This window comes from Lactuca serriola, chromosome 9 (assembly GCF_051521515.1).
Source record: "Lactuca serriola cultivar US96UC23 chromosome 9, Lser_US96UC23_V15, whole genome shotgun sequence".
Taxonomy (NCBI): Eukaryota; Viridiplantae; Streptophyta; class Magnoliopsida; order Asterales; family Asteraceae; genus Lactuca; species Lactuca serriola.
Genome location: NC_136416.1, coordinates 6,139,390 through 6,211,478, shown reverse-complemented (window position 1 = coordinate 6,211,478; position 72,089 = coordinate 6,139,390). Strand labels below are relative to the sequence as shown.

The 72,089-nt window shown below is 41.5% G+C and overlaps 2 protein-coding genes and 1 non-coding gene across 3 annotated transcripts; 1 reads left to right on the top strand and 2 right to left on the bottom strand.

Moving 5' to 3' along the window:
- Nucleotides 1–51,037: 51,037 nt before the first annotated feature.
- LOC145077536 (small nucleolar RNA R71) lies at nt 51,038–51,144 on the bottom strand. Its single transcript, XR_013693279.1, has one exon. It is a non-coding gene; the product is annotated as a small nucleolar RNA R71 (small nucleolar RNA).
- An 886-nt stretch (nt 51,145–52,030) lies between these two features.
- LOC145075293 (uncharacterized) lies at nt 52,031–55,747 on the top strand. Its single transcript, XM_079021587.1, has 3 exons — nt 52,031–52,909; nt 54,473–54,666; nt 55,492–55,747. The coding sequence occupies exons 1-3, from the start codon at nt 52,031–52,033 to the stop codon at nt 55,745–55,747; spliced, it is 1,329 nt and encodes a 442-aa protein (XP_078877713.1).
- A 10,695-nt stretch (nt 55,748–66,442) lies between these two features.
- Nucleotides 66,443–69,088, bottom strand: LOC145074742 (membrane-anchored ubiquitin-fold protein 3-like). Its single transcript, XM_079021083.1, has 5 exons — nt 68,938–69,088; nt 68,551–68,665; nt 67,924–68,150; nt 67,547–67,717; nt 66,443–66,753 (listed from the first exon to the last, which is right to left on the bottom strand). Exons 3-5 carry the CDS (start codon nt 68,054–68,056, stop codon nt 66,698–66,700), a joined length of 360 nt encoding a protein of 119 aa, XP_078877209.1. The 5' UTR covers nt 68,057–68,150; nt 68,551–68,665; nt 68,938–69,088; the 3' UTR covers nt 66,443–66,697.
- Between the last annotated feature and the right edge of the window lie 3,001 nt (nt 69,089–72,089).

The following is a 72,089-nucleotide window of genomic DNA, read 5'->3' as shown; positions in this document are numbered from 1 at the left end:
TGTCGTAGACTTGATGAGTTGTATGAACAACTCGGCGAGTCAGTTAAGTTTCCCCAATTGATGGATGTGCGTGAACTTGTCGAGTTGCAAGAAGGAAAACTCGATGAGTGGCCTTAGAGCTTCAATCGTGAACCTTAGGAACTCGATGAGTCACTCTGGTGACTCGGCGAGTGGATGAGTATCTCAAGAAACTCGGCAAGTAGCTGAGGATACTTGACAAGTTAGAGTCGACATGGACTGTTGACCTCGACTGTTGACTTTGACTTTGGCCAGGAGTTGACTAGTTGACTTATGGGGTACCTTGAAAGGTTGGTAACTTACGAGTATGGTTATTTTATGATAATAGGTGGTGGATTTTGTGGCCATGATCCGAGAGTTGGAGTTTATCTACCGAGTCGACATTTTCAAGGTGAGTTATCCTCACTATACTAAGGGGTATAAGGCACCAAGGCCGGCCCATTGGATATGTTATCCTAGCAGTGTTAGATGTTGAGTATGAGTTAGCGTTGCATGCTAGTGGGTATGCTAGTTAGGTAGGCCTGTAGGACTACATGTGTTATTATATGTTATCTGCATGCTCAGTAGTTATGTCATTATATGTTGATATGTTATGTGGGATGGGTTGAGGTGAGACTACTTCGTGTTGAGGTGAGACTGCTTCGTGCGGTAATCCAACAAATCTGGGAGCATTCCAGTTACGGGCTAAGGGATACTCGTACTGTGGGCTCGATGGCAAGCCAGATGTGAGTTGTGGGACGGAAGCAATCCAAACTCACATTGTGGGCCCAGGGGGTAATCCAGTCTGTAAAGTTGTGGACCCATTACATGTTGCTCAGTTTTTTATGATATTGTTGACTTAGTTACATGGATTGTATGTGTATTGGTATTTTGGGGGAACTCACTAAGCTTTCGGGCTTACAGTTTCAGTTTATTGTTTCAGGTACATCGGGGGATCGTGGCAAGGCAAATGCGTGATCGTACCGCTTGTAACATCCATAAATTTTACGCCAAATTTAAACTTTTCCAATCATAATTAAAACCCAAATATTGTTTGTTTACAAATTGTTTTCAAATCAGTATTCATCAGAGTATCCCAAAAACAGATCATAATGATGAGGAGTGGTACGGTCACGCCTTCACCTTGCCACGATCTCCTGAAATACTTGAAACAATAACTGAAAACTATAAGCCCAAGGGCTTAGTGAGCTACCCCCAAAATACCAATACCACACTGAAATACCAAATCAATAACAATCAATCAACAACATGCATACTAGGCCATCGGCCTGACTGGACCGCCCTACAGGGACTACAGTCTAACTAAATCTATAACGAGCCTTCGGCATGACGGGACCACCACATGGGCCTACAGTCTCCCCGGACCGCTCATAGGGTATGTCGGCCTTCAGCACAAAGCAGGACCACCTCAACCCAATCAACGAGCAACTAATCATGTGCGCATAACTAACATATATTGGCATAAGCATCAAACATATATATCTCATGATCATAAATCATAACAATCTCTCATAGCTAAAGCATCGACCTAGCAGGCCACTAACATATCGATCCCTAAGGATCATAGAAACATAACATATTGTCTATCATGATTCCAATCTATCAGATCATAACCATATATATCATAACGATAACAACTAAACGGCCGACCTTGGTGCCTTAGACCCTTTTGATATAGTGAGGTCAACTCACCTCGCAGATGTTAACTCAGTTGATAAATCCCAACTCTCGGATCATTTGCCAAAGACTCCACCACCTATTACCATTGTCCGAATATACTCATAAGTCCTCAACCTCACAAGGTACTCCATAAACCAACTAGTCAATCCCTGGTTAAAGTCAAAGTCCTCAACCAAGGTCAATAGTCCATGTTGACCTTAACTCGCCGAGTACCCTCGGCTACGCGTCGAGTTACTTGAAGTTCTTTCCCACTCGCCGAGTCACCGGGTGTAACGACGAGAAAATTTAAAACAATTTTTCATTTTTAAAAATGCATACTCTTCATAACATATCTTATAAAAATCTATTTTATTTAATTACAAAGCACAACTCCATTATTAATCCAGGATCCTCCTAACTCTTTCTTTGGTGTGTATAATCAAGCCGGTGTCGTCCAGCGATCCTGAGAAGAAAACCTGAAACACATAACACATAACACGGTAAGCATGAAGCTTAGTGAGTTCCCCAAAATACCACATACAACACATATTATCCACTCGAGGCTATAACTCTGTTTGAACCTTTGGTTAATATGTCTCAGTGGGACCCTCCAGTCCCATATCTCTGTGGACCCTCTGGTCCTAACTCTGTGGACCTTTCGGTCCTAACTCTGTAAACTCTGAAACATACATAGCATAAATCACATAGAAATAATACAGTGTATCACATCATATAAACAACATACAAAATACTCTGTCACATAACTCTAATTACCACTCTAGGTAAAGTATAGTGAGAAGACTCACCTCGGATGAAAAACAACTCCTATAAACACTGCTGCTATGCACCGGCCTCTAACTCTGTGCCAAACCCACAATAATATCAATTAGGAGCTAAGTCCAACCTCTCACTTATTGGGTCTAAAGATAGACCACCTACCAGCCCACTAATACCCTAACCCACTAGGCCCACCAAGGCCCAATAATAAATGGTTCCACACACGACCCCATTCCCAAACCAAAAGGCAAGCCCAACCTAAGGGACCCAAAGCACATATATACACTTCTCTGGTCCAAGACTTTATTGCATGAAGCCCAAACTCCAGGCGCAACACTTAAGCCCCAAAACATAACTCAAAATCCCACAGAAGGAGTTACGCGGGGCGTACCTCCTTGGTACGCTCAGCGTACTCAAGCGCGCATGAGACTGATCGAGGACCTTAACCTACTACGCCGCGCGTTCTGAGACTTACGCCCAGTGTATGTCCCAGACTTATCCTTTGTGACAACCCGAAATTTCCATTTTGAACAACCCATATCAAGACAATAGAGCTTAGAACAGTTTCAGGGAAATTCCAGACTTCGGGTATAAGTTTGGCAATTTTTCAGGATTTACACTTAAAGAGATATCAGGAGAGTGGTTGCACTAGGGTTTTGTGCAACACTGTTATTCCAACACTCTGTTATATAAGAAATCATTTCAGGAATAAAAATATTTTCTGCCAAAAATATCTCAGGACTATAAATAGAATTCTGAACCAAATTCATTCATTATTCGCATTTCCAACTAAAGAAAAACCATTTTCTCTCTCACGGATCTTTGGTTTTTTATCCCAAAACATGAGTACCCTCTCTATTAGTGTTATATAGCTTTAAATGTGTTCATAACATAGATTACATAGCTAAATCACTAGATTTAGGAGTTTACTCCCCAAGGTGTTCTTGGGCGGTAAACTCCCGAAACAAAGCCGAGACCGACCCTTGTGTTATGCTACTACCTTAGAGTCATTTATAAGTGTATTAGGGACATGAAAAGAAGCTAGAAACACCCAAGTTTGAGAGTTTACGGCCCAAGAGTAACTTAGGCCGTGAACTCCCATTTCAAACTCAAAATGGTGCTTTTAAGGCACCTAAAGCCTTAGAACTTTTACCTAGACTTGTCCCCAATAAATCAAGATCCTTAAACACATAAGAATCACATTCCAAAGTGAGTTTATGGCCATGACTTGGTTCATGGGCCGTAAACTCATTTAAGGGGCACCAAAGTGTGTCAATGGTCTTCATATGCTTGGAATAAAAGTCTAGAACCAATACCACTTGTGCATGAGGCTTGAAAACAACAAAAATAGCATTCCAAGGTAGTTTACAACCGTAAACTCCAAGGGAAATGGCCTAGGGGCCGTAAAATCCTCTAGGGAGTGTTTCTAGACCTTAAACCCTTCCAAGGACTTAACCACCAAGTTGGAATAATTCTAGGAATCATTTGGAACTTCAAAACACACAATACACCCATGGTTGGGAGTTTACGGCCGTAAACTCAAGAGTTTACAACCGTAAACTCCATGTGTGTTAGTATATGAGGAGTAAACTCATATATGGGGTCCTTTGGAACCCTAAACACAAGTGCCTTGTCCCACAATAGCTTAGATGCAATCCTTAGGGCTTAAAACACTTATATAAAGTGTATATTATGTCTAGGATGTCTTAACATTATCAATTAGTGATTTGAGACTAATTGAGTGCATATATGTGTGATTATATGTTCATTAGGATTGTAGTGTGTGTACAAGTCCTCGCTTGACATCTAGCAATCCTATACCGTTCAGTTCATCCCAATCACCAACTACAGGTGAGTTCATACCCCTTAATCAATGTTTTAAATGATTTTAAACGTCTTAATGGGGGGGGGGGAATACAAGTAGAAAACAATATGTTATTAAATCAATCTTATGTATGTTGTAACTGTGTTTTCACTCAGTAGATTTCACATATTTCAAAAGGTGACACATGAAGTGGTTTTCTATCTTAAAATACCTTGATAACAAAAGTATTAGTTTTGAAATGTTTATTAAAATGACATCAAGTCATTCATAATTATTGTTCAAAACTCCTAGATATCTTGCAAAACCATTATTTTACCTTCTTGAATCAAACTATACTTATGCGCATATGTTCATTTATATGATAGAGATTATAGTTTTCATCCTTCGTTCAGTTTTCCCACACCCTGGTGTATCGAGGGTGCATAAATCTACTTGAACAACCACTTACTTTCCAGTTAATTATCATAGGGATAGTTAGAAGATATCAAACATTATTACTGCTACAAGGAATCACACAAGAGTCAGTTCATTCATGAGTCTATACCAATACCTTACATGATACATGAGTACACGTACTTAGGATTACATGATACATGAATATGTTTACATATACTTACCTGTTACATGAACACACTTACATGAATACCATACAGGAACACTTTTACATAGGTGCATTATCCTGTATTCACTTACCTGGATACTTGTACTTAGGACTACGAGGATGATTTATTAGTACTTGTTGTGTAAATTATCTTTCCTATCTCGGTTCAATGGGATAGCTCGGCGGGACTTACCATTCCGAACCCCACTGATTAGCACGAGTGGTCGATGACCATCTACGGAGGTCTAAGGTTACTACTTATACTAGGTAGATCGATAACCGGGGGCTAACCCCTCCACCCACCTGTTGTTGCTACAGAGGACAAGTGGACAATCTTCGATTGTTCATTAGGTTATATCTTTCGCTTATTGCGATGTTGTGTTACTCCTAGTACCCAGCGATGACACTTACATTAATACTTGTTCTGGACAATCTTAGGATGTTCATTAGGTTATAACTTTCGCTTATTGCGATGTTGTGTTACTCCTAGTACCCAACGATGACACTTACATTAATACTTGTTCTGGACAATCTTCGGATGTTCATTAGGTTATACCTTTCGCTTAATGCGATGTTGTGTTAGTCCTAGTACCCAGTGACAACACTTACAGTAGTATATTTTCCTGTTTACTTTATTTTGTGATGCTTTCTCATAAACGATGAGTTAGACTAAGTACTTTAGTACTAAACAATTGAAGGAAAAACTATCATTTTACTTACAAAACATTCGGGTCTTGGTAGAAGACTACATTATCATAACAAAACATTCGGGTCTTGGTAGAAGACTACATTATCATAACAATACATTCGGGTCTTGGTAGAAGACTACATTATCATAACAAAACATTCGGGTCTTGGTAGAAGACTACATTATCATAACAAAACATTCGAGTCTTGGTAGAAGACTACATTTCATACTTATAGACAACAAGGGGTTTTCTAGGGTTTTTCATACTTACAACAACACTTTCATTAAAGGTTTACATGGCCTTCATAATAGATTTTCATAAGCCAGACAATGACACTTAAATACTTATGAATTCACCAGCTTTAAAGCTGATACTCCCTTTCAAAATAACTTGTATTCTCAGGTCATCAGTTAGACAGGTGCGATGGCCAGATTTTTGAGAAGATGGAGCACAGACAAGACTCGCCTTATTTTGATTATTCACATTATTGTTGTACATTTTGAAAGAACACACATGTATTAAAACTATACTTATAATGTAATGGATGATGTTGTTGCTTGTTTATTATATTACACTGTTGTAATACTGTACATGACGTCCTCCACCCCTGAACGTTTCTGCCGTTCGTGGTTTTGGGGTGTGACATCCTTCCTCTATTTTTGGTCTGAACAGGTTAAGTCATGGGCTCATATCACAGATCTAGGCTCTCTACTGCCTCTTAAGTCATAGAGTCGAAACCTTTAAGCCTTTTCATGGCTATAAAGGTCACCAACCACTTCCAACATATAACTGTTGGGTTTTGAGCAATCTAACACTTCCTAAGTGTGCATGCAACCCTAATAAACCTTGGATCTATGTTTGTCTAAATACATGCAAAATAATAATTTTTCCAAGGTTCATAACCTATCTAACATGGCATGGGGTACTTTTAAACATAAAAGAATTAGATGAGATTACATACCTTTTGATGATGAGTTTTATCCCTAAGGAGTTTGAGGGCCAAGCACCAATAGTGTGAATGCCTCAAATGGAATCACAAATCACCACAAACTCTTGGGAAACTTTGAGAGAGTGTACACACACTTGTAATTTTCGGCCACACACAAGCACACACACTAGTCACCCTAGTGGCCATTTCATGCAACATAAGCATGCTTATATAGTGTACATGATTCGGGTGAAACCCTAATAACCCATGTCTTTTCCTTTCCAAGGATCCATAGGTTAAAAGCTCCATGGATCATCCATGGACTTCCATATAAGCCTTATAAGCCTAGCCCATTAACCAATGAGTGTTAGCCCACACTATATAATACCAATAGCCCACAATCTAATTAGTCTTCCTTTTAATCTCTAAATTAATTCATAATTAATTTAAGACTAAGACTAATTAAATAACATGACTTCATATTAATATATTATAACTTATAATATATTAATAAACATATGTGTATAACTCTCATAAAATTATCCATAAATAGTTTGGATGAAATGCAACCCAAATGGACCATGCCGGCTCGGGTCAAGTATATACCAAATAAGTTATGGACTTAGACACCTTATCCAACAGACTCCCACTTGGATAAGTCTAATAACTATATTTACGTATGTTACTTCAGGAACCAACCAGCAATCGTAGCTCTCGAAAACTCTGTTGAACTATGAAGCGCCATTTTAGATAAGTGATCATATAATCCTCTGTTCTCATGATATCAGCCGGACAAATACATGGAACAACGTCGTACTTATTGTCCAACGGTTTGTTTCCCGATTTTTGATTTGTTTGACAAAGAACTTAATCTAACACATCAATTTTAGTTCTGACCGGCTGGTACATAGGTCACAACAAAATCATCGAGGGGCCCAGATATCGCTTCTATTTCTAGAAGGAACAGATAAACTTCTACTCATATGCTTGTTCTACTACTTGTTGAATTGTACACAAAGGCACGTTTTATAACATCAAGTTACTGATGCGTTTACGTGCAATCAATGCACAACCAACTCATAGGTAACAACTCATATCTCTTGGTTTGAAGATTTATATGGTATTACCGTCTCACGATCACTCGAGATAAATTCCATGAAGTGATACAAGTGAGCGTGGGTTTAATCCAATACTCATAACTTATGAGCACTCATGAATGTTGTAGCAACCATTGCTATGACTAAACCCATTTAGCCATCTACAAACTCGATTCATGACAGTCTTGATTCATACCTACTTCCAACATATGAACGACTGTGGAGTGTTTAAATAACTTAGTCATTTGGAAAGAATAACCTAGCTATTTTGGAAGTCAAAACATGCAAAGTGAAACACAATAATAATCGAATCCAATGTGGTCTCAGAACCCTTTTGAATATAAATAGAACCACCTTTTATTTATCACCATATTGATTATACATTATTCATTGTATAATGTTTCAAATAATCAACTTAAGACTTGAATAAAAACAACAGTCGTCCCATGCTCCTGGCATGTACACTTTGTTTTTCTAAACAATAGTTATGCCATACTCCAAGTATACACACTATGTTTGTTTATGATCCTTACATTGTGATGTAGATCAATAGAACATGATTCCATTGATACTCATTTCACAATCCCAAATCCTTATTGTAAATGTGAGAATCCCCGATTCCTATCATTTACCAAAAAATCTGTTAGATTTTAAACTTTTATGCAATGTTCCTCTTGTAATGATTATGCACAAAGTCACCAAAACCATGTCAGCAGTCATTACAGAGTATTCCATAGAAGGTCAACCTCTATGGAATGAAAGTCTCATATTCAAAGTACATTGCTTTGAACATCCTTCTCGCATTAAGGTTTTCTAATCTTACATAGATTGAATAACTTCCACCTATGGAGACATTTCCATAGTCCCATTTTGACTATCTCTTCCGAACAAGAGTTACTTCTTTTCAGAACATGTCAATACGGTCCTTTCCGACAACTTACATCATACTTCCTACTTTCCCTGAGCAACCAATCTTTGGCGAACCTCAGATTGTCCTCGACAATTGCTTAATCATTTTAGTCATATCCAGTTCTATACTTTTCCCTTCTCAATGCCTTAGGCATTTGGAAAATTTAGAAAAGATGAATATTATAGCACATGCAATCGATCCTATATCCGAAGCATATGGGACACGATTCATGATGTTTGACATAAAGACATGATACTAGACCAGTCTTTTGCTACAATATTTTTTATTTTCCATGTTCTCAAAATTTAACTATGAAGAGGGATGCCGTAATCATAATCGAATTTTGAAAACGCAATATATATAGAATTTCTTCAAGTTGAACCATTCCAACATAAAATTCATACATATATATTCTTGACTAAAGATGATTAAAATCTCAATCTAAGCTTTAGAATTGAAACGAAGTATAATTTCCTCTCCCTTAATTATAGCAAAACGACTTTTTCAACCCCTGCAACTTCATGAATTGAAACTTTGTTTTCTATAATTAACATTGCTAACTTGTAACACTAAACGTAATAATCATGCTCCCACTAACATGATGATTATCAGCATAACACTTATGCTCCCACTAGCTCTGACATATTTCCAGAAATTTGCTGGACTTCTGAAATTTAGATTCATACACCCTTTCTTAGATAGCTCACATGTGTGTCTAAACAATTTTCAGAACTATGAAAAGGGATGCCGTAATCATAGTCTCAATTGCTTAGGCATTTGCCATTTCTCACAAGTCCATGTTAGTGTGTCGGTTAACCACACGCGCTCCACTAACGACTTTTGAAAATGCAAATAACACAATTGCTATCTACTTAAAATCTACATAGTAAAAGCGTTTCCTCACCATCATTTTCATGAATCGGAGAGAAACCTTATGACACTTAGATTTTATAGTGTATGAGTTCCTATCCATGTGAATTTGTCAAAACCATAATCACAAGATAAGATTAGTGACAAATTCAGCCATACATGGATTAAACTTGTTCAATTTTAGTTTCTTGTCACCTTGGTAGGACAAGGCCCACCAATGCTTCCAAGTTGAACTCTGATAACTCACATTCAAATTCAACTTATTTGAAGTAGGTACAGAAATAAGAATTATGTCAACACGATAGGTTGCAAACCTTAAGTCGTGTGCTAGTAATAAATTACAGATTTTACTCTTGATTAAATCTTGAAACTCTTTCAGGATCCTTAAGGCTCCCACTGTCCCCTTGACATATAAGTTTCCCCAGTCAAGAACCATTCCTTGACAAAACAAATATTCAAGGGATAGCGCGGATTCTTATCAAGACTAACACTTCACACAATTGGTCTTAGTTGGTCTTTGTCTCATCCAAGACATCACAACTTACCAATCTCAAATGTACAAGAGTAGAAAACATTCTACACTACATTTGATAAGTGTTTTAAACCTTACTTTATGTCACTCAATGTTACAATCTTGGAGTATGACTCGAAGAATTGTTTTGGAACGAAGTATGACTCATCTTCTCGATCTTAACCAATCCAACAATTCATGACCTCTCTTCTTAGCCATAACAATGCACTAAGACGTCCTTAGAGTATGAATTTGTGATATGGTTTCATAATCATTAAGATGATCATGCAATACGATACTAAAGTACTCTCCCATCCTTTCAGATTTGAGAAACTTTTATCTTTCTGCCTAATTTGATTCTTCTCATTTGTTTTGTCATACATTGTAACCTTTCCAATGTTACATAATTATACTTAACCTTATAAGTATAATCATATTTACTAATCTTTAGTAAATCATGACAAATCAATCTTTGTGGTGGACCTTGACCAGCGCACACCCAGTGTACCTAATTCCTTAGTCCTTCAATTGACTCACATATACATGTGATCAAAGAATTAGTCTTAATTTTCAAAGATGAAAATTCTCATTCATCATACAATACAACTTGTATGATTCCAAGTTTCTGTCCAATTGAAACTTGGATGATGAAAAACTTTCTTCATTTGGTAAATTCAGACACTACCACAAATGAAAGAATCAAATCCACTTTCCAATATTGCTATTACTGGAAACATATAAGCAACAATTTTCTACAGATGTCATTGTAAGGATATTTTTAAAATAAATAAAATTAAAACCTTTTTTTTCTTTTATTTTAAAACTTTGCGGAAAAACTTATCCTTACAATCCACATGAAAACCTTGTTGTTATCTATTCATAAGCAATATATTATAACTCTTAAGCAACAGCTAAAAATTCTGATTACCGAACCATGCGATCGAAACCCACCTTCGCAATCAGAATCAACATATACTTACTTTAAGCTTCCTATCTTTTCTTTGATTCTTAAAAACATCAGCATGTGACCCATTCACATTATGTAATAAGAATCTCCAAGTAGGAACTTAATAGAGTTAGATAGTGGACTTTACCCGAAGTAGAGTCAAACCTCTTGACTTGATCAACCTTATGACCTTTCAGGTGAATAGGGAAGCTTCGCAACCAATGCCCCTTCCTTTGGCAACAAAACACATGGACCCTTTGGTAATGGCACATGAGACTATCTCAGAATTTGCCTTTCTCTTTACTATTTGGTCAACCGAGTTGACTATAGCCGATCCCTTTCCATTGGGAAGAGAAATCTTTTTCTAGATATCCAATGCTACCATTGTCAATGTCCATGTAGACTTGGGAAGTTGTTCTTTTAATCAAATTTGCTTTACTGGTGTTCCAAATCATTGCTGATTCCACAACACCAAGCAAATAGATAACATCATGGAGCGTCATGTCATAGTCTGTCTCATAGTAGTCCCAAAGAGACTCACTATGTTACTAAGAAAGTGATTGAACATCCAACTTTCACGAGACTTTGACACCCAACTCTCTCGGCTTGTCAATATGTGACTTTATCTCCAAGATGTGAGCACACATAGACTATGCTTGCCAATAGGGATTGAGTGACTTTAAACCTTTCAAGAACTTGTGGGTGAGGGAGAATAATTGGAGGAGGTGGAGGAAGTGAAGCATGATGTTGAGGGACACCATCTTCAAGAGATTTGGGAAGATCATAGTTGTCTGAACCAGACATCTATAATGGGAGAAAATCAAGTTAGTTGATTCAAAGTCGTTAATATAACACCCAATATGAAATATTAAGGCTAGGACCCAACACAATATTTTATAATTTGGAAGAGGGATGTCGTAATCCAAGCTATAAAATATTTGAAGGTAGGCGAATGACGATTCACCAATTTCCATCATGAAAAACGAAATAATTTATTAGGTTTTAATTGGATTTGAAATTCCTAGATCTTTTGAGATTCATTGAACTTTTCAATGGCATGTTTCAATCTCGAGTGTGCCCTCTCAAATTTTGTGACTGGGATGCCGAGGATCACAAAACAAGGTGTGAATAACCATACCGATTCACTTGGTACCCTTAATATTATCACCTAATCAATGTGTCGGTTAACCACACACGCTCCATTGATCTATGACAAACATTAAGTCACCCTTCGTGATCCTTACTAGTCCAAGTTAGTGTGCCGGTTAACCACACACACTCCACCAACGACTTGGTAAGGTACAAAGTGTGAATTCCATGGGCTAGCACCAAATTCACATTTTTCCTAAAGTAACTAAGATTGAGAATTAAATAAAAAAAAATATTTAGTTACTTTATAATAATCATTATACTTTTAATGAGAATTTAAAGGCATTGTCCTACCCGTTCGGCTAACGACCCTCCACCGATCAAGCAAGCGGTGGGCGAGAGTGGACACCCATTAAGTCGCCATTTTATAGGCAACAACCTTATACCCACCTTATAGACCGGCTTCGTGAATGAGGCCTACTAACGGTAAAACGACTTGTTCTTATACATATATATAATAATTAACCATTAATCTTATAATAGTATAAGGGTAGAATTTTAACTTTTAAAACTTCTAGGGTATGGAATTAAAGTTTGTGTGAGACTTTACAAATTCCAAAACTTGAGGGCAAGTTTTGAACAATTCATAAACTTTTGGATATTCATAACTTATGAGTTTTAATTAAGTGTTTAAAACTTTTAATGAAGAGTCTCTTGGAAATCCATAACTTGAGGACAAGTTATGAAGTCCATAAAAGCATTTATGGGAAAAACTCTTCAAGAAAATGTAACCTACAACTTCTTAAAAAAACATTTAAAAGAAAAACTCTTGGAATTCCATAACTTGAGGACAAATTAAGAATTCCATTAAAACACATTAAGATCAAGAATTAACTAACAAACAATTTGCAAATAATTCATATGATCTAACAAAACTCATATGAACATGAACATCCACATCAACAATTTCAAGAATCATATGAACACATATAAACTTGAAATTTTGATTATAACTTTGAAATTGGTCCACCATCATCATTACCACATCAAAAACAAGTTTTATAAGATCAAAACAGTTTAAGGTAATGATTCTAGACCAATTCCAACACTAAAACTCGAAAATCTGCACTCAGGCCTGCCAACTCGTCGAGTGCATGAACTGACTCGGCGAGTTGGTTGAATATACACATGGACTCGGCGAGTACCATGAATGGACTCGGCGAGTCTGGTGTGCAGAATGCAGTTTTTCGACATTTTTCAGCAATTTGCATCAAGTATTCAAGAAAACAAGCCTAGGCTCTGATACCACTGTTGGGTTTTGAGCAATCTAACATTTCTTAAGTGTGCATGCAACCCTAATAAACCTTGGATCTATGTTTGTCTAAATACATGCAAAATAATAATTTTTCCAAGGTTCATAACCTATCTAACATGGCATGGGGTACTTTTAAACATAAAAGAATTAGATGAGATTACATACCTTTTGATGATGAGTTTGATCCCTAAGGAGTTTGAGGGCCAAGCACCAATAGTGTGAATGCCTCAAATGGAATCACAAATCACCACAAACTCTTGGAAAACTTTGAGAGAGTGTACACACACTTGTAATTTTCGGCCACACACAAGCACACACACTAGTCACCCTAGTGGCCATTTCATGCAACATAAGCATGCTTATATAGTGTACATGATTTGGGTGAAACCCTAATAATCCATTGTATTAGATAATCCACTTGCCGTCATTAACCGAAAGGGATCCCACTGGAATCATAGATGCTTGACACACCATTTGTTGTCTCAACTCGCGACCCCAAAATCATCCGAAATCCAAGATATTAAATTCGGATACCTCGATACATCACCTTAGAACCTCACGATGTCTCGCCTCAGCCACTGATCTTCCTGATATACCACCCGAAATTTGGAATATTTCAAATTCTCAACTTGAAATATGGAGGGATCATCAACGACCCCGAACATGTTGATGGCAATCCGAAACTCCTTCCCATTTTGCTTATACCCATGCCAGAATACTCATAATGACTCTGAAATTGGTTGGCTAATCAACTCCTGTCCTTCCTAAACTGCATAACAGCCCAAACATTTGAACCAAAATTCTCCTACCGCCGAACCAACCCTACGAGCCAACCACCTCGAAGAATTCCTATCCATCACAAGGTCTCCGACTGATGGCCACTTTCCGTGGAGACATTCAGCCTTTACCAAACATATGCCACATGCATTATCTCGCTCTGTACCTTGCTTAAAACACCAATAACCCTGATCACATGAATCCACACCGTAGATCTCTATATCCAAATCTCTAACCGATCTCGAACAGATCTCTGATCCTCTCAACAAAATTCCCGGTCCTCCCCCACTTAGGGTTTGAACCATCACCAATTGGTGCACCAACACTCTATCCCATAGTCTGTCTCCACCAGTAACATCGCACCTAATCCTGCAAGGTGCTACGCAACACTCGATGATCTCCCTGACGGAGATCAAACAACTCCAAATACCCGAATCTCATATGACACCCTCAGAACTTACCATCATGACTGCCTCTAGTCATTCAAAATCTCACACTATACCATCACCGGACCTCCCAACTGTCCAGTATTAACCCTGGCTCTTAATCTGGAAAATAACGAACCATCATACTTCTCATCCTCGACTCCTTGCCCAACGCTCCGACATGTCCCTTTTTATAAGAGCAGAAACCACATTTCCACTCTCTATACCCATCAAGGACAATAAGAGTCACCGCCCTGATATACTCCTCTTGATCGCCTAACATTGCAGCTAACTGTAACATCTCGAGTTCAGAAGTGCAAGTTCAGGGTTCAAAGTGTAAATGTGAAAGGGCAACTCGGCGAGTCCATGGGTGGACTCGGCGAGTAGGGTCGCGATTTTGGTCGTGTGTTAAGTGGCCAACTCGGCGAGTCGGCGGCTGGACTCGGCGAGTTGGTGCTGTGTGGAGAAAACCCTAATTTCGGAGGATGAGCCCTATATAAAGGACATTATACCCTCTCCCCAGCCTCTTTACCCTCTCTTGAAGTCCAGAAAATCCTAGAATCATGTATACCCTCCATTGATGAAGAATTAGAGCTTGGGAAGAGAACTTGAGAAGAAGAAGGTTGAAGATTAAGAGGCTAGCATCTGGATATTATTGTAGATTAGGGATCTACTCCTCCTTTGGATCATTTCTGAGGTAACAATCTGTTACCTTGAGTTTCCTTCTTCTTGATTTGTTCTTAGTTGCTATTTTGGGAATTATGGCTTGAGTGGATTCAATTGCAAATTTAGAAGCTAGATCTGAAGTTGAAACTTCAGATCCAAGCTTGTAATGATCCTATTTGTTGTAAAGGTGCTTCCCAAGAAAGGTTGATGAAGCCCTTTTTTCCCAAACCCAAACCCTAGAGTGTAAAATGCCTAGATCTACTTGGATTCACGTAAAGTTTGCCACTTTATGTAATGGATGGCTTGTATAAGAGTAGATCTATGGATTTGAGACCCTGCATGGCTTGGAAAGCCTCTGTATGGGTTAAAAGCTAGTGGCACTCAGTGAGTCACATGGGTGTACTCGGCGAGTTGCTTGAAGGTGGGCAGAAACTCGACGAGTTGGAAGAACAACTCGGCGAGTTGGTTGAAGATAGCCTTGGACTCGGCGAGTCTGTTCTTGGACTTGGCGAGTCTGGTCGTGAGGTCCTAACCTTCTTCTGGTTGAGCCGTGAATCGGTGAGTCAAGGGAGGACTCGGTGAGTTGAGTGCGAGGGGACTCAGAGTTGTTAAACTCGGCGAGTCTCGGGGTGACTCGGTGAGTTGAGTCGCAGATTGGGGAAGTTCTGAGCATGGGGACTCGACGAGTCATCGGGTTGACTCGGCGAGTAGAGTCAGTCAGGAGGTTGACTTTGACTTTCACTTTGACCAAGGGTTGACCAGTTGACTTCCAAGGGCATTTTGGTAATTGTTGGCTTTTTTTTTGAGTTCAGTGTTGGTGTTGGCTAGTGGTGGAGATCATGTCAGTGGTCGGAGCATCTTCGTCTTATCTTTTCAATCGGCAGTTGCGAGGTCAGTTATCCTCACTATATCGACAGGGTCTACGGCACCAAGGCCGGCCCTTTATCGGATTGTGATCCTGGTATCGTTGTTATGTTTTGTTTTGCTATGTTGCACCCGATAGTTATGATGGTATATGTTAGAGACCTGGTTAAGGTCGGTATCCTGGTATATAGGATGATGCTATGCTAGTGACCAGTTAGGTCGGTATCCTAGTTAGGTGATGTTATGTTATGTGATATGTTAGATCGGTTTGATTGGATGTGATTCGTTATATGATTAAATGTTATGTGCACATGGTTGTTGGACTGGGGTTGGGTTGAGGCGAGTCCTGCTTTGTGCTGTAGGCCAACATACCCAGGGCGAACCGGTTATCCCGAAGGCCCAACGAGCGGTCCGGATAGGCTGTAGGCCCCAAGAGGGCGGACCAGACGTGTCGAGGCTTGGAGAGTGGACCAGGCCGACTGAAGGCCCGGTGCGGGCGGACCAGTCATACTGTAGACTCAGAGAGTGGACCAGGTGGATTGAAGGCCCGGTGCGGGCGGACCAATCACACTGTAGACTCGATGTATGTGGCTAGACTCGGAGGGTGGACCAGGTGGACTGAAGGCCGGTGCGGCGGACCAGTCACACAGTAGACCCGAAGTGCATGGCTGTTCTGTGTTCTGTTATGATATGGCATGTTGTGCATGTATGGTATATGTGGTTGGTATTTTGGGGGTATCTCACTATGCTTTCGGGCTTACAGTTGTGGTTTAATGTTTTTCAGGTTCTTCAGGAGACCGTGGCAAGGCAAAGGCGTGATCGTACCACTCCTCATGATTATGTTTTTGATGTGTTTCTGGGAAAACTCTGATAGTAATTGTATTGAAAACCTTTTTGTAATAACTTAATGAAACTTGGTTGTTTTTGAAAAGTTTAAATTGGTTGAAATTTTTAGAGCGTTACACTAACACATGCCCTACTATACTCAAATAGGGTGTATCCTAGTCCTTGACCATCTCAGTCCCCACTGTCAACCTGCTCAAGCTATATCATTCCCTCGCGACAGACCTACTGCCAGATACTCTGATTGAAAATCACCGTCAGTGCGATCCCACAGGACTCACCCCTAACTCAGAAACCGAAATCTCAACACCTCTTACGTCTCACACAAGAAAGGGAAATAACACCACTCCGGTCATAGAAGGTGACATATCTACTATTGGCCGGTTTCCCAGCTCAGACCGAATCTTTCCATAACGCACCATCCCTACTCATCTCAGAGTCTTGCGACTCTACTGGCATATCACCAACAATCCCTCGGAGCTAACTCGGTTTTCCTATCAAGGGATGCTCCACTAAAACTTATTCACCCTGGCCTTTTGGGCCCATACTCTTTCACATCCGACCTTGGTCTAGATAATCATTGCGGAATAACTGGAAAAACCATAAGCACTAACCGCCACATATCATGGCACTCAAACCATGTCTTCTCTCCTCAACTCGCCTCAAACCATGGTACTTGAACCATGACATCACCTCTCGAATTGCTACCAATCATGGTACTCGACCATGACATCGCCTCTCGATCTGCTACCAATCATGGTACTCGACCATGACATCACCTCTCGATCTGCTCCCAATAATGGTACTTGAACCATGACATCACCTCTCGATCTGCTACCAATCATGTTACTTGAACCATGACATCACCTCTCGATCTGCTACCAATCATGGTACTCGAACCATGACATCACCTCTCGATCTGCTACTTAGAACCCCTGGAATACTCCCTGCATCGAGTATGGGTCCTCTGCTTTCAGTAGTATGGGCCCATACTGCCTGCCACATCTACCCATACTCTCTACACAGACCATCCCAGATTCCCTAAGTAGTTGCTCAACCTTCTCATCACCAATGCTCTACTCTGTCAACGTACATATCCGACTAAGATCACTTCCTAGACTCTTTCCAGGTTCTCACACTTCTCCGCCATCAGCTGCTGAGAAACTCCTTATGATACCAATCATCTACCTCCTGAATATCGTCACATTCACTTGGTAGCTAACTCCCATCATCGGGAGTTCCACAAAGCACGAAACAAGAAGCATTCGGGCATTGAATAAACACCTATAACCCGCTCTAGGTGATAACTCCACTAGCTCTACTCATACTCAAAGATATCACCGAACTTTGCAACTCCACCCCCGCGGGTATCTAGCTACTCTCTCGGTAGGCTCCACAAATGCCCATCTAGGTATCTCTCCTAGATTACTCCTCTTCCCAAATCCATCTTTACATAGGATTCTTGTTGGATACTCTTACTCAGCACATACTCGAAAGTGCATCACAGATAACAACAATTCCTAGGCTAAGGCATCACAAATTAGGCCACTCTAGTCCTAAAATATGAAATACCTAGCCTATCTTCTAGCATGCATAATATCTCATAACATATTTCATAACACAAAAGTAAGGGTATTTTGGGAAATCACCGTTCGGCTCTGGCTGATTGTACACACTGCTCCTTCCCGCTTTCTCTTAGAAACTCTTGCTCATTTTAGCAAAATCATTTATTTTGAAAATTTCCTCATTTTCCCCACTTTGAGTCCAGATATACCCGAATGTACATCCGAATCCCTCAAACCAAGGCTCTAATACCAACTTGTAACAACGTGAAAATTTAAAACAATTTTTCATTTTTAAAAATGCATACTCTTCATAACATATCTTATAAAAATCTCTTTTATTTAATTACAAAGCACAACTCCATTATTAATCCAGGATCCTCCTAACTCTTTCTCTGGTGTGTACAATCAAGCCGGTGTCATACCGCGATCATGAGAAGAAAACCTGAAACACATAACACATAACACGATAAGCACGAAGCTTAGTGAGTTCCCCAAAATACCACATACAACACATATTATCCACTTGAGGCTATAACTCTATTTGACCCTCTGGTCAATGTGTCTCAGTGGGACCCTCCAGTCCCATAACTCTGTGGACCCTCTGGTCCTAACTCTGTGGACCTTCCGGTCCTAACTCTGTAAACTCTGAAACATACATAGCATAAATCACATAGAAATAATGCAGTGTATCACATCATATAAACAACATACAAAATACTTTGTCACATAACTCTAATTACCACTCTAGGTAAAGTATAGTGAGAAGACTCACCTCGGATGAAGAATAGCTCCTATAAACACTGCTGCTACGCACCGACCTCTAACTCTGAGCCAAACCCACAATAATCTCAATTAGGAGCTAAGTCCAACCTCTCACTTATTGGGTCTAAAGATAGACCACCTACCAGCCCACTAATAACCTAACCCATTGGGCCCACCAAGGCCCAATAATAAATGGGTCCACACACGACCCCATTCCGAAACAAAAAGGCAAGCCCAACCTAAGGGCCCCAAAGCACATATATACACTTCTCTGGTCCAAGACTTTATTGCATGAAGCCCAACACTCAAGGCCCAAAACATAACTCAAAATCCCACCGAAGGAGTTACGTGGGGCGTACCTCCTTGGTACGCTCAGCATACTCAAGCGCGCATGAGACTGATCGGGGACCTTAACCTACTACGCTGCGCGTTCTGAGACTTACGCCCAGCGTAAGTCCCAGACTTATCCTTCCTCTATTTTTGGTTTGAACAGGTTAAGTCATGGGCTCATATCACAGATCTAAGCTCTCTACTGCCTCTTAAGTTGAAACGACCCAAAAATACGACCCAAAATTTTTTGTTTTTAATATAATCAAAACTGTAATCAGAGCATCATATAATAAAACCATGCGTGATGTATCATACTACATCAAATCCAAAACAACTAAAACCATACCCAGGATAAAAGCTAAGCTGTGGTGTGTGCGATGCTGTCACCCCGAGCTCTTCCCTTTGCTTGCGGAAGTACCTGAAACCAAAACTAAAACTGTAAGCACGAAGCTTAGTGAGCTCCCCCAAAATACCACATACCATACAATAACATATAACACATATTGGGCCTTGCCCACTGCATCGGGCCGAAGCCTGGAAACTGCATCGGACCGAAGTCCGGAACTGACTGGGACCTTGTCCCCTGCATCGGACCAAAGTCCGGAACTAACTGCATCGGACCGAAGTCCGGAACTAACTGCATCGGACCGAAGTCCGGAACTAACTGGGACCTTGTCCCCTGCATCGGACCGGAGTCCGGAACTAACTGACTGAACATATCATAGCATATCAACTAGCATGAACACATATACTGCATACTACATCGAGCCGTAGCCCGGAACACATAACACGTAACACATAAAACATAGCACATAAATCCTGTCTGAGCCACGAAGGCATCAAACATACTAGCTGCTACATCGGACCGAAGTCCGGAAACTACTGCTAACTGGACGGGCCGGCATTGTGGCCTTAGACCCGTCCTTACTTGAAGGAAACTCACCTCGTAAACTGGCGGCTGAGTGTGTGTCTCTGAAAGCTACCGGCTGCTGCTCCTGAATCTCCTCGGCTACAAGCCCATGAACACACTCAATCAAATACTAAACACTGCACTTGGGGTAAAATGACTCTTTTACCCTTGGTCAAAGTCAACTTACTTTTGGGGCTGACTCGCCGAGTCGGGCCGCCCAACTCGCCGAGTCTCACTCTCACTTCCAACTCATACTCACTGCGAGTCGTCGAGTGTGGCATCGACTCGACGAGTACCCTCTTGATCCAAGAACTCAGAAAATCTTCATCCGACTCGCCGAGTCAGATGAACAGACTCGACGAGTTGTTCTTGATCCTAAGGAGATTGCCTTGGACTCGCCGAGTTGTATGAACAACTCGCCGAGTCCCTCCATCACTGAGTCTACCCTCAACTCGCTGAGTCCACTCTCTAACTCACTGGATTCACTCGACACTGATCAAAATGAAGGACTCGGGAACTCGCGACCCAACTCGCCGAGTCGTTCTTCCCGACTCGCCGAGTTGCCGCCATGCAACTGACTTTTACTCGATTTTGTTTGAATCCAACACATACAATTGATAGATCTTAGTCCAATAAGCTGATTTACCACGTAAAGTTTCCAACTTTACGTGCACAACCTCATGAATAAGGGAAATAAGGCTAAAAGATGCATAAAATGGGTAGATCTATGGTTAATATGCAAAGTAACTCCAAAAAGACAGTAGATCTGGGCTCTACAACACCCCATCATTCAGATCTAAAGATATCTCGACTTATTAAGGCATTCATGCAAACATAAGGCTTGGAACAAGCATCAACTAGCTCTTAGGAGAGCCCTAATGGAAGTTTAAAGCATATAACAAGAGGGAACTCCGAAAATACCTCAATAAACTTAGATTTGCCCTTGGATCTTTGCACTACAACTCGTTTCCTTGCTTCTTTCTTCTTCTCCTTCTTCACACCTTCACAAAATGGCACCCAAATCACTTATAAGCTCTCAAGGGAGGATTAGGGTTTTCTCACTGTGTTCTCAGGGTGAGGGAGGCGAGAATGGGGCTATAAGGTGGTTTAAATAGTGGGCAACCCGGGGATTTAGGGTTTCACCCAGACGGATGGACTTGCCGAGTCCAGGATATGGACTCGCCGAGTCCCCGGCTCACGCGTGCTCGCAGCCGCGACCCTACTCGGCGAGTCAGGCTATGAACTCGCCGAGTTCCTCTTGCAAAACTTACAACAATTACCAAGGAATTAACATACCGGAAACGGGTCGTTACAATTCTCCCCCACTTGTCTCAGACTTCGTCCTCGAAGTCTGCTACGGCTGGATCTGCAAATAACTCTGGGTAGTGCTCTCTCATCTCCTCCTCAGCCTCCCACGTCCACTCGGACCCCTTCCGGTGCTGCCACTGCACCTTTACTAACTGAATTTCCTTGTTCCTCAAGGCCTTTGTCTTCCGGTCCAGAATTGCGACCGGTCTCTCAATATAATTCAGGCTGCTATCAACCTGAATATCCTCTAGGGGAACGACTGCTGACTCATCCACCAGACACTTTCTCAACTGAGACACATGGAAAGTGCTGTGGATCTGACTAAGCTCCTCAGGAAGATCTAACCGATAAGCAACCCGACCCACCCAGGCCAAAACCCTGAAAGGACCAATAAATCTGGGGCCCAACTTGCCCCTCTTCCGGAACCTGATGACACCCTTCCAAGGTGAGACTTTCAGAAGGACCATATCTCCCACCTGGAACTCCAAATCCGAACGCCTCCTATCGGCGTAGCTCTTCTGCCGACTCTGAGCAGTTTGCAGTCTACTACGGACCTGCTGGATCAACTCAGTCGTCTTGAGCACCACCTCTGTGCTCCCAATGACTCGCTGACCGACCTCGCCCCAACAAATCGGGGTCCTACACTTCCTCCCATACAACATCTCAAAGGGAGGTCGATAAATGCTCGCATGATAACTGTTGTTATACGAGAATTCCGCTAACGGAAGATACGTATCCCAACTGCCACCGAAATCTAGGACACATGCCCTAAGCATGTCCTCGAGAGTCTGAATCGTCCTCTCGCTCTGCCCATCTGTCTGAGGGTGGAAAGCGGTGCTGAAATGGAGACGAGTACCCATCTCGTCGTGGAACCGCTTCCAAAATCTGGATGTGAAACGGACATCTCGGTCAGACACCACTGATACCGGCACTCCATGACGTGCCACGATCTCACGCACATAGATATTGGCTAACTTCTCCGCCAATATACTCTCCTGGATCGGGATAAAATGGGCACTCTTCGTCAACCGATCCACTACTACCCATATCGAGTCCACTCCACGTGCGGTCCGGGGAAGCTTGGTGACAAAATCCATGGTAATGTCCTCCCATTTCCACACGGGAATGTCTAACGGCTGCATCCTGCCGTGAGGTCTCTGGTGCTCCGCCTTGACCTTCCGGCAGGTCAGGCATCTCTCGACGTACCAGGCGACGTCCCGCTTCATGCAGGGCCACCAATAATCGGGTCGAAGATCTCGGTACATCTTTGTCGCTCCTGGGTGGATAGAAAATCGAGACTTATGAGCCTCGTCCATCAACACCTGCCGTACCCCACCCCAGTACGGTACCCATACCCTACCATGAAGTGTCAACAAACCCCGACTGTCGTAATCAAATGAAGCTACTCGGCCTACTATCCTCTCACACTTCTGCCTCTCCTCCTTGAGGCCCTCCATCTGAGCCTCCTTGATCCGCTCCAACAGTGGAGTGATCACTGTCATCCTCATACACAGATCCCTGATAGGGGCCGCCGACACCTTGCGGCTTAGGGCGTTGGCCACCACGTTGGCCTTCCCTGGATGATAAAGGATCTCACAGTCATAGTCCTTCAGCACGTCCAACCACCTCCTCTGCCTCATGTTCAAACTCGGCTGATCCATAAGATATCTCAAACTCTTGTGATCCGTGTATATAGTACAACGGACCCCATAAAGGTAATGCCTCCAAATCTTGAGGGCAAACACAACTGCCCCCAGCTCCAAATCATGGGTAGGATAATTAGCCTCGTGAGGCTTCAACTGTCTCGAGGCATAAGCTATCACATGGCCTCGTTGCATCAGAACTGCTCCCAAACCTGTGATCGAGGCATCACAATAGACTACAAGGTCCTCTACTCCCTCTGGCAAGGTAAGGATCGGAGCCTCGCACAATCTCTGCCTGAGGGTCTCGAATGCTGTCTGCTGCTCCGGACCCCAACGAAATACCACCGACTTCTTGGTCAGTCGGGTGAGCGGCACTGCTATCTTGGAGAAATCCTGAATAAATCTCCGAAAATACCCTGCCAACCCTAGGAAGCTCCGAATCTCAGATGGAGACTTCGGGACCTCCCACTGCATAACGGCCTCTATCTTGGCCGGATCTACCAGAATACCCTTCTGGTTGATGAGGTGACCAAGGAACTGCACCTCGCGCAACCAAAACTCACATTTGGAGAACTTTGCGAAAAGTCTCTCCCTCCTCAAAACCTCCAGCACCTCCCGCAGGTGCTCCTCGTGCTGCTCCTGCGTCTTGGAATATACCAAGATGTCATCTATGAACACTATCACTGACCGATCCAGCATCGGTCTACACACGCGGTTCATGAGATCCATGAACGCGGCTGGAGCATTGGTGAGCCCAAATGGCATCACCACAAACTCGTAATGACCATACCTGGTCCTGAAAGCAGTCTTCTGAACATCCTCATCTCTAACCCGCATCTGATGATATCCGGAGCGTAGATCAATCTTGGAGAACCAAGACGCTCCCTGAAGCTGATCAAACAAATCATCTATCCTCGGGAGTGGGTAACGGTTCTTCACCGTTACCTTATTCAACTCCCGATAATCAATACACATACGATGCGACCCATCCTTCTTTCTCACAAACAGGATCGGCGCTCCCCAAGGCGAACTGCTCGGCCGAATGAAACCCTTGTCTAACAGCTCCTGCAGCTGTATAGACAACTCTTGCATCTCAGGGGGAGCTAGTCGATACGGTGCCTTGGCTATCGGAGCCGCACCAGGGACGAGGTCGATCCTGAACTCAACCTGTCTCTCAGGAGGTATCCCCGGCAAATCCTCAGGAAACACGTCCGGGTAGTCTCGAACAATAGGAACATCATCCACTGTCGACTTGCCCTTCTCCCGGGCATCCAAAACGTAGGCTACAAAACCGGCGCAACCCTGCTGAACATAGCGCCTCGCCCTTGCGGCGGAACAAAAGGTCGGTCCTCGTTGTGGCCTCTCGCCCTGAATCACCAACTCTCCCCCACTGGGAGTGCGAACCCTCACTAGCTGAAGCTCGCAATCAATCACCGCCCCATTGGGGCTTAGCCAATCCATACCCACAATAACCTTATTCCCTCGCAGGGGAATAGGTACCAGATCCACTGAAAACTGCTCATCAAATAACTGAAGAGAACACCCTCTGTGCACTCTGCCGACCCTCACGGTCCTATCATCCGCTATCTCAACCTCTAATGGACAATCCAGCTCCCCTGGAGCTCTACTGAACCTCTTGCTAAGCGCAAGAGATACGAATGATCGGGTAGCCCCCGAATCGAATAATACCAAAGCAGAAATGCCGTTCACAGAGAACGACCCTGAATAAAACATACAATCATAAGCAACATTTAATCAATAATAATAAAGAGATAAAAGGGAAGATACATACCCGTCACCACATCAGGAGTCGCTCGCGCCTCCTCTGCTGTCATCTGAAACGCCCTACTCTTCGCCACTGGCGCATCAGCTCGGCCCTGCCGGCCATCTGTAATCCTCAAGGTAGCAGGGGCAGGTGCAGCCACCTTCCCTGCTGAAGCTAAACTCGGACACTGGGACTTTTTATGTCCCCTCTGATTGCACTGAAAGCAAATCAGATCTGATGCTGCGACGGCAGTAGCAGGGGCCGTACAATCCCTACTCAAATGCCCAATCCGACCGCACTTGTAGCAGCCGGAACTCCCTGCCTTGCACGCTCCCTCGTGCAATCTCCCACACTTGCCACATCGACCGTGGCTCTGCTGACTCCTAGATCTGTGGTCCGAAACCTTGGGCTTTTTGCCCGAACCGCCTGAACCCGAAACCGCCTCCGGTTTCCTCTTCTTCTCCATCTCAAGATCAATCTCCCTCTCCCGAGCTATAGCAATCATATCTTCCAGCGTTTTACAGCTGGACCGGCTCACAAACTGGCGGATATCGCTCCGCAACATCTCATGATAACGGGCCTTCTTCATTTCCTCATCAGCTACATACTGAGGAACGAGAAGAGCCCTCTCCCTGAACTTGGCGGTGATCTCCGCCACTGTCTCTGTAGTCTGGGTGAGGTCCTGAAACTCCCTAGCTAGCTGTTGCACCTCAATGACCGGTGCAAACTCCGCCCTGAACCTGGTAGAGAAGTCAGCCCAGGTCATGGCGTCCAATGCTGCATCATCCCCAATGGCATGCCCAACCTCCTCCCACCAATCTCGTGCCCTGTCCTTCAAAAGACAGGACGCCAATCTGACCTTGTCCCCCTCGGGACATTTGCTAGTGCGGAAGGCGTTGGCCACATCCGCCAACCATCTGCTGCTCGCTATGGGGTCTCGCGCCCCATGATAGTCCGGAGCTCCACATGCCCTGAACTCCCTGAAAGTAAGGGTGCGCGACCCCATCATGGCCGCCACCTCGGCACGGAAGGTGCCCAATCTCTCATCCATCAGCTCTAGAATCCCCTCCTTGATCGAACCGAAGATCACAGGAGTCTGCTCTATAATGATGCGCGTAATCTCCCAAGAAAGGAACTCTCGGGTCTGCTCATCCATGCGCTCATCCCCCGATCCTGAACCTGATCCCTCCCCGGCACCTCCGCTGCCGGCTGCTGGTCTCGAACGCAGAACCACCATTCTGAAACACATCACAACTACATTAGAAAACAAAGATATCTTGAGGGATCATTGATACTACAACTAGCTTCCTGGTCTTGTCTCAGCCTTTCTTGATTCGAGTACGGATCCTCTGCTTCCAGTAGTACGGGCCCATACTACCTTCCACATCTATCCGTACTTTCTTCAAGAACTGCCCTGACTCCACCAAGTCACTTCTACTACTACTGATCTCTGCTACTCTCATCCTAGGCTTGCCCCAGGGAAACCTCAGACTCAACTCAACTAGTCCTCAGCTGCTGCAGGTCTCCTTATAATGCTAATTAACCATCACCTGAACACTATCACATGTGACGAAGATCAGATAATCCTTCAAGTAAAAGACCCGTCCCTATAACGGTTGGACTCAAACAAGAGCTGCGCAATAGGGCCAGTTCCAGCACTCTGGGATTATTTAACCCTGATCACATATGGTGTAACGTGTTCACCCGATGGCTAACTTCCATCACTTAGAACTCCCACAAAGCACGAAGCAAGCAGCATTCGGAATAAGGGAACATACTTAGGCAAAACTATTCTCAAAACGAGAAACTGATCTAGCATAAGATGCTAAGCTCCTGCTATCAGGCATAACCTAATCAGGCTATCCTACTGCTGTCTACTCAGTACTAGCATGCAATACTCATAAAGTTGTAACACATAAGCAGGCACATAAGGCATTCTCCTAAATCCTTAGTCCTATACTAGCATGCTGTTCTACTAAAACTGAAATTGAACAAATAACTTGTATGGGTAATTTGGGAGTACTTACTTGAGCTCGGCTGACCGCATGCACACACCTCTATCTTGTTTAAAAAAAATTCTTCCTTTCTAAGTACTTTCAAAATTCTTTTTATAAAACGTTTTTATTTTAATAAAATCTTTCATTTCCCTTAGTTTGAGTTCAGATACACCCGGAAGTGTATCCGAATCCCTCAAACCAGGGCTCTGATACCAACTTGAAACGACCCAAAAATACGACCCAAAATTTTTTGTTTTTAATATAATCAAAACTGTAATCAGAGCATCATATAATAAAACCATGCGTGATGTATCATACTACATCAAATCCAAAACAACTAAAACCATACCCAGGATAAAAGCTAAGCTGTGGTGTGTGCGATGCTGTCACCCCGAGCTCTTCCCTTTGCTTGCGGAAGTACCTGAAACCAAAACTAAAACTGTAAGCACGAAGCTTAGTGAGCTCCCCCAAAATACCACATACCATACAATAACATATAACACATATTGGGCCTTGCCCACTGCATCGGGCCGAAGCCTGGAAACTGCATCGGACCGAAGTCCGGAACTGACTGGGACCTTGTCCCCTGCATCGGACCAAAGTCCGGAACTAACTGCATCGGACCGAAGTCCGGAACTAACTGCATCGGACCGAAGTCCGGAACTAACTGGGACCTTGTCCCCTGCATCGGACCGGAGTCCGGAACTAACTGACTGAACATATCATAGCATATCAACTAGCATGAACACATATACTGCATACTACATCGAGCCGTAGCCCGGAACACATAACACGTAACACATAAAACATAGCACATAAATCCTGTCTGAGCCACGAAGGCATCAAACATACTAGCTGCTACATCGGACCGAAGTCCGGAAACTACTGCTAACTGGACGGGCCGGCATTGTGGCCTTAGACCCGTCCTTACTTGAAGGAAACTCACCTCGTAAACTGGCGGCTGAGTGTGTGTCTCTGAAAGCTACCGGCTGCTGCTCCTGAATCTCCTCGGCTACAAGCCCATGAACACACTCAATCAAATACTAAACACTGCACTTGGGGTAAAATGACTCTTTTACCCTTGGTCAAAGTCAACTTACTTTTGGGGCTGACTCGCCGAGTCGGGCCGCCCAACTCGCCGAGTCTCACTCTCACTTCCAACTCATACTCACTGCGAGTCGTCGAGTGTGGCATCGACTCGACGAGTACCCTCTTGATCCAAGAACTCAGAAAATCTTCATCCGACTCGCCGAGTCAGATGAACAGACTCGACGAGTTGTTCTTGATCCTAAGGAGATTGCCTTGGACTCGCCGAGTTGTATGAACAACTCGCCGAGTCCCTCCATCACTGAGTCTACCCTCAACTCGCTGAGTCCACTCTCTAACTCACTGGATTCACTCGACACTGATCAAAATGAAGGACTCGGGAACTCGCGACCCAACTCGCCGAGTCGTTCTTCCCGACTCGCCGAGTTGCCGCCATGCAACTGACTTTTACTCGATTTTGTTTGAATCCAACACATACAATTGATAGATCTGAGTCCAATAAGCTGATTTACCACGTAAAGTTTCCAACTTTACGTGCACAACCTCATGAATAAGGGAAATAAGGCTAAAAGATGCATAAAATGGGTAGATCTATGGTTAATATGCAAAGTAACTCCAAAAAGGCAGTAGATCTGGGCTCTACAACACCCCATCATTCAGATCTAAAGATATCTCGACTTATTAAGGCATTCATGCAAACATAAGGCTTGGAACAAGCATCAACTAGCTCTTAGGAGAGCCCTAATGGAAGTTTAAAGCATATAACAAGAGGGAACTCCGAAAATACCTCAATAAACTCAGATTTGCCCTTGGATCTTTGCACTACAACTCGTTTCCTTGCTTCTTTCTTCTTCTCCTTCTTCACACCTTCACAAAATGGCACCCAAATCACTTATAAGCTCTCAAGGGAGGATTAGGGTTTTCTCACTGTGTTCTCAGGGTGACGGAGGCGAGAATGGGGCTATAAGGTGGTTTAAATAGTGGGCAACCCGGGGATTTAGGGTTTCACCCAGACGGATGGACTCGCCGAGTCCCCAGCTCACGCGTGCTCGCAGCCGCGACCCTACTCAGCGAGTCAGGCTATGAACTCGCCGAGTTCCTCTTGCAAAACTTACAACAATTACCAAGGAATTAACATACCGGAAACGGGTCGTTACATAAGTCATAAAGTCGAAACCTTTAAGCCTTTGCATGGCTATAAAGGTCACCAACCACTTCCAACATATAACATCTTTCCCCATTAAGCCCTAATCTCATGCATGGCTTAGGCTCAACGTCCAAGGTTGGATTTTTATGAACCCACAACGCATAATATACTGAAATAAGGCAGATTCTCGCTCATGGAGACCATTTTCTCAAAAAGTCTCCATCTTGGGACCAAAAACCCTAAAAATTGGTCCAAGAAGCACACAACCATAATAACAAGGAAAGTTATGATCTTTTTACCTCCAAGTGAAGCTTCTCCCTCTGTAGAACTCAGATCCAAGCTTGCACTCCAACTTCTAGCCCTCACAAGAATCTCCTCTTCTTCTTTACTAACACACAAAGGCACTTTTAGCTCCAAAAACACTCACACAAGCTTAGAACAAAGGTTGGCTCTCTTTTAGGGTTTCACTCACTCAAATGGTGGCTGAGGATAAGGCCATAGCCTTCTTTATATAGGGCTCAAGTCTAAATTAGGGTTTTGCATCTGGGCCGGTTACGCCCAACGTAATTCATGGAGTCCGCGTTTATTACAAGCAAATGAGTACGCGCAGTGTACTCTTTAGTACGCCTGACGTACTCCTTTGTAACATTTTCCATTAAGGGGCTTCTCTTGACAATTTGGAGAAGAGGAAGGGTTAAACCGATATACCCAAATTCCCGCATGTTACACCGGGGTGACTCGTCAAGTTCCTATGATTTTCGATTGAAGCCCTAAGGCCACCCGTCGAGTTTCCTTCTTGCAACATGACAGATACACACACATTCATAACTTGGGGAAAAATCATCCGACTCGCCAAGTTGTTCATACAACTCGTCGAGTCTATGGCAATCTTCATCGGACTCGCCGAGTTGTTCATCCAACTCGTCGAGTTCATGGCCATCTTCATATGAGTCGCCGAGTCAACCTTGCTGTAACACCCGAAATCAGAAAGGTCAAGAAAAGAAAGGAAAAACCCTAAGTTACAGAGGGTTGACTCGTCGAGTCCAGGGAGGAACTCGGCGAGTCGGAGCGGGATCCGGGTGTAAAGTAAGTGACCAACTCGGCGAGTCGGCAAGTGGACTCGGCGAGTCTGGTCTGGGTTGGGAAACCCTAGTTTCGGGACTTGGTACCCTATTTAAGCATCTTATTCTCTTCCCTAGGGCTCATTTGTGGCCCCTATAGTCCAAAACCAGAAACCCTAAGCCTCCATTGTTGCTCATTCAAGCTTTCTTGCCATTTTGGGTGATTTGAAGGAAGAAGGAAGAAGGCACCCATTGGGGATTCAAGGATTGGCAGTAGATCCAGAGTTTGTGAGGTCTTCCAGAACATTTGAAGGTAATGAGTCGCTACCTTCCCTCTTTTGCATATAGATCAACCTTTATCATGAGATTTGGGGCTTTTAGGACAAGTTTATGAACCATTTCGAGTTAGAAGCCTAGATCTGAAGTTGCTACTTCAGATCTATGTGTATCTTGGCCTAGAGAATCATAAAGTATCAGTCTATGGGTTGATTGTTGAGCCCCTTTGTCTCAAACCCTAGTTTATAGCGTTTTGAGCCTAGATCTCCTTAACTACACGTAAAGTTTGCTACTTTACGTGAGGAATAGGCTTGGGAAGGGTAGATCTACAGTTTGGAGTCCATGCATGACTCAAAAGTCCTCTGCATGTATGTAGATCTGAATAGACTCGGCGAGTCCTTCGAGTGGACTCGGCGAGTAGCATGAAGATGAGGAGGAACTCGGCAAGTGGGATGAACAACTCGTCGAGTCGGATGAAGTTGGGCATGAACTCGGCGAGTTGGAAGAACAACTCGACGAGTTGGTTGAAGATTGCCTTGGACTCGGTGAGTCTATTCGTGGACTCGGCGAGTCATGTCGCGAAACCCCAAACCCTTCGAGTTGAGACTCGAATCAGTGAGTCGGGTGGAGACTCAGCTAGTTGGACAGGACAGGACTCGGAAATCGTTGGACTCGGCGAGTCATGGACTGACTCGGTGAGTCGAGTCATGAATAGAAGGACCCTGAGCATATGAAATCAGCGAGTCAGTAGGTGGACTCGGCGAGTAGGGTTGACCTGGAAGGTTGACTTTGACCAGAGTTGACTTAGTTGAGTTTTAGAGGACTGTCAGATTAAGTGTCATATTGATATTGGTAGCTCGGAGAGCTGGAGGAGCAGCGGCTCAGGGGATTGTCGATTAGCAGCCAGAGGATTATTGGCAGAGCTCAGCAGTTCAGGTGAGTTTCCTTCCAGTAGGAACGGGTCTAAGGCCACAATGTCGGCTCGTTTAGCTAGCAGTAGTTTCCGGATTTTGATCCGATGCAGTAGTTAGTATGTTTGATGCCTTCGTGGCTCAGACAGGATTTATGTGTTATGTGTTCCGGGCTACGGCCCGATGCAGTATTGTTGGGTTGCAGATTCGTTTAAAGTATTGTGTCATTGGGCTCGGTTATTAGTCCGATTATTTTGTACTCCAGTTTGGGCCTGTCCAACCGTGAGTCTGTTAGGTTTACTATATAAGAATATGCTTGCATGCATATTAGAAAGATGATTCAGAGATAACGATCTAGAATACAATAGAGAAAATTACGATAGCTTTGATTTTCTTCATTGTTCGTGTAAACCTTCTAACCCTCTACAGTTGATGTTCTTGATCGAGCTCTTCTGAGGGTTGTTTTATAATCATTCGACACGTTTGATTCATTCTTGAGTTGTTCATTATTATCGTGTTCTTGCTGTTTAATCTTTATTTACCTGTTTAAGATCTAATCGATCTTCAAGATTAAGTTTTAATCTCATCAATTGGTATCAGAGCAGGAGGCTGTGTAATCGATACACTTCTTTTCTGTGAAAAGGTTTCAATTAGGGTTTTCCGCAATTACTGATATTTATTGAGCCGTCATCTCATTATTGACGTATCTTGATATTTATTGTTTTGCCCTAATCTGATTTATTACAAGTCTGATCTTTGAACAGGTTATTCGATCATTATGGACGAGTCGCAATCGAATCCCATCACCATTTCCAACAGCATTGGATCAACCACGAAGATTCCCATCCTATACACCCATGATTATGAAGTCTGGGCGCATCACTTTGAAGACTATGTTATAGGATCTGAGGATAATGGATACCTCATCTGGGAAGCAATTATTAATGGACCGTTTTCTCACTCTGCAACGTCAAGGATTATTAAAACTCAAAAGGAGTATAATGATCTACTGAAGGATGTTAAAGATATTGCGCAAGATGAAAAGGATAAATTCCAGTGCAATATCAAGGCGTTAAGATTGATCAGATTCGCCCTTCAGTCCGACACTTTCAGGTTAGTAAGTTCATGCATGACGGCAAAGGAAGTTTGGGATAGACTTCGTGAACTGTACTCTACAGACGAGGATCTTGAACACTCTATCCAAACCTTACTCTTATCTGAGTTTGGAGAATTCAGGCAAGGAGCCGAAGAAACTGTGACCCAAACGTTCGATCGCTTCAATCATCTTCTCAGCAAGATGATCAAACATGACATCGAAAGGAAGCTTATCGAGCAGAAGGTTACGTTTTTAAATGGTCTAAGATCAGAGTGGAGAGTAGTGGTGTCTACAGTTAAAGCCCATGAGCAGTTTAAATCATATTCTTTGGCGAAACTGGTGGGTATTCTCAAGTCTCAGGAGAAAATTGTGCTGCAGGAAAAGAATGTTGTCTCAAGCCTAGGTTCGCTGGCCCTCCTGTCAAAAAGTAAAGCTGTGATGGAGGACGAAGACCTCAACTTGGAGGAGTATGACCTCACGGCTGAGGATTATGCTATGATGGTGTCTAACCCCAAGAGGTTCATTAAGAAGAGATTCCCCAGCAACAAAAACCGTAACTGGCAGGGGAGTTATAGTTCAGAAAAAGTTAAAGATGAACCGAAGGTTGATGAGTCTAAGAAGGAACCGAAGGCAGAGGGTGATTCTGGAGTAAGTTGTTACTACTGTGGAGGGAAAAACCACTATGATAAGGATTATGTCCTCAAAAAGATGGCTGAAAAGGATGAGGAAGCTTTGCTGCAGAAAAAGCTTGATGAGATGAGGAAGAAGAAATCTACCGCTAACCCTTCCATGAATGCTCTAATTGTGCAGGGTTCGGTTGTTGATGACGAGTTCGGTGGCGTGGAAGTTTGGTCAACCGACTCTGAGGACGATGAAGTGAGGAAGCCTTCTCATGGAAAGGCTTGTGTGGAAAAAGAGGAGAGCAGTGGAGGAAGGTGCTTGATGGTGTCCGAAGTATCTCAGATGAGGGGATACAACACTGATGGTGGAAGCAATGAACCGAAGGAGCAGCAGGATATGTGCTTTACAGCCAAACCGCTCAGCGTGCAGTTCAACGAACTCGATGAACTGATCAAAAAGGTACAGTCGGTTTTGTTTCATTTAAAGTACCACAATGCTCATATGAAAAAGAACTAAAAAGTGTTAATTCACGAATTTCTCATCTAGATAGTAGTTTAACTCAAACTCGAGTCACCAATTCTAACCTAACTGATCAATTAAGCAGGGTGTCTTCGAAGAGTGAGGAACGGCGCATGTGGATCGAGTTGAAGGAGTCAGAATTAGTTAAAATAAAAGATGAAAACATTTATTTACAAAGTGACAATTTAAAGTTGTTAAAACAGCGAAATGTTTTTTGTTTGATTGCAAAACGTCTTTACACTAATATTACTCAGCTTCACTTGGACTGTGAAATAGGACAAAAGATTCATCGCATGATTTTGCCCTTCCTTGAGTTTAAGGAGGATGAAATTGATGCTAAAGCTTATAATTGTGAGAGTGTGATATCATCTGATGACGTCAATCCGACCTATATGTATGGACTGGACAAAATAGAATCTTTCATTAAATCCAAGGACCATAAGGACATGCTTAAAAACCTTTTGGATGAAAATGATAGACTTAAATTGAGAACCGAAACCATACAAAAATTTGACTCTTTAAACGCCAACTTGAGCTCAGAAAACAAAATTGATGTTGAAAATGCATCTGAGCTTAATGAGGATGACAATATGAGTGAAATTTCTGTAGAGGACACGGTTGACTGCTCAGAATTTGTGAAAAGCGAACCTGAAAACCACAAGAATCTAATTTCAGAAAATTCAGTGGAGTTCGCTTGATTGTCCCAACAAAAGTCCCCGATCTTAGCAGAGAAAGCCGTTGTGTATCAAAAGGTTAGGACCACTCCAAATCAAGTGTACAAGGTCACAGGAGTAACCGAACATCAGACTGCTGAACTCACAGCAATTGTAAACGAAGACAATGCTGATGGCTGCGATGAGTTCTTTTGGTCAGCTCCAATCGATAATGCAGACGAAACGGTAGGCTTATAAGAAAGGACCTCATGGATAAGTAAAGGTAGATACATACCAGAACCCTTGAACAAGCCAAATAATTTCGATGTGCCAAGTACCAGTGGTACGAAAGACATTCCTCAAGAAAATGGAAGTTCGGCAAAAGAAGACGTTCCCTTTAGTTCCTCAGTTCAAAGTGAAACTTTCACAGTTCAAAGTGAACCAGCCAAAGAGAAACCGAAAATGAAAGCCAATATCCATCATCAACCGAAGCAGATGAGGAATCAGAAACGTCAAAGGAACCAGAGATACAGGAAGAATCTCTCTGAAAGGAAACAATTCTAGCAATCCCAGAATGCATATTTCTCACATCAAGACAAGAATCTAAAGTTTGAAAATAACCCTGTTAAAAAGCACGACAGCCACAACAACCGAAAGCCAAGGTTCGGTTCGGAAAAGAATACCAACCGAAAGCAAAGGTTTGGTTCTGAGGATGACTCCAACCGAAAGCAAAGGTTCGGTACAGAGAACGACTCCAACCGAAAGCAAAGGTTCGGTTCTGAAATTAAAAGAGATCAAAACTCTAAGGTCAGTCCCACCAATGATCAAAAGCAAAAGGGTCACCTAGAGTCTCCAGACAAGAAGTCATCTAAGCCCTCTCCTTCTCACTCATCTAATTCTTCTAATTCTTCCAATTCATCTCCATCTCACTCAAAAGTTCATTCTGTTCGTTCTCAAAAATCTCATTCGTCAGCTAAACAAAAAGGCAAACAGAAGGTTTCAGCATCCAAACCGGAATCTAAACCGAACGCAACTAATCCTAATAAAATCAAAGTTTTTACCATAAAAAAGAAAGATGAAACGACACTAATAAAACGAACATATCTTGTTGACATCTCTCTTACTATTCCTGTACCTGTGTAAGGCTCACGTGGACCCCAAGAAACTTTGGGTTCCTAAATCTGCTTAATTTTTGCAGGTTATAAGTGACGAGCAGTTTGACGAAGAATGGTACATCGATAGTGGCTGCTCGCGTCACATGACAGGGAGGAAAGAAGAGCTCAGGGAATACAGGTCTCTTTCAAATGGTGGCAACGTCAAGTTTGGAAACAACTCCTTCGGCACCATAAAGGGATACAGAATGATTACTAATGGTGATTTTACTATAAGGAAGGTGGCATACGTGGAAGGACTACAACACAACCTCATCAGTGTATCTCAGCTTGTTGGAGGTACAGGTCTCAAAGTCTCATTCGACGATGAAGGTTCTTAAATTATTGAGAAGAAGACGAAGAAAGTAATTCTCAAATCAGAGCGTAAGGGTGAAATGTTTCCTCTAAACCTCAAAACCATCAAAGGAAACTCAGCTATATGCCTGTTATCAAAAGCACAATCTGACGAAAGCTGGTTGTGGCACCGAAGACTCTCTCATCTCAACTTTAAAGATATCAACAAACTTGTCACTGGAGGTCATGTTCGAGGTCTTCCATTGCTCAAGTTCGACAGAGATCATCTGTGTGCTGCATGCGAAATGGGGAAGCAGAGTCGTCAAAGTCATCCATCTATAATTAACACTAAAGTTGTTGAACCACTCGAATTACTTCATGTTGATTTGTGTGGTCCATCATCTATCGAAAGCATCGGTGGTAGCAAGTATATTCTTGTTATTATTGATGACTTTTCGCGATTTACATGGGTGTTCTTTCTAAAGCTCAAATCTGAAGTGACTCATAAGCTGAAAGTGTTCATCAAGCAGATTGAAGTACAGCTCAAGAAGGTGGTTCGCAACATCAGGAGCGACAATGGTCTGGAATTCAAAAATAGAGAATTCGAAGAATTTCTGACAGAAAAGGGAATAAGTCACAACCTCTCAGCTCCCTACACACCTCAACAGAACGGAATTGTCGAAAGACGAAACCGATCTTTGTGTGAAGCTGCCCGAACAATGCTAAGTTTCGCTTCCTTACCTCTTTATTTTTGGGCTGATGCTATTTCTGCTGCTTGTTTTACACAGAACAGGTCATATCTCAGCAAGCGATTCACGCTCACACCTTATGAGATTCTCAACAACAGGAAGCCCAATGTGAAATTTTTCCACGTGTTCGGCTCACGGTGTTTCATCTTTAACTCTAAAGAACACCGCAACAAGTTTGATGTCAAAGCCGACGAGGGAATCTTTCTGGGCTACTCTCTCACTTCCAAAGCATACAGAGTTCTAAACAAGCGTTCGAGAAAAATCGAAGAGACTTACTACGTGACTTTCGATGATTGCTATGTCAAAAAGCTAAAAGCCAATGAAGACACTGCTGGGGACATCTTTTCTCAAACTGGCCAAGTCACAGTCTCGATCGCTAATCTATTCGAGAAGTTTATGGAGCTATTTGACGAACCAGAGAAAGCTACTCTCTCAGAAGCAGGCGCAGCAGACAACAAGGTAGACCACATGAAGCAAATTGTCGAAGAAGCTGCCAGGAGAATGAATGAAGGGGGATCGAATTCTGACGAACCTCCATCAAACGATGCTTCAGTCGAGGGGGAGGATCAACCGTCATCAACTCAGCCGACCTCACATGTTGAGGGGGAGCCAAGCTCTCCAACTGCTCCCGAAAGTACTTCTCCAACCGAAAGTGCTTCACCATCCGAAGGTGCATCAACGCCTGAAAGCTCAGCACCACAAGAAACCTCTGAAGCTCAAGTTTCACAAAGCATTCCTGAAAGCTCACACATCGAGGGGGAGCAAGCTGATATGTCATTCGACTACGAAAGCCAATCCGAGCCAGAAGAAATGATCAATGCTGAACTGGATCCCACCTTTGATCCAAACTACCCTCCTCTTCCCAAATGGACCAGAGATCATCCTATCTCTCAAGTTGTTGGTGATGTTTCTGAAAAGGTTCTAACCCGATCACAACTAAAGGCAAAACAGACATCCTTATTTTCCAAAGTTGAATTTTGCATGTTTAACTCATTCGTATCAAAAGTTGAACCGAAGACAGTTAACACTGCTCTCGATCACTCCGATTGGGTTCAAGCGATGCAAGACGAACTGAACGAATTTGAAAGGAACAAAGTCTGGCGCCTCATTCCAACTCCTCCAGATGCCTCGGTTGTTGGTCTCAAATGGGTCTTTAGGAATAAAATGGACAAGGAAGGGAACGTTATAAGGAACAAAGCTCGTCTGGTAGTAAAAGGATATTGCCAGGAGGAAGGGATTGATTATGATGAGACTTTCGCTCCTGTAGCTAGGCTGGAATCTGTAAGAATATTTCTTGCTTATGCTGCCCACAAAAACTTTGAAGTTTTCCAAATGGACGTCAAGTGTGCATTTCTTAATAGAGAACTTGAAGAAACAGTGTATGTGGAGCAACCTCCTGGGTTCGTGAATGAAAAATATCCAAATCATTGCTAGATTCTGGATAAAGCTGTGTATGGACTCAAACAAGCTCCGAGAGCCTGGTATGAAACGCTAACTAAATTCTTAAAGATGTCCAAATTCAAACAAGGTTCGGTTGACCCAACCTTCTTTCGCAAAAAGGAAGGTAACCACCTTATGATCGTTCAAATTTATGTCGATGATATCATCTTTGGCTCAACGAATCCCAGCCTAACAGCTGAATTCAGAAAGCTGATGGAGACTAAATTTGAAATGAGCTCAATGGGTCCTATTAACTTTTTCCTTGGCTTAAAAATTAGACAGGGACCCGAAGGCATCTTTATCAATCAGGAAGCTTACACGAAGACTCTCCTAGCAAAGTTTGGTATGATGGGAGATTCCAAAGTCAAAGTCCCAATGGCATTCGGCACCAAGCTAACTCCATCCCTAGACAAACCGGCTGTTGATATCACGCTCTATCGTCAAATGATAGGCTCACTGATGTATCTTACTGCTAGCAGGCCTGACATCATGTTTTCTGTGTGTTACTGTGCTAGATTTCAGGCAAACCCACGTGAACCTCACATGCTTGCAGTGAAGAACATTTTACGATATCTCAAGCGAACTGCCTCCTTAGGTCTATGGTATCCTTCCAACTCAGGCTTCTTCGTTCAAGCCTACTCAGATGCAGACCTTGGAGGATGTGGACTCGACAGAAAAGCACCACTGGCGGCTGTCAATTCCTTGACGGGAAGTTGGTTAGCTGGCAATCAAAGAAACAAACGTGCGTGTCGTTGTCTACTGCCGAAGCTGAATACATAGCCGCTGCATCCTGCACCTCCCAAGTAATTTGGATCCAGAGTCAACTTCGAGACTATGGACTCAATATGAAAAAGATCCCACTATATTGTGACTCTGAAAGTGCAATTAGGATCTGTCATAACCCAGTGCAACACTCTAAAACCAAACACATAGCACTAAGGTATCACTTCATCAAAGATCATGTAGAAGATGGAAACGTTGAAGTACACTTTGTTCGAACCACTGATCAACTGGCTGACGTCTTTACCAAAGCTCTTCCTGAAGCATCATTCAACAGAATTTTACAAGGGCTAGGTATGATGGAATCAAACTCAGTACCTCAAAATACCTCTCAACCACAAACGTAAGAAGCGAAATTGACCGAACGTTCAGGTTCGGTTAAATAATCTGACTCGCTCATCACCACAAAGGTAGATTTCTTGGTTGTAAATTTCTTGTACAAAGTTGTTTATCTTATTGTCAAAAGTATTTTCTGATTGCATGCCTCAATTCCTTAGTTTTCTAAAATTTTCCAAAACCGAAACCTACCGAAGGTTCGGGTTCGGTTTTCCGAAATTTTCTTAAACCGAAACCAACCGAACGCTCGGGTTCGGTTTTTCAAAATTTTCCAAAACCGAAACCAACCGAGCGCTCGGGTTCGGTTTTTCAAAATTTTCTTAAACCGAAACCAACCGAACGCTCGGGTTCGGTTTTTCAAAAATTTTCCAAAACCGAAACCAACCGAACGCTCGGGTTTGGTTTTTCAAAATTTTCCAAAACCGAAACCAACCGAACGCTCGGGTTCGGTTTTTCAAAACTTTTCTCAACCGAAACCAACCGAACGTTCGGGTTCGGTTTTCCAAATTTTTTCAAAGTTTTTTTTTACTCTTTCTAAGTCTTATTTTTTTTCTTTTCTTGCTTAATTTTTTTTTATTATTTTATTTTCTTTTAATTTTTTTTTATATATATCAAAAACTCCAAAAATATTTTCTTATTTTATTTATGTGTTCGTTCGTTTATGAGGATATAATTGTTGGATTACTTAAGTGTTCCTAGAAGCATGCTGCTGTATGTGTCCCAAGCCTCATAAGATTCTGAATAATAGCCTTAATGACTTGGTATAAACAAACCATGTCTTCCCAATTAGGCTATCCCATTTATTCTAATCATGAGCTTGGTATAAACCTCACTCTCTTCTCACATGAGATAAGAGTTTTCTGCTTGGTCCTTATTTTCGCAGCAGAGGTACTTTAATTTCTTACACCATCTCCATTACATTTCTCCATTACATTCGTTTCATCAACGTAACCCTTGAGACTCTCAGAAATTACCACTGAGGTTTATGGTTACACAACAACTGTGTTTATGATCTCGGTTTCGTGCCACTACGAGCTGAGTGAAACCCAAAATTCAACACCAATTCTGAATTGACGGTGAACAATAAATTTGCTCAAGTTTTCACCAAAGAATTGACAGATGTATCTTGATGAAATCTCAAATTTTTATTTTGTGTGATTCCTATGAAATTGTTAAACACCATAACATTTCTTCCCTTGGGATCCAGTTTTTCTTTTTTTTGAAGAGATTTTCTATTTTCCAAGCCAATTTAAAATTACTTCCTACCTACTTGTTCAACAGACTACACCGGTCTCACAAGTACTTTGATCACATTCTTTCTTATTTCAAGATTAGAATTGTTGCATCAAAGCGAAAGCCACCCTTACGTAGCCTAATTAAAAGAAGCCTTTCAACATTTATTAATAAGTGTTTGATCGTCATTCAACGGGAAACCACATAAACACTTTAAGGTCTCTCTTGATCTTGAAGGAAGAGATTCGTGCCCGGGATCATTTGTTTCGTGTCATTATTGACATCACATTTATTTCTAAAAAGAGTTGCTTTATTTCTTTTTTTTTACACTCTTAGCACGAAAATCTTTGATTTTCCAAAATTCTGGTGCTAATAATTTCAGGCTGTATTATTGCTTCGGTGGTTAATTATCGAGTTATGGTCAAAAATCATCCACGTGGGAAATTGATTCAAAAGATGCCATTTAAAAGATAAGATTAAGGGTTGCTGACTCAGGCGGGAGATCAAAGGATTAAATTTCAAACGGCAGTCAAAAAGGGACGTGTGCGACTTTCAAGCGGTTCCTCTCTTGCACTTAAAGGCGCGTGTGGATTTGAAACGGTTTCTTCTGAAACGGCGCTTGTTGGGGGGCGTGTTCCTAGGAATCTGACACTCTCTCTCCTACGTGATCATCGCATGCCTTAACTGTCACGCATCTGTCATTCCGGAAAACCTTTTCGTATTTCCATAGAAGATTTCAACAGATTTTTCTCTCTCCTTACACCCACTATAAAAGGCAGTCTCCACTCCCATTTACCTCTTTACTGCATCCGAATTTCCAAGAGAGCAAACATTCCCTAAAGCTTTTACTGTTCATCTTCTTCTTCCTACCTTCAACAATGGCCGAATCATCCTCAGTCCATGCCACCTCACACATCCTTCCCATTCGCCCTCAACAGTGTTTGGTGATTGACCTAACCCCTCAGGCGTACGATTCCTACATGTTTCCGATCATGGAGTGCCTGAAGTATTCACAAATTGCTCCTGCACTTTTTAGGGTTCAGTCTATGCCCATGGCGCTCCTCTCGTAGGTGTATGCGACTGCACATTACGATAAAGCAGTCGATAGGGTGTTCTTCGAGGTTTCTGATCACAAGACCTCGATTTCAAGGCAACGATTTGGTACACTGCTAGGGTTTGCTGCTGACCCTTCAAGGATTAATCCGGAGACGATTCCGATTGGGCATCTTTACAACATGTTTTACAATATGGGGTACACGGAGGTGCTCACCTTCGTCGCGAAGTTTAAAAAATCCTGCTTGCCGCCACAGTGGAACGGCATGTTTACAGTCCTCTTCAAGGGCTTATCTGAACGGAGCTCAGGATCCGATGGTTCTAGTCGACTGTTCTTGTCGATTATGTATGGCGTCTACAACGGTGTCAATCTTGACTATGGGTTTGTTCTCTGGCAACAACTCATCCAGAGCCTCTCTTCTTCTTCACGACATTCTGAGGTGTCGTATGCCCGGTTCTGGACTCTCATCACAAAATGGACGATGGATAAATTTGATGTTCCCACTGCTGCCGGTGCATCGATGTCTTCGATCGGTACTTTTCATACCACGAAGATCATCGTCTCAGATGCATCCAAGTTTTCTTTCATTGGCTCCATTCCGGAGACAATGTACGGCGATGTTCCATCTGATAGCAGGATCATCAGGACTATTAAGGAGTTCAAGGCGTCTGGACCTAGGGAACTCACACAGGAAATGCTCAAATCCATCCACGATGCTGACAAGCCTGTTAATAGGGGCAAAAAGGCAGATAAAGGGAAGCAAGTGACCAAAGCTGCTAAAGGTCCTTCTCCCAGGAAGAGGAAACCAACCAAAGCTGCACAATCCCCGCAGCCGAAGAGACGGAAGACTCAACCGAAGCGAAAGCTTGTCATCGCTTCCTCTTCGAGTGACTCAGAAGGCGAGAGTTCGGGTTCGGACGGCTCTCAAAGAGGCGAAACCCCTCCAAGAGGCAACACCCCACCCCGATCACCTACCCCAGACATGGAAATTCATGTCTCACCCATTCCCTCTCCTACTCAAACAATCCCTACTTCCATTCCCACCATACACCCCACTACCACTATTCCTAAAACCTCTTTCCCTATACCACCACCCATTTTCACAGATACAACTACAACAACTGCAAAGGTTACAACCAACGTATCTGATACGGGGGTTCATACCGATGCAACCGAAACACCACCTGTAACCGAACCTCCTCATACAACCGAAACCCAGCATACAACCGAACCTACCCACACTCAACCACCACCCGAAACTACCCCTACCAACACTCAACCTGAACCTACACATCCCATAACACCCCCAGCTTCCCCACCCCCAACATCTCCAGATCATGCCTCTGATGGAGATAACCCTTTCCTTGGAGGGGAAAATATGACCTTCGATTTGGTCTACTTTAGTCCGTTTCAGGTTCAAAGCGACGACGAAGACGATGCTCCAGTAACAAAGAAGCATCTTAAGGAGCTAAACGAGAAGGTTGACTTGCTTCTTGCTTCATCCTCCAACACTCAGTCCTCTCTCTCTGAAGCCGCTCTTCAGAAGATTGTTGATGCCTTCTCCAGGGCTCAGCATGATTCCGTCGCTTCAGCCACTGCCGCCATAGACGCCTCCACAAAAGCTTGTGAGGCTGCGACCGCAAAAGTCGATAAACTATTCTCTGAAGCCTCTTCCCTGTTGAAGTCCTTACAGGAGAGCGCTGATGCTACAAAGACAACGTTGGAACCAATCGTTCAACAATTGGCCTCGTTCGTCTCAACGGAGTTGCAGTCGTTCGCTACCCTTCGCCAATCCATCAGCAACGACAACTCGGCCCTTCGTGCCTCCATTGACGAGCGCCTCGCTAAACTTCAAGAGGATCTCGCTGCCGAAAACTCGTTAATGGACGTTCTTGCTAGTAAAACCACCGCCCTCAAGGTCAAGAGCGCTCATCTTTCAAACTCTTAGCAACAGATTGAAGCTCTTCGATCCGAACGGGAGGTTATCAAAACATGTGTTTCGGATGTACACTCTGCCCTATCCAACATCCTGGAAGCACACGATCCGATTCTCAATCATTCGGTGAGGCGAACCCTTGCTGAAAAACTTTCTCCTGCCCTGGACCTTCTCAGCAAAATTGAAAGGCTACCTAGTTTCGTGTCCGATCCGAAACAAGGGGGAGAAGTGAAGTCCGGATCGAAACCACCTCCTTCCTCAACAGCTGCTCACACAACCAAACCTCTTCCGACTGGTCAAACTTCGGGTTCGGGTGTGAAGGATAAAGGAAAGAAAATAGCTGAGGAAGAAGATGAAGATGATAAAGAAACCATTGCTGACTTGCTTAAACGCAAAAATAGTCGTAATGTTGAAAATGATAATGTTCGTGTGGCGCGAGAAGCTGAAGAAGCCGAACGCAAGAAGAAAGAAGCCCACGATCTCCTCGAGAGCAGGAAGACTCTTTTCCCTACTTGGACTCGGGAGAGAATGATAAAGGAGGCCATAGATACTCCTAGTATCCTATGGCTCGAACCGGTGATCTCCTTCGATTGCTACAATTCTGTCGATTTGCAGTTCGATATGCCCTTGACCCGAAAGGCGTTTATCTTCCACGCCTTCTCCAACATTTTTGAAGTCCCTCATCCTAATCCTGAGGTTGATAGGGAGTTAATCGAATTCTATCTGAAGGCCGCTCAACCACAATACCAAACATGGAGCGCTCAGAAGATCGTTAATGTTCGGGTTTTAAAGCCGTATACCGAAGGGAGATTCATCAACGTTCGGTTCCAGGTAATCAGAGGGTCTGCAAGAACCGAACATCTTATATCCTTAGCAGATCTACCGAACCTCAACCCCCATGATTGGATCGTTCTGCATAATATCCTTTTGACAAATGAAGCTGAATATGGTCCAATTATAGACCATCTCAAAAGGATGATAGTTTGTTACATCATGGAGGTCGCCTTGATGGATCAGGAGATTGCCACAGTCTTCAAGAAGAAACCGAAGATATCTCCTGTTGGATCGGCCAGTGATCTCAATCAAATGAAGATGGGCAAGATTGACCCAAAGCGTAATTCGGTCATGTTCACTAGAGCAGAAGGACATAAATGTCTCTTTGCTTTAGCGGATAAACATCTTTATACCAATGCTTGTCTTGAGCATGTGTTGTCGATCATCCGTCGGTGTAAAGAGAATGCAGCGGACGATGTCAAATACTTCAACGATATGATCCAATGGTACATCAGATTCAGACAGACGATACTTGCTCTTATCTCTCGTTTGTTTCAGACTGTAAAGAAGAAAGTACCTGCCGCTGCTGCTGGCCCAAGTAACAAGTGAAGATCTCGCTCCAATTGACGCAAAGGGGGGATTGTTGGGTTGCAGATTCGTTTAAAGTATTGCGTCATTGGGCTCGGTTATTAGTCCGATTATGTTGTACTCCGGTTTGGGCCTGTCCAACCGTGAGTCTGTTAGGTTTACTATATAAGAATATGCTTGCATGCATATTAGAAAGATGATTAAGAGATAACGATCTAGAATACAATAGAGAAAATTATGATAGCTTTGATTTTCTTCATCGTTCGTGTAAACCTTCTAACCCTCTACAGTTGATGTTCTTGATCGAGCTCTTCTGAGGGTTGTTTTATAATCATTCGACACGTTTGATTCATTCTTGAGTTGTTCATTATTATCGTGTTCTTGCTGTTTAATCTTTATTTACCTGTTTAAGATCTAATCGATCTTCAAGATTAAGTTTTAATCTCATCAAGTATGCAGTATATGTGTGTTCATGCTAGTTGATATGGTTATGTTATGTTATGTTCAGTTAGTCGGGACTTCGGTCCGATGCAGGGGGCAAGGCCCCAGTTAGTCCGGACTTTGGTCTGATGCGGGGGACAAGGTCCCAGTCAGTTTCCAGACTTCGGTCCGATGCAGGGGCAAAGCCCAGTTAGTCCGGACTTTGGTCCGATGCAGGGGACAAGGTCCCAGTCAGTTTCCAGACTTCGGTCCGATGCAGGGGGCAAGGCCCCATTTAGTCCGGACCTCGGTCCGATGCAGTGGGCAAGGCCCAGTATGTGCTTTATATGTTATTGTATGGTATGTGGTAGATTGGGGGAGCTCACTAAGCTTCGTGCTTACGGTTTTCAGTTTTGGTTTCAGGTACTCCGTTTTCAAAAGAGGAGCTCGAGAAGATTGCTGTGCACACACCATAGTCAGTTAGCCTGGGAATCTTTAACTCTGATAATGAGATTATGTTTTGAATTAATACTCAAAAAAATTATGTTATGACTTATCATACAATTTTTATAAATATGATTTTAGTAATGTTTTTTAAGAAATTTTTAGTCGTGATTTTTGGGTCGTTACAAGTTGGTATCAGAGCCTTGGTTTGAGGGATTCAGACATACTTGAGAGTGTGTCTGGACTCAAACTAAGGAAACGGTAAAAGGTTTTCAAAAGAAAAACATTTTTGAAAGAAGTTTTATGGTAAAAAGGAGTTTGAGAAAAGAAAAGAGTTTTAGAAAAAGTGGAAAGAATATTCAGAAAGTAAATAACTTGAAAAGAGAAAAAGGGTGTGGTGCATGCAATCAGCCGAGCTCAAGTAAGTACTCCCAAATTACCCATACAAGTTACATTATGATTATCAGTATCAGTTTTAGTTTCAGTTTCAGTTTTAGTTTCAGCTTCAGTCTCAGTAGGACAGCATGCTAGTATAGGACTAAGGATCTAGGAGGATGCCTTATGTGCCTGCTTTATGTGTTTCAGCTTGATAAGAATTTCATGCTAGTGTTGAGTAGACAGTAGTAGGATAGCCTGTGTAGGTTATGCCTGATAGTATGAGCTTAGCATTGTATGCTAGTACAATTTCTTGTTATGAAAATAGTTTTGCCTGAGTATGTTTCCTTTATCCGAATGATGCTTGCTTTGTGCTTTGTGGGACTCTGAGTGATGGGAGTTAGCCATTAGGTGAATACGTCACATCACATGTGATCAGGGTTGAATAATCTCAGAGTGTTGGATTTAGCCCTACTGTGCAACTCTCGTTTGAGTTTAACCGTTGTAGGGACAAGACTTTTACTCGAAGGATTATCCGAGCCTCATTGCATGTGATGGTATTTAGGTGGTGGCTAATTAGCATTACAAGGAGGCCTTCAGCAGCTGAGGACTGGTTTAGGTGGAGTCAGAAGTTCCCTAGGGCAAGCCTAGGATGAGAGTAGCAGAGATCAGTAGTAGTAGAAGTGACTTGGTGGAGTCAAGGCAGTTCTTGAGGAAAGTACGGATAGATGTGGAAGGTAGTATGGGCCTGTACTACTGAAAGCAGAGGATCTGTACTCGAATCAAGAGGGGCTGAGACAAGACCAGGGAACTTTTAGAGTGTATGAGAAATCCCTCACCAGCGGTGTGTATATTGATAAGGAAGTTTTATATTTTCAGCATGGTGACGTTGCGCGAGATATCGGTTGACAGTTCAGGTGCCGGGGAGGGATCTGGCTCAGGCTCTAGAGCTGGGCAGCTTGATGATCAAATGAGGGATTTCATTTCCGTAGAGATCATGCGCAACATCATCGATCAGACTCCAGTGATTTTTGGTTCGGTTAGAGAGGCCATTGTGGAGCTCATGGCAGTCATCTTGAGGCCTTTAAGGCCGGGATAGTTTCAGGACAGATTGGGGCTCGTCTAGACCCCGATTCTTATGGAGTTCAGGGATCCATCGGGAAAGGAGATCCCATTTCTAGTTTTTGCCATCAGGGGACAGGAGTGAGTGGGGCACCCTGTCTCCAAGAGAGACCTCTGCATGATTGGATAGTTGAGGAGGTTTCGCGAGCCATTCGCGAGGATCTGCCCGAAATTGTCGTGAGGGTCACTGATAGGTTGACCGCGAAGCTCCAGGATCAGATAATTGTTGTTCAGACGATGGATGGGGTCGAAGAGGTAACGCATGAGCGAGAGACGGGCAGGGAGTCGGAAAGGAAAAGGAAAGCGGATGAGACTCAGGTAGCCGCAGGTTCGGGCAAGAGGCCCAAGGGGTAGGATTTGAGGACGAGGGACTATCAGAGCCGCAGTCGATGCGGGAAGTGTGGTAGGACGCACATGGGTGCATGCAGGCGTAGAAATTGTGGCGATGCTGGATGTTTCAAGTGCAGCCAGATTGGCCATTTTAGCAGAGATTGTACTGTTACCATCGCCCATGGACTTGATCCGATATGTTTCCATTGCAGGCAGAGGGGCCACAAGAAGGCCCACTGTCCGAGTTTGTATTCAGCAGGGCAGGTGCCAGCTCCTGCCCCTGGGACTTCGAGAGCCACCAACGGACATCAGGGCCGGGCAAGGGCGCCCACGGCTCGGAGCCGAGTTTTCCGGTTGATTTCAGCAAGGATTCGAGCAGCGCTGACTGATAGAGGTATGTATATTTTACCTCCCTATCAATTATTAATCATGTTATTATTGTTATGTTGCTGCATTGATATCAATAAGTATATGTGTTTGGGGTATTATATTACCTACTTGTGACGGAGTTTTATGCCATCTGCATACCTTGGAATTAGAATGGTGAATTGGAGGTCGTCCCCTCTAGATCAGGTTACTTCGGATACAGTGACTGTAGCATGTATGTGTAAGAATCAGTAATGCCTCACTATTTTCGAAAGGTATCATTTGGGATTGATCAGTTAAATCCTTAGTAGTGACAATTTAGAGCTTCTAGTGAGGTATCCAGCGGGCAGTAAAGAAGTGGGTTGGGGATGTGCACCCCAAACACAGGTTCTCAGGATGCAGTCCCTAAAGCGAATATGGTTAAGGATTGAAGGGTGCTCAGTTAGATAGCAAGAATGGTTCGGATCTGGAAAAAGTTAGTTGGAGCGCTGACAGAGGTAAACGTTGGCAGACAGCATACTGCCCTTTTAATGGAAGGAAGGTTGGGGAATCCTTTCAACCAGTGAGCAGTAAGGAGTTAGCCGAATCCAAGTAGGAGAGAACCCTCTGAGTATACAAGGATAAGAGCCACGTAGACCCAGAATGAGTACGCGGCCTCTGAGAAGAAAAGATAGTAGCACAGTGATTGATGGTTGAGGAGTTCAGAATTGGGAGTTTGAGGACCTTCCCAGCAGTTAGTTCATGTAATCGAGATGGTTAGAAGCTGGTTGGGAATCCAGAATTGGAGGACCACCTGTAGGGCTCAAGTGAGTCGGAATGAGGATCCTGAGAACGGTTAGCAAGATATGCTTTCGTATTAGTAGCCAGTGACAGAGTCAATGATATGTGCATAATTAGTTAGTTATTTAGCACACATTTTTATTCATTTTTAACTAATTATGTGAATAATATGGACAAAAGGTACTTAATATTGTTTAAATTTTGTTTTCAGTCCAAAAGACATGCTTGGGAGTGAAAGGGAACAAGGGAAAGCAATTGAAGACCAAAGAGTGAAGATTGAGGGACAAAAGCTAATTTACTCGGCGAGTACACGAGTCTACTCGGCGAGTCCAGCTGAATATTCCAGAAGATAGCCACGACTCCTAATTTAAGACGGATAACAACGAGTCTACTCGGCGAGTTGGGTCTGCTACTCGCCGAGTACACCCTGTTTTGAGATATCTATAAAAACCAAGCCTTTATCCGATGGGACTACTTTTCTGGCAATTTTTGAAGATCCTTCTGCGATTGAGAACCCTGGAAGACGCTGAGGAATTCTAATCTTCAACCTTTTGAAGAATTAAAGCAACTAGGTTAATCATTCCACTTAGCTTTAGGAATTGAGTATGTCTAATCTAGTTAAACTTGTTTTATTGTTTGTTTTTACTGCAACTATGAGCTAAATACGTTTTTGTTTCTGTTTGGGGAATACCAAGGAACTCCTATGGTTTAATCCTTAGCTTTTGATTAATTGTTTATTGGTGATCTATTAAATTAAGTTTGTTAAAGAACCTTATGCATTAATCACAATTATTTTCTGTTAATTGGAAGACAATTAAGCTGCATGAACATCTCTTAGTTGTTAACCTCATATGTCTATGTGAATACTAAATCATATGCTTAGGAATAATGATTATGAAACTAAGATTAATAAGACAATAGTTAGATTAATGTGTGAGCTTGTTTGAGAAACCATCAAACAAGAGGTTAATTGAACCACTAAATTGATTAACCACTACAAATCTTATTTAATCCAAATTGTTAATCTAGGGAATTAATTAGTTTAAACACTTGATCACTGCTTGAATTAATTGATTGTCTAAGGGTTAGGAGTAATGAACATGAACCTAACCATTATAATTGGTAGCCAATAACAATTAATCTATCATAAATACAAAATAACCATAGGAGTGAATTAGTTGAACCTAAATAGAAACATCTTTGTCAAATTTGGTGAATTAGTTGTTTGCTTTAGTTAATTAGTTAATTAAGTGTGCTTAAGTTTCTAGTCTTGCAAAACTAGAAGAAAAACCTTTTACTTTCATTAATTGTTTTAGTTAAAATTAGTTATTAGTTTAATTTTTCGTTCCCTGAGTTCGATACCTTACTTACTAAACTATACCACTAAAAGATAGGTTCACTGCCTTTGTGTGCTAAATTTACTAATAAAAAGTAGGAATAAAACAAGTGCATCTAACACACATCAAGTTTTTGGCGCCGTTGCCGGGGAACGGTTCTAAATAATTAATCTAATTCCTAATTTTTTCGATCCTTTGTGTGAGTTTACTTGCATAGAGTTAATTTATTACAATTTAGTAGTTAGTAATTAGGTTTTAGCATCTGTTTTAGTGTTAATATTAAGTTTTTAATTTTTTCAAAATTACACTTATACTCGCCGAGTGCAGTCGCACCTACTCGGCGAGTACAAGCGTATTTAGCAGTTTAATTTTCGATTTTTTTAGTACATTTTTTTGTTCTTTTTACGTTTTTATCTTGTTTATTTCAGGACTTTCATGAACAGAGGATCAAACACCCTGCTGGTACCCCCGTTTGAAGATCCCGAAACCGCATTGAAAAGAAACAAAGGAAAAGACATGGAGAGTTCGAGTACACCAAAGAAGTCACCTTTGTCCAATTTGAAGATTGTTTTTGGGAAAAAGAAGAGCAGCAAATCAAGAGCATCTAGCGCTTCTTTAGTAATCGACGAACCGGCTAAGGAAGATATTGAGTACGAGACCGAGGAAGAAGAAGAGCCTACATACGAGCACGAAACCGATTCCGAGGAAGAGTTAGCTATCACAATGGCTAACATTGATGAAATCCCCATGGGAGAATGGAAGAAGAGGATGCGCGACGACACTGGCCCGGGACTTGTGCAACCCGCAATTCCCACGACTGCTACTTTCGAGCTAAAGGGTCATATCCTAACTTTAATTAAAGAAATACCTTTTTATGGAAAAGACCATGAAGATGCCGACAAGCATTTGGACGAAGTCAATGATGTAGCCGATTACTTCAATGTTCCAAATGTGCCCCGCGTGACTCAGCTACTTCGTATGCTTCCGGTGACATTCAAAGGAGCTGCAAAAGACTGGCTCAAGTCACTTCCCCCCGGATCAGTCACCACTTGGGCCAAGATGAAAGAAGAATTCATTGATCACTTTTTACCACCTTCCAAGATAGCCAAGTTGAAGAAGGCCATTGCTAACTTTGAGCAACAAGCTGGAGAGTCGCTATATGAAGCATGGGAGAGGTACAAGAGCTTACTAAGAAACTGCCCACACCATGATCTAAACAGCCAGCAAGAAGTCTCCATCTTCTATGATGGAGTCAATGTCACAACCAGGCAGTTACTAGACTCGCAAGGCCCGCTCACAAAGAAGCCGCCCCCGGTGATCAAAGAATTGATTGAAGAATTCTCTAAACACTCTAGAGAATACCACAACCCTAGACATGATGTCACAAGGGGAGCCGCTTATGCAGCTACTGAAGACTTATCTACGGTCATGGCTATGCTAAAAACCATGGATAGGAGGATGGATAAAATAGATCAAACGATCCATGCTATTCAGGTGGGTTGTGAAAACTGCAATGGGCCTCACCTCACTATAGACTGTGATTTAGATGAGAATGGCAACAAGAAGGTGCAAGTGTGCTACTCAAGTGGAGACCGATATGATGAAGACTGGCGCAAACAAAAGAAATAATGGCTCCCTTATGAAGACTACAAGAAAGCCAAGGAGGAAAGGTTTAGGCAAAAAGGGAGAGGGTTCTACCAAAAGGAGGAGCCGGTGCAAGAAAGGAAGCCAAGCTTGGCAGAAATGCTCACCAAATTTGTAGCTGCTTCAGAAAAAAGACATAGTGACCATGATGCTGCAATTCAAGAAACAAGGACCATGCTTAGGAACCAGCAAGCATCTATCCACAATATAGGAACGTAGCTTGGGCAACTTGCTCAACAAATCAACCAAAGGTCACCGAGCGAACTTCCTAGCAAAACTGAAAATAACCCACGAGGCGTGCACATAAACACAGTCACAACAAGAAGTGGGAAGATAATCACTCCCTTGGCACCTATTCAGACTGAGTCATCCAAGAAATCACAGAAGGAGGAGGCAGAAAAGCAAGCAGAGAACCAAGACATACAATCTGACAGCCCTACTCGCCGAGTACCACGTATGGACTCGGGGAGTACATCACAAAATACCACCGAACAGATTCCTGAAAAACTTTACCAGCCTCCCATGCCATACCCAATCCGAGCTAAGAAGGAGAAGCAGGAAGAAGAGTATCAGAAGTTTCTAGACCATATCAAGACTCTTCAAATAAACATACCCTTCATTGAAGCCGTCATGCAAATGCCCAAGTATGCAAAATTCCTTAAGGAACTTCTCACTAATAGAAGGAAGATAGAAGAAGTGAAGAAGGTAGTACTCAATGAAAACTACTCAACTGCTATGCTAAATAAGCTACCAAAGAAGAAAGGTGATCCGGGGAGTTTGACTTTACCTTGCCAATTTGGCAACTTGGCCACCATTCATGCCTTAGCCGATTTGGGAGCAAGTGTGAACCTAATGCCATATTCATTCTTTAAGAAGCTAGATCTCCCAGAACCAAGACCAATTCGCATGGCAATACACTTGGCAAACAAGACAGTCACCTTCCCAAGAGGCATATGCGAAGACATATTAGTCAAGGTGGACAAATTCGTCTTTACCGCTGATTTTATCATTCTAGACATGGAGGTAGATCCACAAGTGCCAATCATCCTTGGAAGGCCCTTCCTCAACACGGCAAGTGCTATAGTAGACTTGAGGGACTCAAAGCTCACCTTGCGGCTAGGAGAAGATTCAGTCACATTTGGGGTAGACCAAGCTATGAAGTATTCAAGGAATAGTGACGACACGACATTCTCAATCGATATGCTTGACGAATTATTGGAGGAAGGCATAACTGAAGATTCCAGCAAGTTCACAACTGATGATGAAGAATTTGATCCAGAAAAAGACTTGATGGAAATTGAAAGACTGCTGGAAGAAGCAGATTATGAAGAATTGGTAAAACAAACTAACAGTTCTACTCGCCGAGTAGGACCGATATACTCGCGGAGTTCCTCTGAAGAAAAGGCAGAAATCGTGAATACAGCCACAAACTCGCCGAGTACCCTACCTGCACTCGGCGAGTCCAACATTCAGAACCAAAAAACGGAGCTCAAAACTTTACCAGAACATTTGGAGTATGCTTTCCTTGAATAAGGCAACCAAAAACCTGTAATCATAGTTGCTGACCTGTCCAATTCTGAAAAGGAAGAGCTAGTGCAAGTGTTGAAGAAGCGGAAGCGGGCCATAGCATGGAGCATCACCGACATCAAGGGAATCAGCCCATCTTATTGCTCCCACAAGATCAATCTGGAAGAAGGAGCAAAGCCGGTTGTATAGCACCAAAGAAGGTTAAACCCGAACATGCAAGAAGTAGTCAAGAAGGAAGTCGTCAAACTCTTAGATGCGGGAATTATCTATTCCATTTCCGACAGTCCATGGGTGAGTCCGGTCCAAGTGGTGCCCAAGAAAGGAGGGATGACGGTCATAACCAACGAAAAGAACGCACTAATTCCGACACGAAAGGTAACTGGTTGGAGAGTGCGCATCGATTATCGAAAGCTAAATGATGCCACTCGTAAAGACCATTTTCCCTTACCTTTTATTGATCAAATGTTAGAAAGACTATCGGGCCATAGCTACTATTGCTTTCTAGATGGATTTTCGGGTTATTTTCAAATACCCATAGACCCAATGGACCAAGAAAAGACCACATTCACTTGCCCAAGTGGGACTTTTGCTTATAGACGCATGCCCTTTGGGTTATGCAATGCACCCGCGACTTTTCAAAGGTTTATGACAGCCATATTCCACGATATGGTGGAAAAATTCATGGAAGTTTTTATGGACGACTTTTCCGTTTTTGGATCTTCTTTCCATGATTGTCTCACAAATCTTGACTTAATGCTTGCTAGGTGTGAAAAAACCGACTTGGTCCTCAATTGGGAGAAATGTCACTTTATGGTAAAGGAGGGTATAGTTTTGGGTCACAAAGTTTCCAAAAAGGGAATTGAAGTGGATCGGGCAAAGATTGACACCATTTCCAAATTACCCCCACCAACTAATGTAAAGGGCATTAGGAGTTTTCTAGGACACGCGGGTTTTTATCGGCGTTTCATAAAAGATTTTTCCAAAATAACTAGACCTGTAACACAATTACTACTAAAAGATGCACCATTTAATTTTACTAAAGAGTGTTTAGAGGCATTTAGATTTTTAAAGGAAAAATTAACTAATGCCCCGATCATTATTGCACCAAATTGGAACTTACCATTTGAGATTATGTGTGATGCTAGTGACTATGCATTAGGAGCTGTCCTTGGTCAAAGGGTTGATAAGCACTTTCAACCCATATATTATGCTAGCAAGACTCTAAACCCAGCCCAAGAAAATTACACCACCACTGAAAAAGAATTATTAACTGTGGTGTATGCTTTTGACAAATTCCGCCCTTAATTGGTTTTATCTAAAACTACTGTTTTTACTGACCACTCGGCTATCAAGTATTTGTTTGCAAAATAGGATGCCAAGCCAAGACTGATACGATGGGTGCTACTTCTTCAAGAGTTCGACATAGAGATACGAGACAAGAAAGGAATGGAGAATGTAGCAGCTGACCACTTGTCAAGACTGGAGAACCTGCAATTGCAAGAAGATAAAGATGGAGACGACTTCCCGGACGAGTATATTATGGTGACCGTGGGAGAAGAGCCATGGTTCGCAGACATAGCTAATTATTTAGCTACAAAATACATCCCAAAATATTTTAGCAGTCAACAGAAGAAGAAATTCTTTTCCGAATTAAAATATTACTTTTGGGACGAGCCATACATCTTCCGGAGTTGTGCGGACGGGATCATACGAAGATGCGTATTCAGGAAGGAAAGCCGGAAAATATTAGAGCAATGTCATAGCGGGCCCACGAGTGGACATCATGGAGCACACTACACGGCAAAGAAGATCTTTGACATTGGGTTTTATTGGCCCACAATTTTTAAAGATGCAACCCAATTTGTCAAAGAATGTGACCCTTGTCAAAGAGTAGGAAACATTTCATCCCGAAATGAAATGCCACAACATAGTATCCAAGTGTGCGAGGTGTTTGATGTGTGGGGAATTGACTTCATGGGACCATTTCCCATGTCTAAAGGAAACAAATACATACTAGTGGCGGTGGATTATGTATCCAAATGGGCGGAGGCACAAGCATTACCAACAAAAGACGGTTGGGTGGTGGTGCGTTTTTTAAGGAAATTATTTTCACGATTTGGAGTCCCGAAAGCCCTTATAAGTGACCGAGGCACACATTTTGCCAATGACCAATTGGAAAAGGTGTTAAAGAAATATGGGGTAACCCATAAGTTTTCCACATCATACCATCCACAAACTAGTGGACAAACCGAAGTGATAAATCGAGCCTTAAAGCGAATTTTGGAGAAATCAGTGGGGAGCAACCGCAAGGAATGGTCGGATAAGCTAGATGATGCACTTTGGGCTTTTTGGAAAGCTTTCAAAACACCTATTGGTACTACACCATATAGGTTAGTTTATGGAAAGCAATGCCATTTACCGGTGGAGCTAGAACACAAGGCGTTTTGGGCTTTGAAGAGGTGTAACTTCAACATGGAGGAACTAAAGACCAACCAGTTAATGCAAATGAATGCTCTTGAAGCGCTAAGGAATGATGCATACTCTAGTTCATGGCTTTATAAAGAGAAGACCAAGATGTGGCATGACAAAAGGATTAAAGATAAAGAAATTCATGAAGGCCAAAAAGTGTTGCTCTTCAACTCATGACTAAAGCTTTTCTCGGGAAAACTCAAGTCAAGATGGGATGGTCATTTTCTAGTGAAGAAGGTGTTTCCACATGGTGCTATAGAGCTACTATCAAGAGATGGCACGCCTTTCAAGGTCAATGGTCCTAGGGTTAAAAAGTATGAAGAAGGAGTCCCCCAGAATGAAGGAATGGAAGAGTTGTTGCTGCTGGAAGGGATTGCAACCACGTAGAAGGGGAGGAGTCCAGCTAATGACTCCCTAAAAAGAAGCGCTTCTCGGGAGGCAACCCGAGTTTCAAGTTTGCATTTTCTTTCCTTTCCTTTATTTTCATTATTTTTTTCTTTTCTTCATCTATTTTTGAGAATATAACTGCTTGAGGACAAGCAATGCCTAGAGTGTGGGGTGGATGACTTAAAAACATGAGAAAATACACTAATTTTTCAAAATTTTCAAAATTCTTCAAACTGCAAGGTTTACTTGCCGAGTAGGCACATATACTTGGCGAGTACCTACCCGAGTAACCCGAAAAAATGCGTAACTGTAATTATACTCGGCGAGTACCTGACTTATTACACGATATCGTTCTAAGACAAGAGCTACTCGCCGAGTCCAAGCTACTACTCGCCGAGTAGACTGCCAATTTTCGATTTCCAGAATTGCTTTGGGCACTTTCACTGCAACAACTACCCACTTTTTGTGAGGATTTGCCACTGGAGATTTTCTTAAGAGCTTGTTCCGTGAAATTTTCGAGCTGTCAACCACACAAGACATGACACCCAAGCCATGGATGAGCTGTTCCCATGGCTAGAGTCAAGAGAAAAAGGAGCTAAAGAAGAGAGTATCAACCTATCGACTGCTACCCCAGGGGAGTTTGTTCCAATTCCCTCTTTATATTTGCATTTTTTTTGCATAGTATGCAATGAGGGAATTGCATAAAATAAGTGTGGGGTTGGTCATATATTAGAAAACTTAGAATCTTAATTTAGGCTAATTTTAAAAAAATTGTTGCATACCAAAAATATTACTTAAGGATTTAATTTAGAAAATTTTGGTAAAAGCAAATCAGGATTCCATATTAGAATTGTGTTGATGATTGCATGAAAACCCAAATGTTTAGTTGAGCCTATACACGTTCTAGTGCATTTGTGGCTTCCTTATTCCAATGAAATCATGGGACAAAAACACGACCCCGCTCAACCTGAGGGATGCAATATGTTTAGCAGCCTAAACCTGAAATGTATCCAGGAAAATTATTATCATTAGCCAATAAAGGTTGAGATTGAGCGCCCCTGCTTAAGCATGTAGGGATTTGAGTGAAAAAAAAGTGAGGTACATGTAAAAAAAAAGAGAGAATTACAAGAAAAGTTTGAAGAATTTTGGAGCAAATAAAGTGAAGATCAAAAGATCAAAATTCCAAGAAATTCAAAAAGTTGAAGATACCAAAAATCAAACAATAAAGGTGGTGAATTCAAAGAGATCAAAGATCAAATTATGAAGAAAGTGAAGAATTCAAAAGAGCTCCATAGTGGTATCGAAAAGTTGTAATTCTAGATTATGTATGCTTGGGTTGCTCAATTAAAAATACCTTGAGGGTAAGAGGTTTTTTGCGGATGGATTCGGAGGGTTGCATAAAATGAGCATAGTTCGGGGTGAGTGGGCGAATGTTTATGAGGATTGTGAGTATTTGGAGTATGGGGGTCCTTAGGAAAAATTTTAGACACAAATGTATGCGTTGCGGTCTTGGCATAATGGCTGGGTTAGATTGGAGTTGTTATATGTGATTTTGATATGTTTAAAATTTAGTTTTGCTTGGGGGCAAGCAGAAGTCAAGTGTGGGGTATTTTGATATGTACATAATTAGTTAGTTATTTAGCATACATTTTTATTCATTTTTAACTAATTATGTGAATAATATGGACAAAAGGTACTTAATATTGTTTAATTTTTGTTTTCAGTCCAAAAGACATGCTTGGGAGTGAAAGGGAACAAGGGAAAGCAATTGAAGACCAAAGAGTGAAGATTAAGGGACAAAAGCTAATTTACTCGGCGAGTACACGAGTCTACTCGGCGAGTCCAGCTGAATATTCCAGAAGATAGCCACGACTCCTAATTTAAGACGGATAACAACGAGTCTAGTCGGCGAGTTGGGTCTGCTACTCGCCGAGTACACCCTGTTTTGAGATATCTATAAAAACCAAGCCTTTATCCAATGGGACTACTTTTCTGGCAATTTTTGAAGATCCTTCTGCGATTGAGAACCCTGGAAGACGCTGAGGAATTCTAATCTTCAACCTTTTGAAGAATTGAAGCAACTAGGTTAATCATTCCACTTAGCTTTAGGAATTGAGTATGTCTAATCTAGTTAAACTTGTTTTATTGTTTGTTTTTACTGCAACTATGAGCTAAATACGTTTTTGTTTCTGTTTGGGGAATACCAAGGAACTCCTATGGTTTAATTCTTAGCTTTTGATTAATTGTTTATTGGTGATCTATTAAATTAAGTTTGTTAAAGAACCTTATGCATTAATCACAATTATTTTCTGTTAATTGGAAGACAATTAAGCTGCATGAACATCTCTTAGTTGTTAACCTCATATGTCTATGTGAATACTAAATCATATGCTTAGGAATAATGATTATGAAACTAAGATTAATAAGACAATAGTTAGATTAATGTGTGAGCTTGTTTGAGAAACCATCAAACAAGAGGTTAATTGAACCACTAAATTGATTAACCACTACAAATCTTATTTAATCCAAATTGTTAATCTAGGGAATTAATTAGTTTAAACACTTGATCACTGCTTGAATTAATTGATTGTCTAAGGGTTAGGAGTAATGAACATAAACCTAACCATTATAATTGGTAGCCAATAACAATTAATCTATCATAAATACAAAATAACCATAGGAGTGAATTGGTTGAACCTAAATAGAAACATCTTTTTCAAATTTGGTGAATTAGTTGTTTGCTTTAGTTAATTGGTTAATTAAGTGTGCTTAAGTTTCTAGTCTTGCAAAACTAGAAGAAAAACCTTCTACTTTCATTAATTGTTTTAGTTAAAATTAGTTATTAGTTTAATTTTCCGTTCCCTGAGTTCGATACCTTACTTACTAAACTATACCACTAAAAGACAGGTTCACTGCCTTTGTGTGCTAAATTTACTAATAAAAAGTAGGAATAAAACAAGTGCATCTAACACACATCAGTCAGCATGCAGAGTTGTGTAGATTCAGGAGTTGGGAGTTTGGAAACTTCCCAACAATAGCTTCTTGTATCCGGATTAGTAGACGGTTGGTTTGGGAACCAAGCCGAAGACTTCCTCGACGAAACGCGAAGTATATCAAGGAGATAAGATGTCGAGGTTGATGCAGTATTCAATGACTGAGGGCTGGTTTTAAGAAATCAGGATGAGGAATCACTAGCAGGATGAGGAATCACTAGTATGACTAGGGATAGTCAGGATGTCCTCGGAATAGTAGTAGAGTGTTGTAAGTCGGCGGGGGTAGCCGTAGCATTCACTAGCAGTTAGATAGTAGTAGAGTGTTGTAAGTCTGCGGGGGTAGCCGTAGCATTCACTAGCAGTTAGATGATAGTAGAGTGTTGTAAGTCTGTGGGAGTAGCCGTAGCATTCACTAGCAGTTAGATAGTAGTAGAGTGTTGTAAGTCTGCGGGGGTAGCCGTAACATTCACTAGCAGCCAGATAGTATTAGAGAGTTGTAAGTCCGCGGGTGTAGCCGTGGCCTTTATCAGGTTGGTAGACAGCATGAGCGCGTTGTTGGGCCGGGGGGGGGGGGGAAGCAGTAGTACCCACCCGTTCGGGTGAATTAGTGAGGATATGGGAATCCACGGGTTAGATTTTGGATTTCCCAAATGGTTCAGATATGGTTAAGTCGGCGATTTGTCAGTAGATCGTCACCTCAGTTATGAGATCAGAGTAGTAGTGGACCGTTGGGGTTCGGGTATGTTAAGGGCTACCGTCAGTCTGGGAGCCATCATGTTGTTAGTCGTGGAATTGATGATGTCAGGATGTGACGTTTGGACCTGATCGGTGGATCGGAAGGTTGTTAGAGCCACAGTGACAAGATAACTAGTGGAAACTAGTTCCAGAGAAGGATTTCGTTCAGAAGTCGTGGGAGCGACTAAGTAAGGAGTCCTTTGACTCCACAGTTGAGTTGGAACTCGGTGTTGCAAATAACCGACGAATGATTGGAGACCAGGAAGGTATCGAGATATTTGGGAAGCAGCCATATGGCAGTTCAGTGTTTCAGGCAGTTCAGTGTTTCGGATGGTTGCAGTGTGATGGTCAGTATTAGTATGTGTGTTGGAATGCAAGTGCTGACGGTATAGTTGGTTGATTTGGAAATGACAAGTCCCTCTCAGCAGGATCAGTTGAGCCTTCTGCCAAGTATAAGTGATTTGTAAGGATAGCTAGGCAGGTAGCTTTTCTTTCAGGATGGAAGGCTCGAGTTAGTAGGAGTTGAGTAATCAGATGGGAGATAAGCAAGCTGGTTCCAGCAGCATCGTTTCAGTATGAGCGGCAGAGTGGATAGAACAGTTATATATAATCGAAGTATCTTCAGAAGTCGCTGGAAGCAACTAGTAGGTTGCGATGGGGTGTAAGGACCGGTGGGAGTCCGGTAACTCAGATATCGGCAGATTAGTTGGACCAGGGTGGTCTTAGTGCATCCGGTAGGCGGATGAGGGGTAACAGAATTTTCAGTCGGAGGAAGTAACGTTAAGGAAATTATGGAAAAGAGAAGAATTCAGTATGTACCAACAGTAGTGACCAGCACTGTGAGTGGCTGGAGTGATGGACAAAAGGGTTAAAGACACCAGGCAGGGTGTTGAGGCGGATTGCAGGTCAGTTGATCATAGAGAACTTCGAGGACGAAGTTTAGTTTAAGTGGGGGAGAGTTGTAACACCCAAAATCAGAAAGGTCAAGAAAGGAAAGGAAAAACCCTAAGTTAAAGAGGGTTGACTCATCGAGTCCAGGGAGGAACTCGGCGAGTCGGAGCGGGATCCGGGTGTAAAGTAAGTGACCGACTCGGCGAGTCGGCAAGTGGACTCGGCGATTCTGGTCTGGGTTGGGAAACCCTAGTTTCGGGACTTGGTACCCTATTTAAGCATCTTATTCTCTTCCCTAGGGCTCATTTGCGGCTCCTATAGTCCAGAACCAGAAACCCTAAGCCTCCATTGTTGCTCATTCAAGCTTTCTTGCCATTTTGGGTGATTTGAAGGAAGAAGGAAGAAGGCACCCATTGGGGATTCAAGGATTGGCAGTAGATCCAGAGTTTGTGAGGTCTTCCAGAACATTTGAAGGTAATGAGTCGCTACCTTCCCTCTTTTGCATATAGATCAACCTTTATCATGAGATTTGGGGCTTTTAGGACAAGTTTATGAACCATTTCGAGTTAGAAGCCTAGATCTGAAGTTGCTACTTCAGATCTATGTGTATCTTGGCCTAGAGAATCATAAAGCATCAGTCTATGGGTTGATTGTTGAGCCCCTTTGTCTCAAACCCTAGTTTATAGCGTTTTGAGCCTAGATCTCCTTAGCTACACGTAAAGTTTGCCGCTTTACGTGAGGAATAGGCTTGGGAAGGGTAGATCTACAGTTTGGAGTCCATGCATGACTCAAAAGTCCTCTGCATGTATGTAGATCTGAATAGACTCGGCGAGTCCTTCGAGTGGACTCGACGAGTAGCATGAAGATGAGGAGGAACTCGGCGAGTGGGATGAATAACTCATCGAGTCGGATGAAGTTGGGCATGAACTCGGCGAGTCGGAAGAACAACTCGACGAGTTGGTTGAAGATTGCCTTGGACACGACGAGTCTATTCATGGACTCGGCGAGTCAGGTCGTGAAACCCCAAACCCTTCGAATTGAGACTCGAATCAGTGAGTCGGGTGGAGACTCAGTGAGTTGGACAGGACAAGACTCGAAAATCGTTGGACTTGGCGAGTCATGGACTGACTCGGCGAGTCGAGTCGCGAATAGAAGGACCCTGAGCATATGAACTCGGTGAGTCAGTAGGTGGACTCGGCGAGTAGGGTTGACCTGGAAGGTTGACTTTGACCAGAGTTTACTTAGTTGACTTTTAGAGGACTGTTAGACTAAGTGTCATATTGATATTGGTAGCTCAGAGAGCTGGAGGAGCAGCGGCTCAGGGGATTGTTGATTAGCAGCTAGAGGATTATCGGCAGAGCTCAGCAGTTCAGGTGAGTTTCCTTCCAGTAGGAACGGGTCTAAGGCCACAATGCCGGCCCGTTTAGCTAGCAGTAGTTTCCGGATTTTGATCCGATGCAGTAGTTAGTATGTTTGATGCCTTTGTGGCTCAGACAGGATCTATGTGTTATGTGTTTCGGGCTACGGCCCGATGCAGTATGCAGTATATGTGTGTTCATGCTAGTTGATATGGTTATGTTATGTTATGTTCAGTTAGTCCGGACTTCGGTCCGATGCAGGGGGCAAGGCCCCAGTTAGTCCGGACTTTGGTCCGATGCAGGGGATAAGGTCCCAATCAGTTTTCGGACTTCGGTCCGATGCAGGGGCAAGGCCCCAGTTAGTCCGGACTTTGGTCCGATGCAGGGGACAAGGTCCCAGTCAGTTTCCGGACTTCGGTCCGATGCAGGGGGCAAGGCCCCAGTTAGTCCGGACCTCGGTCCGATGCAGTGGGCAAGGCCCAGTATGTGCTTTATATGTTATTGTATGGTATGTGGTAGATTGGGGGAGCTCACTAAGCTTCGTGCTTACGGTTTTCAGTTTTGGTTTCAGGTATTCGGTTTTCAAAAGAGGAGCTCGGGAAGATTGCAGTGCACACACCATAGTCAGTTAGCCTGGGAATGTTTGACTCTGATAATGAGATTATGTTTTGAATTAATACTCGAAAAAATTATGTTATGACTTATGACATAATTTTTATAAATATGATTTCAGTAATGTTTTTTAAGAAATTTTTAGTCGTGATTTTTGGGTCGTTACACTTGCGACTCGGCGAGTTCCTTCAGTCCTTAAGCCATGCAATGGCTCCGAATTACATATCCAAGCTTCTAGGGCATGCTTTTCACGTAAAGTTGCAGACTTTACGTGCATGCATGACTAAAAAGGCTCTAATGCCAAATCTAAGCTCTTAATGGGGTTTCATGCACAAGGAGGACCTCATCCACGACCAAAACAGAAACTTTATGATTCTAGAACTTGAGAAGGTCCCAGATCTGAAGTTACAACTTAAAATCTAGCCCATAGCTCACCAAATTGACTCCAAAAATCCATAAAACCCTAAAACTCAACCACAAAGAGATCTAGAAGAAAAGGGGAGTAAAGATTGCAACTTGATACCTCCAAAAGATGCTAGCTGAGGTAAGTTCTGTTTCCCACACCTTCCTTGCTTCAACTCCTTTGTTCTTCAAGCTTTTCCCTCCTAGCCAACCTTCTTTCCAAGGCTTAAAACACACCAAAAAGAGTACCACACGAATTAGGGTCTCACTAAGCTCTCAAAGACTATAAAGAGGCCAAAGGGGGCTTAGACCTCCTTAAATAAGGTGCAAAACCCCGAGATTTAGGGTTTCCTCTGCCAGCTCCTACTCGTCGAGTCCCTCCCTGGACTCGGCGAGTAGGTCACTAAACACGCGATCCCACCCCGCTGCTACTCGACGAGTAGGGCAACCAACTCGTCGAGTAGGACTTAAAACCAAAGAACCTTTTATTTAAATCCATACCTGAGAATCGGGGAGTTACACCGCTCCTCGTTTTGATGATTTTGTTTATGGGATACTCTGATATAAAATATTTTGGAAACATGTTTTGTAATAACTATTGAATTTGGAAAGCATTTTAAAAGTTTAAAATTGGCTTGATTTTTATGGGTGTTACAATATGTGATGACCAGTTGGGTCTAGCTATTATTATTGTGTTATGTTGTTTATGTGTGACTGAGACTTCGGGTAGTCTCCAGGGTTGCTGATAACGCATAGTTGTTTATGTGTTGTGTTGTATGAGATATCTTGGGGAACTCACCAAGCTTTGTGCTTACGATTGTTGATTATATGTGTTTCAGGTACTTCTGAGGATTGCGGGAAAGTGAAAGTCTAATTATACACACTATCTTGGAGATTTTAGTACTGGGCATTTCGTAGCACTCTGATATTTGTGATAATGATTTGTATTTTATACTTCTGATTTTTTGATGGTTTGGTTTATGAACAATATTTTGGGTAATTTAAAAATGAAATTTTTGGTTTGAAATTTGAGGTGTTACAGTTATTGTGTTTTTTAGTAAATAATTCTAAATTTTCTTCAAATTAATTTAGTATATATAAAAAAATCTTCATGAATGTCCTTAAAATTTAATCATATTAATGAAAAAGCCATCACTGGTTGTTTATTTACAACTTGGCCTAAAAACTAATATTAACCAGGTACAATAGTTATTTTGCAGGTATTTACTGTTTTTTTTAGGCTTTAACTACAAAAAAAAAAAAATGAATTTTGGGTTAATAACCCCCCCCCCCCCCCCCCCCCCCCCCGTGTTGTTCAAAATGTAAGGTTTTTAGTTAAAACAAAGTTAATGTAAATGATTTTGCATTAGCGTGTTTGACACAGAACGTTTAGGAGCTTCTAACTTTTGACAAAACGCTCTATTTTAAATTAAAATGTAAAAGCTACTTCGTGTAGTGTAAAACGCTACTGAACTTTTAAATTAATTTCTATAATTGCTCTTTTATATATATATATATATATATATATATATATATATATATATATATATATATATATATATAGTTTTAAATATTAGTTATTAGTCACTATATTTGTGAAATCTTGAAATTGAAAACTTTATCCCAAATTGATCTTTTAACAACAAAATACTATCAACTAAATAATCTTTAAATTATCATAAAATAAAAATCAATAATATATAATTTGTTCTTTAAATTATTTATCTATTAATCGTGTTCAACAAGTTAATTTTTTGGGGGGTTCTTAATATACCATTAAGGTATATTTTAGCCGCATAAACAATTAATAAATGGTCACAGTTTATTACCAAACAAAAGTTAAACTCATAAGGGGGAGAGTACGGTTTGGAAATATTTATGGGAGGTACCGCTGGTACCCCCAATGAGCCATTCCTTATTCAAAGGTTTAATAGTTGTGGGTCGAATGGGTTTAATAAACGCTTCACTAACTCGATCCTCATTTTCAATTCAAGCAATAGTCACTTTGTGCATTATGCATCAAAACTTGTACCAATACAATTTTATATGTTTTTTAATTATTTTCTAAATTAGTTTGTATATTTTTAATATTATGTAAATTAGTTTTATATAATTTTTATTAGTTTGTGTTTATTTTAAAATAAAAAATTAAGTGGATTGAATGGGTTGAGAAAGATAGGATTTTCATGTGTTGTGGGTTGAAAAAGATGGAAGAGAGATGAGAGAGAAATGCTGATGTGGCGCTGATATGACAGTGGGTTGAATAGGTTGGGAGGGTAGGACTCCCTCTACCCTAAGGGAGGAGGGAGTAATTCCTTCCCAACTCACTGCCACATCATCTTTTCTTTTTTATTTTCTTCATCTTTCCTAACCCACAACACACGAAACCTATATTTTTGAACCCACTCAACCCATTCAATTAAAAAAATACAGAACAATCAAAGGTAAAATCTTAATTAGATATAAAATTACCAACAGTACCACTCCTGCTTCAATGAGTTGGTTAATTGGTTTCACTAACCCACTTCATCATCTCTTTCTATTTTCTCTTTGTACCATGTGTTTTAAAACTTGTACCTTAGTTGTTTTGTTTTTATTTGAACTGAGTAGGTTGAAAAGGATATGATTTCCGTATGTTGTGAGTTGGAAAAGATAAAGAAAAAGAAGAGACAAAAGTTGATGTGACAGTGGATTTGAAGGGAACGACTCCCTCCTCCCTATATGTTCGTACAGCAATACGGCGTACCGTTCCAAAAATGTATAAACTGTACTTGTTCACTACAAATGTTACTTTTGCTCACCATAACTAAAAGATGTTAACATAAAAGCCCAAAAGTTAGTCAAAATTTGATGGTTTTACATTAGGTTCAATTGTATGTTCATTAATGACTACTAATTGAGTAGGTTTTTTTTTCCCATAAATAACATTAATCTTTTGGTCACCATAACTAAGAGATATTAACATAAAAACCCCAAAGTTAGTCAATATGTGATGGTTTTACATTAAGTCCAGTTTTATGTTTATTAATGTCTACTAATTGAATAGCTTTTGCCACAGATAACATTTATCACCTCGAACACCTCATAGTCGGTTGCCCACACCATGTTTAAAGATACCGTGTCATAATTAAGATGAGTAGATGCTACAAAAGCAAAAACATCACACCTGTAAACCTGGCCAAAACCTTCTTATTTATTGAATTAATTTTTCTAATCTACAACTTAGATAGTTACTTCATCCCAAGGATTTTTCCCCACATATCAACACTAAGATGCAGAATCAAAACAAGATGCAAAATCTTCCTACTTAGGAGAAAACTCTCAATTTTGGACAAACTTTAAGGCTTTTGTGTCAATATCCAACATAACCAATAAAACAAACAGATGGTCATTGGTCACACCAAGAAGGCAGATTTGTCAACATGTCGTAAATTTGAACACTTTTAACCTAAAATGTGGATTCACCAACCATTTGACACTATTCAATTTTCAGCTAAAAGATAAAACCATCATCCAAATCATCGGCTCATGTTTAGGCAAACAGCCTGTATCATTAAAAATACATTAAACTTGAGAAAAACATGTCTCAAGTTAAAAATGTGAACTCCTCAAAAACAAATCTCTCTCTCTCTCACACACACACACACACGCCTGTTTGAAAGGATTTCAATATACAGGAAATAGAAAAACGAAATACAACAATTGCAACATTATAAGGCATTTCAGACACCAATTCATCTTACAGATGTCTACAAGATTGTGCATCCACATGAATTCAGTTTTCCAGTCTCATCTTGTTTTTTGGCTGGCATCGCATAAAAAAGAATTATAATTTATAAGACATGGAATTATGAAATAAATATCATTAATTTTCATTAAAGGTAGTAAAATCATAAAAATGGTGTAAAAAATAGTGCAAACACAAAATACACTCCAACCCATTACACTATTTTTAACATCAAAAACAATAGTTTTGGCATATTCCATCTACCTTTTTTTATAGATTTCCAAAAAACATCCCTTATTTTTATTAGCTTTTCACAAACTTGATAAAACTCTTGTTTGGATTATTAAAAAGCACTAAAATTTTAAAATAAGTTTCACTCATAAAAGATTAAATTTTATATACACAATAAATTAATATCATTTTAATTTATAACATAATATCGCAATGTATAGCACCATATTTGGTGTTATACTATTATTCATCCACACCAAACTTAGTGTAACAGTTGGTGTTGGGTTGGAGCAACTCTATACCAAAAATGGTTTAAAAAACTTTAAATATTATTGTAATAATATAGTTTTAGCAATAATATTTAACCCACTTGTCCCATATTAAAAAATAAATAAATAAATAATCCATGTGACCCGTAGACCCGCTGGTTTTACCACTTTGTATGTATGTGATGCACATTCAAACTATGTATTCTATAAAACTAATATGGCATTTGCATGTTTCAATTCAGAGTACAATAAGTCAAAATAGAGTTTAGGTAATGTCTGGAAATATGAAAAAAAAACTAATATGGAGTTATGATTGTTTTGAAAAAAAAACTTTCACCAGAAATAACATGAAAAAAAGGTGAAAAACTGACCTGACTTCTTTTTATTGAGAACAGGTTGAATGACAACATGCATTGTGATTACTCCTCCTGCAAAGGCACCATCACGGACTCCAGATTCTGATAGTGTCTTATTGTTCTCCAAAACTTTTCCCAAATGAATAAGCTTTACGTCATTCACTGTCTTGGGTACTACAGATTTACCTATTAATAAATAAATAAAAAAAAAAAGCAGAAAAAGAGACGAACAGAAAAGAGATCAGCATTCATGTTTTACATTTTTCAACAAGCAATATGCTTTTTGAAAGTGATTAAGAGAAAAAGAGATGAAAAGACAGCATTCACAGCCAAAAGGATAAAGACATAATAAGATGAGTGAATCTATGCACATGAAAAAGAAGATCTCAAACCTTGAGGCCACTCAGAAACAAGCTTTTGCTTAAGAGCAGATACAGTAGTTGATGATGCGTAGTTGCTATGGCCTATATCTGTTCCATCATATATTCTGAACTTAAGTTCAATATGCTCATTGCTTACAGCCATTATATATGTTTTCCTCCAAATCACACTTCAGGATAGGCTGCTGCAACTCTTCAATAAAACAACCAGACACAGGAATATGTCTCTCCCAATTCACCTGCACAGAGTTCTCAAAGTTTGAATATCATATAGCGTTGTTCAAAAAGGAAAAACAAACTATTACTACTATAACAACATAGAGCAAATTATTAAGTTCAATGTCATTTTCGTTTTCTTCTCTCTGTCTTCATTCTATGATTGCTCGGATGAGGGGGCTTCATTTAATGCAGAAGAAACCTTTCACAAGCAAAGCCCACGTATCTTGACAATGACCCCCTCCCCCCAATTTTTTTGATACTAAATTCAAAAATCAATTCTAAAAGACAGGCACAATGTTTATTTTCTTCTTTTTGTTTACATGGAATTGACATATCCCAGCAAAGAAACGATCACCAGCCACAAACAATTATAGTATAATAGACAAAATCAAGATAAATCATCTTCAGTGGAAGCCAAACCTGGAAAAGTCCGTAATCACAAAGAACATGGGCGGATAATACATTTGAGTTACTTCTTCCAGAAGAGACTAAGCACTTCATATGATCCAATAGCTGGCGATACACTAGTTCGTTACTGCCACACAAGATTTAAAAAAAAAAAAAAAAAAGTACCATCAAGATCAACGAAACCTTTTTCTAAATTTCAAATTACTACGAACATCCCAATCATTCGGAACATTATAAATAGATCTCCGTCAAAAAATGTTAAGCGACTCAGTGTGATCGATCCTAATCGTATAAAAGATAATGATAGGTACGAAGGAAAAAGTACAGTAAACTTTTCGTTCTCGCAAGAAAATATAACAGGGCGAATACTAAAGGTAGAAAGAGAACGGATGATTTGACCTGACGAAGACGCCATTGACAGATGAGAAATATGATCAGAAGCTTTGGTTTATTGCAGACGGTTAGGGTTCGGAAGATTGACGATAATTTCAAGCAATTTCTGGTGAAGCTTTTTCCATTTTCGTTCCGGGATATTTTTCGTCACCCTTTTTCGGTCTCGCCTTATTTGTTTACTAGAGCAAATGGAGTAAAATAATGTAATAAAAAACTAAAATATTACTATCATTAAAAATAAAAATAATTCAAAAAAATCCCTAAAGTTTGGTTCTAATGTAAAAATCATCCTTAATTTTTTTTTTTTCTTTTAATGATTAAGCCGAAAATAATGGTAAACCTTTGCAAAATGATATTTCTACCGTGTACAATGACCATTTTGCATATATTTACCGATTTTTTTAGGTTTAATTGTAAATAAAAATCATGGATCACAAACGAAATGATTTTATTTTTGAAACTTTTCCCGTTTATATATACTAAATTCATTTATTAAAAAAGTCATTTATTTATTGAAAAGCTCCATGGATTTTTTTTTTTTTTTTTTGTTTAATGATACCCTTTGATCTTTCATCTTTCATCATTGTAACCTATTTTTCATTTATTGTAACCGGTTTTTCATTTGTCATTATAACCCATCTTCTTGGATATAAAACAAGATGACTTAAATGTAAATAATAACAAAAAAGTTTGGTATTGTATAGTGATCGAATTTTAGATATTTTTAGTGATTTTTGTATTATACCCTTTAGATTTGTATTTTTATATTTATATTAACGTTTTAACTAATTAAATATACTAAAATAACTCACCCACCTTCTCTCTCTCATCTTCTCTCTCTCTCTCTCTCTCTCTCTCTCTCTCTCTCTCTCTCTCTCTCTCTCTCTCTCTCTTCGCCTGCCAAAAACACCTACCAAATGTCACCCTCTCAAGAACACCTATCACCGCTCACTACCACCATATGCCTACCACCATCGTCGTTCACTACCAGCATCTGTCTGCCATCATCGTCTTTCTCCACCACCATCACCCTCTCAAGAACATACGCACACATTATCTCTCTCACTCTCTTTTTCTCTCTGCATGCCACCATTCACCGCCAGCCACCTCCATCTCCCCCACCCTCACTTCTCATTCCTTAACTTGATGACCCTTCACCACCCACCAGCAAACCATCGTTCATCAAATTTTTGCTAGAAAATTCTTCAAAATGTCTCTCCCTCCTAGATCTCATTGGGAAAATCAACCCAAAAGCTTCATCGAGCTCCACCATCCACGAATACCTGAAAAGCTGAAAAATCGACGGATTTAAATAAGATAACTTCGATTTGAAGGGTTTATCACCTCTCTCTTCTTCCTCGGGTACAAATTTGCAGATCGAGCATCACCTCAGTTGAAAACCACCATAGAGCAACACCTCATTAAGCCTCCTACAAACGACGTCGGTGTAGTTATGGACAGATTTGAGCGGATCCGAACATACCGGTGAAAGAGGGAGGGATAAGTGGCAAAGGGGGTCTGTGGCGGCATGTGCAGACTGTCAACGATGGGGGTCTGATAATGTTGGGTTTTAATGAGATTCGATGGAGGTAGCATATGGCGACGATTAGATCGGTTCTCTGGTTCATGAGCCACCACCTCCTCATAGATGTTGATCGAAGATGGATGTGACATCCCCATTTTCACGGCCAAAAAAGACCGATTTTGTTTATGCTTTATAAAAATCAGAGTGCCTCTTTTTAATAAAACTGTGCGGAAGTTGTTCCCAGTGAAACATGATAAATACGTTATCAGGGCATTTCCGAAGAAAAGTATTTTTATTCATTTTAAAACATTTGGGATGTCATCGTCAATACAGAAACATAAGCATAAACATAACTTACATTTATTATCACTAGTGATTTATATCTCCTTAATCTCTCAGTGTAATGTGACTTCATATCAACACATGTGATATAAATAAACTGAGTGGGTCAGGTTGGGAAACCTGGTGAGTACATAGGGTTTTCAACCCACAATAATATAATTATTATGTTTAATCATTAAACAGTTAACCCAATTACTCATCCCTTTTATCTTCTTTACTCTTAAGGGTCTACCCTAAGAATCAACTATTTCTCATTCATTCATTCCTAAGGATTATCCTAAGGAATAGGTACGAAGTCCATCGTTGTCAATGACACATCTGTCAAGCACAAATGCTAGTTCTATCACTTAGGCACAACTGCCATAATTGTGACATTCTATATGAGGCGCAACTGCCTCCTTCAAGCACAGCTGCTAGGGTTATCTCATTTATTGACAGTATCGTTTTCGAAAGTCCACTTGCAATACATGTCAATGGGTTTTTAGAGTACACCGGTGAACACATCGTTCACAACATCTACAGGTTGCGAGCCTGCTCGTGTTCCATTGGACTGTCTAGAATAGTCTGTGGTTGTCATCCATACTCTGCTAGATGACGGGGCCAACATTTGGGAACAAGGCTTCTCATATCGTCCACCTCTCACCCTTACCTCATGGTCTATATCACCTCTCAACTCATCATCCAACTTATATTTCATCTATCCATGTTTTACTGAACATATTACGTAGATATAAATACATATACAGTTTAAATCATATAAAACTTGTATAAAATCATTCATCTAGCATAGATAGCAAATATACAGATAATATGCACCCAAAGCACGTAGTTTATATAAATACTTCATATCTATGTGTAAGATGAAAGGGACCATGTACTCACTTGAAAAGGTGGTGATTCCGAACTCAGATAACGCTTTGCTTCTTAAAAATAATTTCCTTCGACGAAACCTAGTATTATTACCACTAGAGTTTAGTCTATTATTCGTCGAGACTAATTAATAGTCTAGCTATTATTACTATTATATAAGCGTTAAACAATACTTATATAACCCATAATAATAGCCCAAGTACTTATTATAAGTTCCTAATAACGTTACTATAATTAAATAAAAGCTATATTAAAAATAGCGTAGACGTAGCTCACTTACAGCGGGTTTTATAGAAATTCAGGCTTTGCTTGGAGCAGTGTTCCCAAGCCGAAAATCTCTTCTTCTCGGAGCCGTCGAGCACTCTGGGGCTTCCGCCTCGTGCTAGGGAGGTTCCCTAGGCTTTTCGGGGGGTTTCGGGGC

Excerpts from the sequence above, each read along its gene's own strand:
- LOC145075293 (XM_079021587.1), top strand. The coding sequence starts at position 52,031 with ATGGACTCGGGGAGTACATCACAAAATACCACCGAACAGATTCCTGAA. Across the intron at positions 52,910-54,472 it reads AAGCAGATTATGAAGAATTG|GATGCCAAGCCAAGACTGAT; the intron begins GTAAAACAAACT and ends TTTGCAAAATAG. Across the intron at positions 54,667-55,491 it reads ACCGTGGGAGAAGAGCCATG|GTTAGTTTATGGAAAGCAAT; the intron begins GTTCGCAGACAT and ends TACACCATATAG.
- LOC145074742 (XM_079021083.1), bottom strand. The coding sequence starts at position 68,056 with ATGGCTGTAAGCAATGAGCATATTGAACTTAAGTTCAGAATATATGAT. Across the intron at positions 67,718-67,923 it reads TGTTTCTGAGTGGCCTCAAG|GTAAATCTGTAGTACCCAAG; the intron begins GTTTGAGATCTT and ends ATTTATTAATAG. Across the intron at positions 66,754-67,546 it reads TCTCAATAAAAAGAAGTCAG|CCAAAAAACAAGATGAGACT; the intron begins GTCAGTTTTTCA and ends ATGCGATGCCAG.